Here is a 72,089-nt window from a genome sequence, read left to right as displayed (position 1 = left end):
GGCCCGGTGTGGGATCCACTGGGTGAAGCCAGCTGGGCTCCTGAGTCTGGTGAGGACTTGCGGAACCTTTATGTCTAGCTAAGGGATTGTAAATGCACCAATCAGCACCCTGTGTCTAGCTCAGGGTTTGTGAATGCACCAATCGACACTGTATCTAGCTACTCTGGTGGGGCCTTGGAGAACCTTTATGTCTAGCTCAGGGTTTGTGAATACACCAATCGGCACTCTGTATCTAGCTCAAGGTTTGTAAACACACCAATCAGCACCCTGTGTCTAGCTCAGGGTTTGTGAATGCACCTATCGACACTCTGTATCTGGCTACTCTGGTGGGGACTTGGAGAACCTTTGTGTCTAGCTCAGGGATTGTAAATGCACCAATCAGCGCCCTGTCAAAACAGACCGCTCGGCTCTACCAATCAGCAGGTTGTGGGTGGGGCCAGATAAGAGAATAAAAGCAGGCTGCCCCAGCCAGGAGTGGCAACCCGCTCGGGTCCCCTTCCACATTATGGAAGCTTTGTTCTTTTGCTCTTTGCAATAAATCTTGCTACTGCTCACTCTTTGGGTCCACACTGCCTTTATGAGCTGTAACATTCACCGCGAAGGTCTGCAGCTTCACTCCTGAAACCAACAAGACCACAAGCCCACCGGAAGGAGAAAACTCTGGACAAGCCACCTTTAAGAACTGTAACACTCACCACGAGGGTCCACGGCTTCATTCTTGAAGTCAGTGAGACCAAGAACCCACAATTCTGGACACAGTTATTGTTCAGTGTCTTCATATTTCTAACAATAATTATTTTGCTTTTACTGGTTTTCTTTGAATGATACTATCAGAGATATTTCGATTTTATTAATTTTTCTCAAAACACTATCTCTTGTTTTTTTGAAATTTTCTATTGTGCATATTCAAGTTTATTAATTTTTGTTCTTACCCTTAATATTTCCTTTCTTCTACTTTTACTGAGTTTAATTTGCTCTTCTTTTTGCTATTTTTCAAAATTCTTGGATAAATATTTTATTAATTTTTCATTATATTTTCATATATACATAACTAAGCCCATAATTTTCCTGTAAGTTACTATTTTGGCTGCACCTCACAACCATAGACATGCATTTTCTTTATTGTTCAGTTCAAAATATTGTCATTTTTACTATTCTTTTTGGATCAATGAATTTTTTTAACTATGCTTCTTTTTTATTTTATTTTTTAAATTTTAATTAATTAATTAATTTTTTGAGACAGATTCTCGCTCTGTTGCCGAGGCTGGAGTGCAATGGTGCGATCTCCACTCACTGCAAGCTCTGCCTCCTGGGTTCACGCCATTCTCCTGCCTCAGCCTCCTGAGTAGCTGGGACTACATGTGCCCACCACCATGCCCAGCTAATTTTTTGTATTTTTAGTAGAGATGGGGTTTCACCATGTTAGCCAGGATGGTCTCGATCTCCTGACCTCATGATCTGCCTGCCTCAGCCTCCCAAAGTGCTGGGATTACAGGTGTGAACCACCACGCCCGGCCTTTTAATTTTTATTTTAATAATTTTTGGGGAGGCCAATCTGAGAATCAAATCAAGAACTCTATCCCATTTACAACAGCTGCAGAAAAATAAAATACCTAGGAACATACTTAACCAAGGAGGTGAAAGTTCTTTACAAGGAAAACTACAAAACACTGCTGAAAGAAATCACAGATGACACAAACAAATGGAAACACATCCCATGCTCATGGATGGGTAGAATCAATATTGGGAAAATGACCATATTGCCAAAAGCAATCTACAAGTTCAATGCAATTCCCATCAAAATACCATCATCATTCTTCACACAACTAGAAAAATACAATCCTAAAATGTATATGGAACCAGAAAAGAGCCCACATAGCCAAAGCAATACTAAGCAAAAAGAACAAATCTGCAGGCATCACATTACCTGACTTCAAACTTACAACACTATAGTTACCAAAACAGCATGGTACTGGTATAAAAATAGGAATGTAGACCAATGGAACAGAGTAGAGAACCCAGAGATACAGTCAAATACTTACAGCCAACTCATCTTTGACAGAACTACATTTCTTAATCTTCAATCATATGAGAGGGTTTCTAGTTTTTGTTTTTGTTTTTTGTAATTTATTTCAAACTCAAATTGCATTCTTTGAATATGTTCTATGTTATTATATTTCAATTTGAAATTTGTCAAGAGTTGATTTATCCTCCAGGAAATGATCAGTTATTGTAATTTTTAAATGAATATTTGAAAAGAATGTGTATTCTCCAGTTCATGAGTGCGGAATTCTGTTATTCTCTTCTGTTTTGTCTTTTAGGGGTTACTTACCAGTTGTGTTCTCTACATTTCCTCTACTGATCTGTTTATATGCTGAAATTTTTCACTTTGGTTATTTTGCCTATTTTTCCTTATACTTATATCAATTTTTGATTTATATATCTTGAGACTATGTTTTGAGGTACATAAACTTTTAAATACTTTCTAAGACATTCATCTCTAAAAAATGTCCCATGTTATGTCTAATTTTTGCTTAAAGTCTGTTTCATCTGTTAATAAAATTATAAGAGCTTTATTTTGTTTATTATTTAAGTGCTATTATTTTCTTTTGAATTTTTTTCTGTCAACTATTCTGCTTCCTTATAATTTAAATAGGACAGAAGATGGTAAGATCTTTTTTAAAAAATTGGCAAATAATATTTGTCCTTTAACTAGAAGATTGGATCTATTTATGTTTTGCAATTATTGATACATTTAGCTTAATTCAGCATTTTTTGTGCTTTTCTTTCTTCATACCTATTCAGTTTTAATTTTCTCTTCTTTAATTATTTTAATTGAGCTATTTTTAATCATTTGACTTTTTAAATTTATATCCATAAGTTTGTCTATTTAAAATACAAGTCATCAGAAAAATTCCAATCTTTACATATTAATGTTTAATTGTAATACTTTTAATATCCTGTTGAACCAACAGTTGAATTTTGAGCACTTAAATCCTGTTATCTCGTCCCAACTTTATTTTACTTTCATTACTTATTTTACTTCCCTTTTGCTTGTTTTTTAATCTCAAAACTCTTTATTGTTACTGATACAAATAATACTTATTTAGATTAACCTAGATATTTATCAGTTTTTCTCTTCATTACTTACTGCATCTAAAACTTTTCGTCTGGGATCCTTTCTCTTCTTCAAGAAGGACAATAAGAAGCAAATAAATAAAAGAAATTACCTCAGTCACATTTAGAGAGCCTTTCTGGCTTTGGCCTACAGATAATAAAATTTGTTTCCAGTTGCTTTTTGTCTCTTACAATAGAGATAATATCACACTTTAAAAGCTGAATGAGGCCAGGAGCGGTGGCTCAAGCCTGTAATGCCAACACTTTGGGAGGCCGAGGAAGGTGGATTGCCTGAGGTCAGGAGTTTGAGACCAGTCCGGCCAACATGGTCAAACTCCATCTCTACTAAAAATACAAAAAACTTAGCCAGACGTGGTGACGCACGCCTGTAGTCCCAGGTACTCAGGAGGCTGATGCAGGGGAATTGCTTGAACCCGGGAGGCAGAGGTTGCAGTGAGCCAAGATCGCACCACTGCACTCAAGCCTGGGCGATAGAGCGAGACTCCATCTCACACATACACACACAAAAAATAAAAAGGAAAAAAAAGAAAAAAAAAAGCTGAATGAATAGCCACATATACGGCCTGCTTCCATTCAGCAATAACAGCCTGTTATTAAATGACTTGTTCTTGATTCTCTGACTAGACTAGATCTTATTAGAAGGGATTTATGTTAATCACCTCTTGACCAGCAATACTTAGAACTGTTCTTGGTACCATCAACATTCAACAAATATTTTCTAAAACTAAATAAAATCTTGAAGGCCATCCTCAAAGAAAAAATATTCTAAAAATAAATAATTTTTAGCATTATGTAGTATGATGTTAAAAAACTTGAAGGGTCCAGGCCTGGTGGCTCACGCCTGTAATCCTAGCACTTTGAGAGGCCGAGGCAGGCAGATTGCCCGGGCTCAGGAGTTCAAGACCAGCCTGGGCAACACAGTGAAACGGTGTCTCTACTAAAATACCAAAAATTAGCCAGGCGTGGCGGCATGCACCTGTAGTCCCAGCTACTAGGGAGGCTGAGGCAGAAGAATTGCTTGAACCTGGGAGGCAGAAGTTGCAGTGAGCCAGTGAGCCCAGATCACACCACTGCACTCCAGCCTGGGCAACAGAGTGAGACTCTGTCTCTAGAAAAAAAAAAAAAAAAAAAAAAACTTCAAGGATGACATCTTTTACTGTTAATAAATATACATTTTTATTATTTTAAAGTAATGTAGTTTTACACATATGTCTTATAATGTTTCTTTTTTGTAATGATGGGAATTGATTTTAATAAGGGAAAGAAGTTTACGATGTCTCCTGCCCTGCCCATGTGATTCAGGTTAAATGTTATAATAAGCAGTGTTAGTAATCAATGTTCTGGAAGCATTATAACACATTTATCATCCCAATTTAATGAAAGGTAAACAGATATTTGATCACACGTACTATATAAAGAATTGTACCAGGAATTTGTATCTTTCTTATTTATTACACAATGTTTAAAACTATATATTCTGATTTTGACATCATATCCCAGTTTTAGGAATTCCTAGCTATGTGACCATGGTCAAGTTACTCGGTGCTCTATAAAATGGCAAATAATGGTAACTATTACTTTTTTGTTGTTTTTTTTTTTTTTTTTGAGATGGAGTTTCACACTGTCACCCAGGCTGGAGTGCAGTGGTGTGATCTCGGCTCACTGCAAGCTCCACCTTCTGGGTTCACACCATTCTCCTGTCTCAGCCTCCCGAGTAGCTGGGACTACAGGCACCCGCCACCACGCCCTGCTAATTTTTTGTATTTTTAGTACAGACAGGATTTCACCATGTTAGTGAGGATGGTCTCGATCTCCTGACCTCGTGATCCGCCCGCCTCGGCCTCCCTGAATGCTGGGATTACAGGCATGAGCCACCGTCCCTGGCCAATAGTAACTATTTCCATTTCAAAGTCTTCATTGAAAAAAGAGTTAATTTATATAAAGTCTTAAAGTAACACCTGGAATATAGTACTACCTGAATAAATATTAGCTTTTTTTAAGTCATATTATTGTGTTATATAACATATGTTTAAGTTTATTGATATTTTATAATAAAAGACAGATAAATTATAAAATAGATTAAATATTGCATATCATATTATTTTTCCAGCACTTTTCAGAGTGATTGCACATGTTTATCATTCTGTTTCAACAACATACATATGAAGAAAGCAGGACAAGGTGAGTATGATATTCTGATGATGAAACAGTGTTAGAGAAAACAAGTAACTTGAAAAAAACTACGTCATGATTCCGGCACTGACCTGGACTCTGAGTTTTCTTGCTCCCAGGGGAGTATATTTCACATCCCTCTTGGCCCCTTTTTCCGGTAGAAAGAGAATGGGCCTGCCCTGCAAGGGTGACCGCATCGCTCCTCAGCATGGGAATCTAGTTAAGTCACAGTAGTTATGCGAACCACTCCATTATCATTTCTACTATGGAGATAACCCTACCTTAAAGAGAGACACAGCCTCTTTCGTAGACTTTGAACCTGACTGTATCCCTAAGAACTTCATACAGCAAATGGAAACCTCTGCATGACAGGATGGCCCAAGTGGTAGAACAACTTGCACAGCAGCCTGGACCTGTTGCAGAACCTTCTCCTGTTCTGGACCCCATTCAAAACTGGCAGCCTTTTGGGTCACTCCATAAATGGGCTGGAGTAACACACCCAAATGAAGAATGTGTTGCCTCCGAAATCCAAATAGGCCCACTATGTGTTGTGCCTCTTTCTTCATTATAGGAGGGGCCAAATGCAGCAACTTATCCTTCACCTTAGAAGGAATGTCTTTACAGGCTCCACACCACTGGACCCGTAGAAATTTTACTGAGGTAGAAGGTCCCTGAATTTTAGTCAGATTTATTTCCCATTCTCTGGCATGCAAATGTCTCACCAATAAATCCAGTGTATTTGCTACTTCTTGCTCACTGGATGAATCAGGATAATGTCGTCAATGTAGTGGGCCAGTGTGATGTCTTATGGAAGCAAAAAGTGATCAAGGTCTCTCTGAATAAGACTATGACACAAAACTGGAGAGTTGATATACCCCTGAGGTAGGACAGTAAAGGTATATTGCTGGCCTTGCCAGCTAAGGGAAATTGCTTCTGGTGGGCTTATGGACAGGAATGGAGAAAAAGGCATTTGCCAAGTCAATGGCTGCATACCAGGTACCAAGAGATGTGTTAATTTGGTCAAGCAATGAAACCACATCTAGTATAGCAGCTGAAATTGGAATCACCACTTGGTTAAGCTTACGATAATCCACTGTCATTCTCCAAGATACATCTGTCTTCTGCACAGGCCAAATGGGAGAGTTGAATGGGGATGTGGTGAGAATCACCATCCCTGTATTTTTCAAGTCCTTGATGGTGGCACTAATCTCTGCAGTCCCTCCAGGGATGTGACACTGTTTTTGATTTACTATTTTTCTAGGTAGAGGCAGCTCTAGTAGCTGCCATTTCACCTTTTCCACCGTAGTAGCCCTCACCCTACCAGTCAGGGAGCCAATGTGAGGGTTCTGCCAGCTGCTAAGTATGTTTATGCTAATTATGCATTCTAGCACTGGGGAAATGATCACAGGATGTGTCTGGGGACCCACTGAATCTACTGTAAGTTGGACCTGAGCTAAAATTCCACTAATTATCTGACCTCCATAAGCCCCTACTTTAACTGGAGGACCACAATGATGTTTTGGGTCCCCTGAAATTAATGTCAGCTTACAGCCAATATTCAGTAGTCCCCAAAATGTCTGATCTGATCAGACATTTGATCATTCCCTTTCCCCAAAGCACAGTTACCCTGGTAAAAGGCCAGAGGTCTCCTTAGGGAAGGATGGGAGAAAGATTCACTGCATAAATTGTTGGTAGTGTAGTGGGGTCCTTCCTCAAGGGGACCTGGCCTCCCCTTTATTCAAGGAGTTCTAGGGCTGTAAACTGGCTCAAGTCTGGAAATTGATTGAAGGGCCATCGTTCTCTGTTTTTACAATTCAAATTAGTCTTTTGTCCATTCACCCTAGAAGTTTGTTGCTTGTATAAATTAAGTAAGAAGGCAGTAAGCTTCCTATCAATTTCACTAGTAGGAACACTGTGATTAATTAGCCAATGCCAGAGCTCTATAAGAGTCAGATTCTTCTGATTGCCGCTTTGCCTCTGCTGTCCTTTTTGATAGCTACACCCACCTTGCCTTTGATGGTTGAGTGCTGCGACTTGGCCCCCGCCACCTCAGAATCCAATTATTCCCATTGTATTTAAATTATGTGATTGAGTGACTGTGGTTCCTACTGTTAGATCTGACATACAGAGAAGAGCAATTACAGGGCTCTTCAAAGAGGCAGAGGCTGCCCTTACAAATCTATTTCACAAGGCATTGGTCAAAGGTATATCTTCTGGACCTTCCCAGCTGGGATGAGTAGGACTAAAGTGACTAATCCATTCCAAAATCCCAATCTCCCTAAGCCTTTGGATCCCTTCCTCTACTTCAAACCAAGGGAGATTAGGCATTTCTAGCTTGCTCACAGTGGGCCATCTTTTAATCCATAGTTTAGCTAAACAAGCAAATAAGCTATCGGAATCTTTTTTAACTCCCCAAGCTGCAACATTAAATGCACAGTCCCTACTTAGTGGGCCCAAATCAATAAATTCAGCCTGATCCAACTCTATGTTCCTTCCACCATTTTTCCCCACCCTTAATATGCATTCCCATGCTCGTTCTCTAGATTTCTGTTTATATAAATTGGAAAACTCAAGCAGTTCTTTTCGAGTGTAGAGCACCTCCTCATGGGTCACACTCTTAACCTTACCTCTAGGGGCCTGCCGGGACTTTAGTCTAGTTATAGGTCTAGAAGGAAACATGGGTGTTGGGAGTGGCTCCTGAGAAGAATCAACATTATCTCGCCTGGCAAATGCCTCAGGGGAGGCCATCGCTGTTGCCTCAGGCAGCACAGGGTTTATCTCCTAGGACAGGTAGAAAGGCTGATGACAGCATGGGTTGGTGAGGGTATGTTGCCACTACTGGGGTTGGGATAGCTGTTTCTTCTGGCAAGAAAGCTTCATCAGAGTTTACAAACTCAGTGTCCCCAGCTTCATCAGGTCCTCCCACATGTCCCCATTCCAAGTTGCAGGGTCCCATTCTGTTCCAATCAATGCCCTCACTTTAACAGTAGACACCTGGTGAGGCTGTGCATGCACCTTTCATTGCAGGTCAGCCACTTGCATGATAAGAGCTTGTGTCTATTTTTTCACATTTTCAGTTCTTTCTCTCCAGGAAATAACACTCTTGCTCAGGACAATCTTAGCAGATTTGAGGCTCAGTTTCTGCTTCTGAAATCAGGAAATAGAATCCCAAAGTGCTGGGATTATAGGTGTAAGCCACCATGCCCAGCCTGTAGGTGCTTATTTATTACAATTACATTGAGAAACTTCATCTACTATGGAGCATTTTGCTTTTCAAAACATCCCTGATCTACATGATTTACCAAAAAAAAAAAAAAAAAGTATCATCTGAGAACTGTGAACTGTGGAAGAAATCAAAACTATTTTTTCTTTTAAAAAGCCACACCCACCCAGGAGGCGGAGGTTGTGGTGAGCCCAGATCGCGCCATTGCTCTCCAGCCCGGGCAACAAGAGTGAAACTCCATCTCAAAAAAAGAAAGAAAGGAAAAAAAAAAAAAAAAGCCACATAATGAAACCACTCATGAAACCCTAACAATGTACTTCACATTGAAGTGGAAAAATATCCAAAAGGAGCAGCTTCAACTTCCATGAGGTGAAAGTGCACAATGAAGATTGCTTGCCTTTGCTGCATTTGGGAGTTATATGGTTATTTAGTAACATTGTTTAAGAACTACTGGATATTAATGCAATCCTGCATAAAAATGCAATTTATTCGATGTGAAAAAATAAGACAGGTCTTATTACTAGGAACCACCAAGACCAATCATCATGAACATTTTTAAGATTGTGTTTTATTTTAAAAAAAATTAAATGTGTGCAGCTATTATCTTATGTTGAAAAGACTGAAAGTTTAAAACAACAGAAATTAATATTAAAAATTTTTTGTTCACACTTAAAAATATACTTTACATGTAAGTATATAAGTGTATAATACATAAAATTAATGAGAAGATTTTATTAAATACATTCCATCAAAAAGTACTATAAATGTAAGCACTTATTTATAAAATCATGAAGTGTTTTCTATGGCAAGCCAAGGGTGGTGCTTAATTTGAAGCTATAATATTTATATATATTGATGTGAGGTACCATATAAAGATTAACATTTTAAAAATGCATTTGAAAGTAACCTGTAACTAATTAAGTGCTTGCTTATGCAGCCATGTTTGTTATGGATTATTTCACCTGTTCATTTTACTGAGGAGGTGAAATCAAATTTTATGGAGCAGGCTTAATTAAATTGATCATTCAATGATCCAGACTTTTCAGTAAGGCAACAAAAATAACCAAGCGGACTTTTCAAATATTCAACAATATTTAGTATCCACAGCATGAATTTCAACATCCTTTATATTTTGTTTCTCAGAAAATATAGGCTTTATTGCCCTAGAGTTCCCCTTATTATATCATATAAGCAATATCTTTTTAAAGAATAAAACATTAGCCATCAATCACATATTATAGAATACAAATGAGAGATTAACCTTTCCTGAAGAAAAAGAAAATTGATTATAAAGCACAGAAAGATGATGATACTGAATTCATTTATTTGCCTTATGGGTGGATATGTATATATTTTGTTATATCTGTAAATATCTTATTAAAGATCCTATTTTTTGTTTCTACATTCAAATCTTCCTTCTTGCTTTTAATAGAGCATTAGCTCCTCTGAGCTTCAGCAAAACATGCGACAAGGTTAGAAACTGCAGAGAAATATGACACAGGTGTGATGAAAACTCCTTTGTATTAATTCATGAATTAATATGAGTCTCTGATGTTGCAGACATCTCTAGATTTTTTCCTCCTTATTTCTTTTGATTGGTACCATTTGACATTACTGTTCTTCAGTATGTTAGTCCTTTATTTGACATCAGAATTTATCATAGCTTTGGACACGTTGGATACTGATACTTTCTTCTTTTATGGAAATAGATGATCATACACAGAACTCCTGTAAATTATTTCTAAAAGCAGAAAGGAATAGTAAGATAAATATTGAAGGACAAGTGGATTCAAAGATTGAATTCGTTTGTTATTTCTAAAAACAAAGCATTAAATATTCATGTTGCATTTGTTCATGACAGTTAAACTTCTTGAGTGGAATGCAGAGATCTTTTATTTCAGCACTGTCTTAATGCAGGATTAGTTTATTTTGGTAATATATTATTGTTAGAATTAAACCAGGCTTCAGGCTTTTCAAGTTTGATTTGGGCTTTTACTTTTCATGTCTATGTGTGGTCCTTTGGTCTCAAGCTTTGGTAGATTAACGATGACCACAGATTCTTTCCAATCAGTATTCCCATCAAGAGGCAGAGGCTATTTCTGACACCGGCCTGTGACCGGTTTGACCAATTGTGTGTGGCAGAAGTGCCACCATGACAGTTCCAGGTCTGGGCTGTAAGAAGACTGACCCTTTCCACCTTGGAGTTTCAGGGCCCTGAGTATCTTGTAAATGTTGACTACCCCATTGACCCCCTTGTGAGGCCCCGGGGATATATAAAGGGGCTCAGCAAAATCCAGGCTTCCAGATGCCTCTGTCAAGGCACCAGTATGTGCCTGAAGCCTTCGTGACCCCTCCACACCAGACATCAGTCCAGCTACTGGCTGACAACCACTGAGTAAACCGAGGGATGGCACCCAGAATGGAAGAATCACCCAGGGGAGACCTGCCTGAATTCCTGACACACAGTGAAATGAAATGAGATGGTGGCCATTTGTAACCTCTTGTTTTGAGGTAGTGAGGCAGAACAAAATGGCCAAGGGAATGGTTAGTGTCACAAAGATGGCCAATAATATTAATGGTATTAATTAACTTGTGAACAACAATAAAGCTAAAATTTAAATTCTGAGTTTCTAGTTCTATATGTAGTCGACCCTCTGTATCTGCAGATTCCACCTCTGTGGATTCAACCAACAGTGGATCAAAAATATTTTTTTAAATTGTGTCCGTTCTGAACATGGACAGATTTTTTTTCTCGTCATTATTTTCTAAACAATACAATAGAACAACTGCATTTACATAGCATTTACATTGCATTAGGCATTATAAGTAAATTAGAAATGATTTAAAGTAACAGGAGAATGTGCATAGGTTATATGCAAATACAGTGCCATTTGATATCAGGGACTTGAGCATCTGCGAATGTTGGTATCTTAGGAAGGTCCTGGAACCAGTCCTTCATAGACACCATAAACCTTCAAAATGTCCAAATGACCTCCAAACCAACCCAATGAAAATTTAAAATAAACACATTGATTAAAAAAACTTATTCTAAATCAGTGACTTGTGTATTAACCATTTATGTTATTGACTTAATTTTCAACTTTAATCCGTAGTGTAGGTCAAAGCAATGTATATTTAATAACCTGTGCACTTACGAACTAGGTATTTTAAACAGCATTTTGAGTAAAGGAACCTAAATTAAGAAGATAGTATGTTACTTTTTGAATGTGGTGGTTGACTTCATCAGACAAGATGTAGTGGCAGCCGGTGGAGAGTGTGTTTCATAGCCCTGGCCTCCTGGGTCACTCAGTTCCCTTTCGTTACTTCATCTCTTTATTGTCTTGGAGGCTTCTGCCTGGACCCCTCATTCTTCTCCATGGTAAACCCTTCTCATGCAGCTTCATGACTTGCTTAAGGTCACTCACTCAGTGACATTTTCCTTTTGACCGTTCAATAACAAGACGCTTAATTCCTTCCTTCTTTATAACTCCATAGACCCAGGCGCAAGGACAATAAATCTCTGGATGTGCATCTTCACATAGAGTCAACCCACTGTAGTCCTGGTGACCAGTGACTGTGCTTCATGTAGTTCAATGCAGAGGTTGCAGAGGTGCAGGCTTCTTCAAAATCTTGTGGTTTTATTGTCAAAACACAGGACCTTTTAGGGTGCAGGGAAAGAAAAGGCTTCTCACTGACTCAGCCTATGTGTAACGGGGCAGGAAAGGGTGGTTCCTATGTGTGCAGGAGGGAGAGCGTAACCAGCCATATCGGCGCAATGCCCAAAACACCATTTTTAACCTGTAAGTCATAAGACAAGGGCAGGAACCAAACAACAAGAGAGCAGTTCAGTTTCATTATAGACACTACTACCCTATTCATCTGCATAAAGCATCTGAGATAAAGCTATTTTGATAAATAAAATCATGTTCACAATGCAGAAAACAGTGAGCATCTGAGACTCATGGAACTCTAGAAACTGAGAAACTGTATTATTCAAACTCCTAATGTGGTGTGCCTGGGGCACACAGACCTGGGTAACATCTTCCATGTAACCAAGGACACACGTCCAGTGAGTGCCTGAGACAGGAGGAGATCTCTTTGTCTAAGTTCTCATGGCAATGATCTTTCAACCACATCATACATGATAAAGAAACTGTAGAGGGAAGAGAAATTTGAAATTGAAGATATTTACCTGTCTTCCAATGGTTTCTAGATTTTTCCTACTTTCTTTCTGACCTGAAATTTTTTCATTTAAAGCACATCGAGTTTAGGCCTTTGAATTTGGAAACACGCACGTATACCCCAAGCATGAACTTTGGATTTACAAGTGTTGAGAAGTATTAACTGTGTGTTTAATGGGATTTTGTTGTTGTTGTTGTTGTTTGCTAAGTGGAATGTGGGATTTGTTCTGGCTTGCCAAGTATTTCATATAAATAGTTTTCTTAATGAAAAGAGGCTTGAGAAAGATTCTTACTTTGAAAAGGAGATTATGATTAAAATTCTTCAAATTGTAGCCCACAGGGACAAATATTATTATGGACTAGGTGATTCGAAGAAATAATTTAAAAATCAGCTCTACTAATTAAATTTCCAAATTCATGCACAAAGACTTGGCTTAATTAGTAATTCCATATACATATATGCAATAGAATGAACAGCTTCCTTAGCACCTGAACTATGAGTCATTTTTGCCCAAAGCAGGTGAGGATAGTGAGCTACTCTACAGGATAATGGAGACTTGGTTGGGGGTGGGGCGTGAAGAGTCTGGCATTATATTAAAAGGATATTTTATTTACTGAAGTAGTTACCTGTCAACTAATGCTATTTAAGCGCATTCTTTTAAACAGGAAAAAAAAACCCTGGGTTTTATGTTCTTCAATTTCTTGAATTAAGATGATTAAAAGTGGAGATTAAATATAATCTTTATTCCAAAGTCACTCCTGTGTACTATGCCAGATACTTAGGCAGCACTTAAATTCCTTGAGTCCACTAAAATTGCATTTGCCCTGTTACTATTTCAGCAAAAGAAGCTATTTTCATTTGTGAATACATGATTTAGTTATAAATATTTCAGGCATATGTTTTTCATCTTCTATTTGCTTACTGACTCTTCCCCCGAATTTTCTGTAGCCTTGGTGTATAGGATTGAACTATATTTTTTTCTTTTTCTTTTTTTTTTTTGAGACAGAGTCTAGCTCTGTCACTCTGGCTGGAGTGCAGTGGCGCGATCTCCGCTCACTGCAAGCTCTGCCTCCCAGGTTCTCGCCATTCTCCTGCCTCAGCCTCCCGAGTAGCTGGGACTACAGGCGCCCGCCACCACGCCCAGCTAATTTTTTGTATTTTTAGTAGAGATGGGATTTCACCGTGTTAGCCAGGATGGTCTCGATCTCCTGACTTCGTGATCTGCCTGCCTCGGCCTCCCAAAGTGCTGGGATTACAGGCGTGAGCCACTGCGCCTGGCCTGAACTCTATTTCTTATAACCTGGTTTGTGTAAGTGCACAGGATGAAGAGTTTGGTGGGGCTGAAGGCAGAACTTGCTAGGAAGGCTGACTCTTTTTTTCTCTATGGAAATTTCTTCAAATGCCCTGCATTAAGTGACACTCCATGGAACCAAGGGAGTATCACACTGCAGTCATTTGCAGCTTATTTTCCAATTACCACCCTACCTTGGAGCTCTGAATATGTTCACTGGGCCATCAACATCCATTCCTGCCTCCTCTTGTGTGCCTTATGGTATGGTAGAGGCTGGAAAACTAAAAGCCTATTTCCCAGACTCCTTTGTGGACAGGGTCATGGATGCAAATTAGATGCATTCATGCTCTACCTGCAATTCATCTCTGAACTGAAATCCCATATCCTGCTGAGGTTTCTGCAGGCAAGCAAGGTCCCAGGGACACGAGTGTGGACAAGAGCTGTGGAGGCAGCCTTGTGGATCCACTTTCTGGTCACAAGTGCGATCAGGAGGTATTGAGCTGGTTGTAGAAGAGGAGATAGCGGTGGTAGTGCCTTCCAGGTTCTTAGATTGAAGCTATAGCAGTGGTTTCTACACAAGAGAGAGCCATTATTAGACCTGACTCCTACCATTCTAGCCCTTGCAAAAATGTTATATTCCTTGTATTAAATCTTCTCCTTAAAATACGTAAAGCAATTTATTGCCCTGAATCTATCTGATATGCCTAGCATATGGCAAGCCCTGGAAGGTTTTCCTGCTGATGCAGAGATCCCCAGGTGGCATGCAGGATTTCTTATTCCCAGTTGATCCTTGATTTTTCCCAACCTTCCCACTTGGCCCTTAAGTTCACTTATTTGTTTGTTTGATATGGGTTTTGTTTGTGGTCATGGCAGTGGTTTATTCTACTGGATTTGGAGGGAGGTAGAGTCTTAGATTCATTTTTATTCCGCCATCTTTCCCTTACATTGAAAAGAATGATTTAAAAACTCATCAAAAAGAAATATACTTTAGGTTAATTTTCTTTGACAAATTTCTTTGACAAATTCAGGTCTTCCCCGAAGGCCTTATAAATTCAAAGTGAAAAGAAATGTACAATTAATTATATTTGTAATCAATTTGTTTTGGGTCTGTTTTATGGTACAATATTATATTTTGTATATGCACTTTTTGCACCAGAAAGTTTTTAAAAATACATATATCTTGGCCACTTTAAGCATTTGCTCTTTGGATCACTGACTATTTACAGTGTTTATTATGCACCAAACAAAGATGAGTGAGACAAATTATCAGCTTTATTTCTCCAATGAATATTATTGCTTCAGAAACTATCACTATATGTTTCTAAAATATCAATACACTAAATATAGTAACCTACCTTTCTTAGACCTTATTGAAATGGAAGAATGATGAAAATTGATATATATTGATTCTGTTACTGATACTGTCTGATAGTGGTCACAGAAATTTTCATAAGCAATTATCATTCAACTTTTACATCTGGGGAAACAAAGATCAGAAACATAAAATGACTTCAGAATCATTTTCCAGGCCACTAAATAATGGAGCTGAATTCAAAATCCATGGTGTTTTCACTTTCCTGTGCATTTCTTCAGGAGATACAGTTTACAAAAAGGTAAATTTTAGAAAAAAATAATATACATGTTATCTTATATCTGAGTGGTCTTACTACATCTCAAAGTAATTTGTAAGCTCATTATTTCATTTAGTAAACATTGCCAGGAGATAGACTGGCAGGAGTGGAAGTATTGTGTCCATTTTATACATGTAGGCAATAGAAGTATCTAATCTAAGTTTTTACCTTTTACTAATTATATCAAGTTATTGTTTGTTTTAATGTTTCAAAAGTCACGTGATTGCTAGGTAAAACACCGACAAATTATTTAAAGAAGGACAATAATTTTTACTTTTCTCAACTTTCTTGGATAAATACATTTAGAAAAGTTAACAAAAATTAATTAGAGAAACTGCTCTCTGACAACTTTTATGTATAATATTTATGTCAATTTTACTTAAATGGCAATGTTCAATTTTTCAAAATTTGATTTAAAAAATGTGCACAAACATCAAGAAAGAATGTATGAGTAATGTTTTAATCAGTTTTTTAAAATTTGCCTGAGGAATGAGTATCAGGAAAAGGATATAAATGCATCCATAAAATTTAAAAATAAATGTTACTACATTATGGCACTAATCTGTGAGTTAGGACTATTACAGAAACATAATGCTGCTTAGTTCAAAAACAAACACGCTTACTCTGGTCCCCTTCCCTTGGCTGTGACTTTACCAACCTCAGTACTTTTCCAAACATCCTCACTAACTATGGACTTGAAGAAACAGCAAGCAGCATGCCAGCTCCAGAGGGCATTGCTCCCTGTGTAACCGAGCTGCATCCAGAGAAAGAAAAGAAGTGAATGCATACATGGAAGGTGCATCACACAGACATGGCATTCAAAATACATGTGATGCCCTTGAAAGAAGAAAATCAGAGTGATCAAACAGGGAGGTTCAAAGAGACCTTGGGAATCACTGACACTGTTCCTTCTGCCAGGCAAAATTATACTAAACCCACCTGGGATTGTTTCAAAGTAAGCTATTTGCCTTTGGTTGTTTTTCTGTTTTACACTAGTCAGAATTTGTTCATTTTTAATCTCAAAGTTATTTCATACTTCAGCTAGTTTTCAGAATTGTTGAAATTGCTTATTTGTTGAGTTGCATAATACACCTTGCCCACATTCAATCCTCTGCCCCATTTAAACTTGCATATTTTGATAACCCCTTACGTGACCATGATGAATTGTGATTACCTCCTGAAATGTCACAGGCAGGTGAAAGTATGACTCAATTTCAACTTGTTATCCTTGATGCATTTCACATTAATTTACATATATCTTTCTCTAAGATTACAGACAAGAGGGAAAATGGAAGAATAATTTCATGGATCTCTTAAGAACTGTTCAGAACATTAGTTCTTTCAAAACTATGGTTGCCGAAAATTCAGCTGAGATAACAGAGAGCTCCCTTCATGGATGATACAGGAGCAATTCAGAACCTACTGCTTTCACACAAAAAAGTATCAAAATCTAATTCCTAAAAATGCAAAATGTTGCCAAGTCTGCCAGCTATAACTTAGCAAAGCTTTCAGGGATTTCCTGTGGGCACTTTCATCTTCTCACCAGCCATGTGTATATACACAGTGACTTCCAATGTTCCATGTTTTCTTCTTCCAAAGACACATTTAAACAACATGTTGTTGCTAATTTTGGGATTTTGCAGTGGGTGCATGTAACTATGAACAATCACGATGCTTTGCAAATCATTAGCTATCAACATACAGTGGATTTTGCAGTACAGAGACAGCTTGAAGTAATAAACACTTGACAATCCTAACATTTCTAGAACTTGATGTAATTTACTAAACGAAGAATATAAAACCATTTCTATAAACAGAGCAAAATGAAGCCCCAATAGTGAGGGCATAGAGCAGGAAGAGCATGTTGAAATATGACTTTTGCATTTGTATGTATGACTGAAAATAAGAGGTGGCAAGCTGCCTATTCTCAACTTTACCAACTACACACATTTTTCTGTGAGGCAGTCTTGCTATTCAGGATTGCCTTAAGGAATCTGAGGAGATCAACTGCAATTGTAAACAAAGAGGGCACTAAACCAAGCAGTGTCAATGTATTACCATTAAGAAAGGATCCAATAAGATTGCTGATATTAAAAATTGACTCTCAACATCTTCATATTTTAAACGTGGTGTTGAAATAAATATTAAATAGGACAAAACCAGTAGCCAAGGAGATGATAACAAAAGACTTTCTCAATCCACGTGAACTGCTTGTTTTGATTACATCCTTTACCCAGTATTATGTTTAAGGGATTTGGCTATAACAAAATAAGTGTCTATTTCAAAATCTGATGATGAATTTCTCCCATGGATGCATTGGTTTGTAAAGATCAAAATTGAATGATTAAGCTATGGTAAAATTTCTCTAATATTCTACTCAATGCGCTACAACATCAGTCCCCAACCTTTTTGGCATCAGGTACTGATTTTGTGGAAGACAGTTTCTCCATCCAGGAGTGGAGGGTGGGGTCAGGATGATTCAAGCACATTACATTTATTATGCACTTTATTTCTATTATTATTACACTGTAATATGTAATTAAGTAATTATAAAACTCATCATAAAGTAGAATCAATGGGAGCCCTGAGCTTGTTTTCCAGTAATTAGATGGTCCCATCTGGGGGTGATGGGAGATAGTAACAGATCATCTGGCATTAGATTCTCATAAGGAGCATGCAACCTAGATCCTTCGCATGCACAGTTCACAATAAGATTGGTGCTCCTATGAGAATCTAATGCTGCTGCTGATTTGACAGGAGGCAGAGCTCAGGAAGTAATGCAAGTGACAGGGAGCAGCTATAAATAACAGATGAAGCATTGCTCCATGGCTTGCTGCTCACCTCCTACTGTGTGGCCCGGTTCCTAACAAACCACAGACAGGTACTGGTCCCTGGCCTTTACAACCAGTAATATTCATAAGAGCAAACATTTGGATGTTTACTGTATTCCAGGAACTTTTTATAGTGTTTTACATGGACTCACTTAATTCTCATCACAAGCCTACATAGAAGGTATGATTATTATTCCCATTTTGCAGATGAGGGAATGGATGCACAAAGAGATTAAGGAGGCTACCCATGGCCACATAGGAAGAAAATAGCAGAGCCACCATATGTACCAGGTAGCCGGGTCCCAGAGCTTGATATATTCTAGTGTCTCCCTGGAGATCTCTACAAATTAATCAACCAATAGGTGACAAGTTTCTAATACTGACTGCAATAGTCACTTAGCCAAGACACCCAGTTGTCATAATTATCTGTCCTCTTTCAATATTTCTTTTCCATTTCTCATGCTTGTTTCTGTTCTGCAATGCTAATCAATTTTTCATGTGGCTGTCTCTGTGCCAAGAACATCCTTTCTCAATAATCTCCTAGGAAGTTTTCACGGTACATGATTTACTACATAATTAAAAGAAAATGATTTGCTTTGACACCTACTTGTAAATTGCCTCAATTTGGAAATGAAAACACAGCTTTTTAGGCTCAACTATAAGGACTTTATTTTCTAAACTGAATATGTTCACAGTTTATTTTTACAGTAAGGAATATTATAGATCATAAAAATATAATAAGTATAGCTCTTTCTTTAAATATAAATATATTCATATTTTTATTTTCCTATTTTAAAAATATTTTTCTTTATTTTATATTTAGATTTAAAAGCACAATCACGAATTAATTTATTAACACTGCTATTTATGATGTTGCTTGTTTTTCTGTGTGACAATGATGTACATTTGCTGAAACAAAAATTAAGACTCCCATCTTGACTAACAGCAAAAAAGAAGAAAAGAAATTCATAAGCTAAAGAAGAATTTAACCAGTGTAACCCGTTCATCAATTCTTAGTGTTCATCAATTCTAACACATTCATCAATTCTAACACATTTTGAAAAGTGGCAAGCTTCTCTCTGACATTGTGTCCTTTTGTGAGAAATGTCCACTGAACTATAGCTGGCATTCTATGTGAGAAGCATGTGCCAGAGATTGCAAAAGAAAGATCATGTGATGTCAACCCAAGCCACAAATTGGTACATGAACCTGTTGGCAAATCATAGTTTATCACTCCCTGTCCATGAGTCATTTGAAATGGGAGTGCCAATTTTAGCAGATGTGTTTTCTGTTTCCATAACAAGTTGTGAATGTGAATACTTATTTTCATAAATAAATCTGATTGTCAATATAATCTGAGTTTTCTTAGTGTTACGAACATCTTACTGCCTGCATAAATTGAAGCATCTTATAGGATGACTTTTGTAGCAGGCAAGATCAGAGTGAAGTAGGGCAACTTGAGTAACAATTTATGGTAAATTGGTAAATTATACAAAATGATTATTTGTTGTCTTTTATTATTTGTTATCAATTTTAAAATTTCAAATATTTAATGAGGAAGGATAAAAAGACTAGAAACAGAAGAATATGCCTATTTTATGGGCAATGAAAAGACAGTGTAGACTCTAGGAGTTTACAATGGAGGTTGAGGTATAAGACAGCTTTGTATAGGTCAATATTAATAATTTATCTTTTGGGACCAAAATTAAACCATGTGGTCTGCAATCCACCTGATAAAGCTTCATGGAAAAGTTAAATCTTGATCCAGACCTTAAAAATATAGAATTGGAGTAAAACCAAGGTAGTAAGTAAGATGATATTGAAGAAATAGATTTCGGTATGAGAAGATAACAAAATAAGAAAGCATAATATTTTTGTGAGTGATGTACTCTTGGCATTTGAGAAGTCTTTAAGAAAATTAACAGCATCAGTTAACAGGTTGGTTTGGAAGAGGAGGATGAGAAAGTTGGGAGTAATCAGGAAGTTTTGTCCAGAATCCGAATGTGAGGAGAGCAGCTTATGTTGAGATTAAAGCATTGAATCGGAGCATGCTTCATAAGAATTATCAGCAGAACACATACATTGATTGCGTATGACAGTTCCAACAAGAATTAGTCATCAGAAAATTCTCGAGAAAGTTTACTGGACTTCATGGGGAAGGGAGATGTTAATGAATATAGGGAGATGACAAGTTTGTTTTTTGTACATGTCGTTTTTGATGAGAGAGTTGCTTATTAAAGTAAGTACATCATGTTCCTGGTCTTTATAACTTTGTAGGAAAAGAAAGATAAGTTCCTAGAAGCCAAGATGTAGGTTTTCGATTTCTTCTGTAACTCCGGCAATTACTGCAGATGTTTAGCAAATATTTAATGGTGTTATATGAGCTGGAAATATGGGAGAGAAATTAAAATTTCAAGAATAAAAATGTAGACAAAGTGTTTATCATGATTATAAAAGGGATAGTTACATACATAAAACCTGATCTTCAATATTAGAGTTTGTCTAGGTAGGAGAGAAAAGGATTGAGGCCATAATTCTGGAGTAACAGGATACAGAGAATGTAGCTGAAGCTATAGAAGAAGGAGAAGAAAGAGGAAATCAAGAAGTAGAGGATTGTTGATGTCAAGAGACTATTCAAAAAGAAGTATATAAAGGTCAAATGCAACAAAAATATATTTGAGGCCAGGAGCGGTGGCTTACACCTGTAATCCCAACACCTTGGGAGGCTGAGGCGGGCTGATCATGGGGTCAGGAGTTTGAGACCAGCCTGACAAACATGTTGAAACCCCATCTCTACTAGAAATGCAAAAAAATTAGCCAGGCATGGTGGCATACACCTGTAATCCCAGCTACTGGGGAGGCTGAGGCAGGGGAATTACCTGATCCTGAGAGATAGAGGTTGCAGTGAGCTGAGATTGCACCACTGCACTACAGCCTGGGTGACAGAGCGAGACTCTGTCTCAAAACACAAACAAACAAACAAAAAAAAACAACAAAAAAAGATATTTGACACTAACGAATGACAGAAAGCTATTAGTTTCAGCTAAAAGTGATTTTGCAATCTGCAATCTAATTCTCACTAGCCCTTTAGACTTTGCATAACTTTGTATTTTAGACTCTGTTTTATAAAGTTTTGAGAAGTTTGGCCATAGGCAAATCAAGAGTGTTCTATGGATATAATAGCCTGGTATTAGACAGCATTGGTTCAATTGCATTGGTTCTTAGCTGGCCTGGCACTTAGAATTCCCCTCACCAAGACAAGTCAGTGCAGCCAATTCCAGAGCTTGTGTAAAACATGTGTCAGCTGTTCATGCTTCTGCTAGTTTGATACCATAACCAGAATGGAGATCAAAATTAATGCTCAAACTAAAATTTCACCAAGAGGCTTGTAGCATGAAAACCCTTTCCTGGCCGGGCGCAGTGGCTCACGCCTGTAATCCCAGCACTTTGGGAGGCTGAGGTGGGTGGATCATAAGGTCAGGAGTTCGAGACCAGCCTGGCCAATATGGTAAAACCTTGTCTCTACTAAAAACACAAAAAGTAGCCAGGCATGGTAGTGCATGCCTGTAGTCCCAGCTACTCGGGAAGCTGAGGCAGAAGAATTGCTTGAACCTGGGAAGCAGAGGTTGCAGTGATCCGAGATCATGCCACTGCACTCCAGCCTGGGTGACAGAGCAAGACTCTGTCTCAAAAAAAGAAAAAGAAAAAGAAAAAGAAAACCCTTTCCTCTCACTCTTGGAAAATTAAAAACAGACTTCTTGTGCTTAGGACTAAGCCCCTTCTCTCTTCTGCTTTAGTTCCCTGTTCCTTAAAAATAACTTGATATTAAATAAAAGTCTTCAGGCATTAAAAAAATAAATATTATAAAGAATTGTACAATATTAAGGCACAACTAATGACAATAAAGTAGCAGTGGTAGTAGTAACCACAGTTATAGTAGCAGCATTAGTTAGGTAGTATAGCATTAGGGTAGGGTGGTATATGGGAGGTACAGGTGATGTCATTATTACCAACTCTCCCTTGTGGTTTGAAACTTTCTTTGTGTCCACTACAGCCATAGAACAGCCATAACATGGTGGTGACTACTTTTCTGTTTTACTAAGTTTTATAGATTGTATTTACCTTTATAAAAATAGTGGCTGAATTTTGTTCTGCCTACTACTGAGTAATGTTCACACACACACACACACACACACACACACATATATATATTCTTCCTAAGGGTAGTGGAGGCTGGGATGTCGTAGTGAACGCAAGCATCAGAAAGTCTGTTCCTTTAAAAATATCCTTCTTGGCCGGGTGAGGTGGCTCACACCTGTAATCCCAGCACTTTGGGAGGTCAAGGCAGGTGGATCACGAGGTCAGGAGATTGAGACCATCCTGGCTAACACAGTGAAACCCAGTCTCTACTAAAAGTACAAAAACTTAGCCGGGCATGATGACAGGCACCTGTAGTCCCACCTACTCGGGAGGCTAAGGCAGGAGAATGGCGTGAACCCAGGAGGTGGAGCTTGCAGTGAGCCAACGCTGCGCCACTGCACTCCAGTCTGTGCAACAGTGCAAGACTCCATCTCAAAAATAAAATAAAATAAAATAAAACAAAATTAAATTAAAAATAATAATATATTTCTTGAAAGACCATTATTTATTTGGATTAACAAACTCTTTTTTTGAAGATTGCAGAATCCCATAGGATTAACTTGCCTTTAATCACTGATATAGCCTGGCTGTCATCTTGAATTGTAATCTGAATTTTAATCCCCATGTATTGGGGGAAGGACCTTGCGGGAGGAGATTGGATCATGGGGGCAATTCCCCCATGCTCTTCTTGTGATAGTGAGTGAATATTCACAAGATCTGATGGTTTTATAAGGGACGTTCCCCCTTCTCTCTGCACTTCTCTCTCCTGCTGGCTTGTGAAGAAGGACATGTTTGCTTCCACTTCTGCCATGATTGTAAGTTTCCTGGAGCCTCCCCAGCCCTGTGGAACTGTGAGCCAATTAAACCTCTTTTCTTTATAAATTACCCAGTCTCAGGTATGTCTTTATAGCAGTGTGAAAATGAACTAATACAATCACACCTCAATATTATATGAGATTGATAAATTCATTGAATCCAAATTTGGATTAGTTGGGAAAAGTAGAAGAAAGAAGAGAGGGGGAGGAGAAGGACAAAATGCAAAGACTAGGAGATAAGCACTAACAAAAGCCTGACAGAACCCTGATCTCTCCCTTTTAATCTTAGGAACCTCTAGAAGCATTTCACAATGGGCTTAAATCCATGCTCCTTTTTGATGTCCCTAACAATCTCAAATACACAGGATTTTGTGAAATTTTCCTCTTAGGTGCAAAGGGAGGGAAGGGGATTAGATTCCTCTGCAATCTAATTCTCACTAGCCGTTTAGACTTTGCATAACTTTGCATTTTAGACTCTGTTTTATAAAAAGAATAGCTTGAAGAGAATTTATAAATGCCTAAACTTCAGGAGACAGTTTTTCTAATTAAAAGAAACTAAAAAAATAGTAAAGAGAAATATAATCTGGCAGGATCAGGTGATAATGGCAGGCAAGAGGAAACATCTGGAAAATGTACGGGGGGTAATCACAGGCCCACTCTTTCTGGGGACTGAGCTTGACTCCTGCTACTGAGATTTACAGCCTTGAAGAAATACCAGTTCAACATCTGCTTATGTATTCCCAAATGGTGCATGCAGCTAAGAACAGTGCTTATGACACTGATTACCTTAGAAACTGCATGGTCCATTCCTGCAAATACTTTTTTAAATTTATTTTTTGTTGTTGTTCAGACAGAGTTTCCCTCTTATTTGCTCAGGCTGGAGTGCAATGGTGCTGCTGAGACCAGCTAGGCCGGGGAGACCCTAACCTAGTGGCGCTAAGGAATTAAAGACACACACACAGAAATATAGAGGTATGGAGTGGGAAATCAGGGGTCTCACAGCCTTCAGAGCTGAGAGCCTTGAACAGAGATTTACCCACATATTTATTGACAGCAAGCTAGTGATAAGCATTGTTTCTATAGATTACACATTAACTAAAAGTATTCCTTATGGGAAACAAAGTGATTGGCCGAAATAAAGGGATGAGCTCTGGCTAGTTATCTGCAGCAGGAGCATGTCCTTAAGGCACAGATCACTCATGCTATTGTTTGTGGTTTAAGAACACCTTTAAGTGGTTTTCCGCCCTGGGTGGGCCAGGTGTTCCTTGCCCTCATTCCAGTAAACCCACAACCTTCCAGCATGGGCGTCATGGCCATCATGAACATGTCACAGTGCTGCAGAGATTTTGTTTATGCCCAGTTTTGGGGCCAGTTGACGGCCAGATTTTGGGGGCCTATTCCCAACATGGTGCAATCTCGGCTCACCACAACCTCCACCTCGCAGGTTCAAGCGATTCTCCTGCCTCAGCTTCCTGAATAGCTGGGATTACAGGCATGCGCCACCATACCCACCTAATTTTGTTTTTGTATTTTTAGTAGAGACAGGATTTCTCCATGTTTGTCAGGCTGGTCTCGAACTCCCGACCTCAGGTGATCTGCCTGCCTCGGCCTCCCAAAGTGCTGGGATTACAGGCATGAACCACCGCGCCTAGCCCATTCCTGCAAATACTTATATATTCTCCATGCCCAAATGGAACTGCTACTGTAGTAAGTCCTACATGGCAACCTCCAAGTCCATTAGAAAATTTCCATTATTTTTAGGCCCCAAGGGCCAATCTGATTACACATAGAAGCCCCATCTATTGAAAGATGAAATAAAATGAATAGCATTGTCGAAAATTTTCCTTGTGTTAATGCTTTAGTGGTTATTTAAAAAAGATTTCAGATAGAGGGATAACAACTGAATTTATTCTTTAGGAATTTAGTACAATACGTTGATAAATATCGTATGGCAATGTAAATTCATATGTTACATGAAATGATACATTTTAGGATTTTTATGATTTCCATGTTATACCCACATTTTAAAAAGTATGCTAAGAAAAATATTCACTAGCCAACTGGGACATTTCCCTGTTCACTTATTTTCTGTAATTTAGCACACATAATTCTTTTTAAAGGCTATCATTAGCCCTTCTTTTCTTTTTTTTTTCTTTCTTTTTTTTTTTCTTAAGACAGAGTCTCGCTCTGTTGCCCAGGGTGGAGTACAGTGACATGATCTCTGCTCACTGCAACCTCTGCCTCCTCCCAGGTTCACGCGATGCTCCTGCCTCAGCCTCCCAAGTAGCTGGGTTTACAGGCACGCACCACTGTGCCCAGATAATTTTCATGTATTTAGTAGAGACAGGGTTTCACCATGTTGGCCAGGGTGTCTCAAACTCCAGACTTCAAGTGATCCAGCCGCCTCGGACTCTGAAAGTCCTGGCATTAGAGGTGTGAGCCACCGCACTTGGCCAGTTCTCATTTTCTTAATGTAAAATAATCTATGATTTAAGACTATTGGCACTGTTCAACTTACTCATCTATCTGCTTTTTTATAAAGCATTCAGTGGCTAAATGTGATTGGTTTAAGTGTAAACAAACAAACAAAAAAAATCACTTAGGGCAGAGAGATAAAGCCATTAAAGTGTAACTGCCTATTTTTCCTTCTGGCTGTTAAAGTGTGATCAGTAATTGACTCACAGGTAAATCGTTTTGAGAGGTTTCATTTTGCTTATCTGGCCTTGCCTGCTATCAGAGGTGCTCACTGGTTGTTTTTAGATCTGGCAAGAGTTAGCTAGTCAAACCTCTGTACTGAATACTCATGCTGGAAATCTTAATTCTGTATTCCTATGACTTGGAAAGGAACCAACTGCTCTAGGATTTGTTATTGTAGAAAAAAATTCCGTTTAAAATGACTGAATACTCACTTTTATTCTTGACTAAGTCTTGGAAGGTAGTGATTCATTAGGATTTTTTTTTCCTTCAAACATTTAGTTTTAGTTTGAATTTGGCCCCAATTCTGAATAACAAATGTGTAGCCTTGAGCTGAGTTACTTAACTTCAAGTAACAATCATCTTTAAGCTATTTTATTTTTGTTTTACGTAACCTATTGAAATCCTACATCTTCACTTAATGGGATAATATAATTTAATTAATTTAACTAATTTAATCCATGTTAACAAATTAATTCCATCATCTCAGTGACTTAATAAACAAGATATCTTATCCATTCACCCTCAACTGTGTTGCAGGTCCAAGGATTCTCCAGGGAAGCTCTCTTCTGAGTAGTAACTCAAGAATTGAGTCTGTTTCCATCTTCAGTCTTCACATTATCAACATAATCACTCTGGCAGAAGATGAAAGACGGAAAGAAAACTCATGCCTCAACTTTGAAAGAGCATTCCTCCTTCTGTCTAATTGGCCAGAATTAATCACATGGTCCCAAAATAACTAGAAGGGAGGATGGGAAAGAAAGCCTTTCTGTCTGACTAGGACAACGAAATGAGATTCAGACAATCAACAAAAATCCTCAACAACATCGTAGTTTGTCAAACCTAGTAACATGAAAAAGGATAATACATTATTCCAAGCAGAGCTTATCCAGGGAATAAAAGACTAGTTCAACACTTAAAAATTAATGTAATTCATCTTATCAACCTAATGAAGAAGGAAAAACATGTGAGCATCCACATAGATATAGAAAAAATACTTGACAGAGTTCAGCATGTATCCATGATAAAAACTCTTTAACAATCTGGAAATAGAAGAATACTTCCTTAAGAAAAAATGAGTCTACAAAAAAAATTATAGCTAACATCATACTGAATGGTGGAAGACTGAATTCTTTCTCCCTAAGATTAAGAAGATAAAGCTGTCCACTCTTACTACTCCCATTAACATCATGTTGAAGGTCTTAGCCAGTGCAATAAAAAAACTTATAAAATAAGCTGGGCATGGTGGCTCACATTTGTAATCCCAGCACTTTGGGAGGCTGAGGCAGGCGGATCACGAGGTCAGGAGATGGAGACCATCCTGGCTAACATGGTGAAACCCTGTCTCTACTAAAAACACAAAAAATTAGCTGGGCATGGTGGTGGGCTCCTGTAGTCCCAGCTACTCAGGAGTCTGAGGCAGGAGAATGGTGTGAACCCTGGAGGCAGAGCTTGCAGTGAGCAGAGATTGCACCACTGCACTCCAGCCCGGGTCACAGAGCAAGACTCCGTCTCAAAACAAACAAACAAAAATAATAAAATGAATATAGAATAAATAAGTAAAATTAAAACAATTTTCATATGACATAATTATGTAGAAAAAATCTATAAACAAGCTATGAGAACTATTGTGCAAACATACCAGGTCACATGAAATAGGGTCAATATGCAAATCTAAATCACATTTATATCTGCTAGCAATGAACAATTGAAAATGAAAATTTTAAAATTACACACAGAAAAATAGGTATAAATCTAACAAAATATGTTCAAAGTATATGCACTGAAAACTATAAAACACTAATGAAAGAAATCAATAAAGATGAAAAAAATTAAAAAGAGAGATATACCATGCTTATTAGTTGGAAGAATTCAAACTCAAATTTTCTGAGATATTAATTGTCTCTAAATTGATTTATAGATTCAACACAATTCCAATTAAAATCCCAGCAGGATTTGTTGTAGAAATCAACAGGCTGTGTGTAAAATTTATGTAGAAAGGCAAATAGTCAAAAAAAATTGTAACAAAGTTGGAGGATTTGTTATACCTAATCTCAAGATTTATTACAGAACTACACCAATCTAAAAGGCATGGTATTAGCCTAAGAGTGGACATATAAATAAATGGAATATAATAGAGCCGGGATCAGCAAACCATAGCTCCTGGGGCCAAATTCAGCCTAGCAACACAGGTGCACTTATTCAATTGTATATTTTCTATAGCTGCTTTGGTGGTAAAGAGAATTAAGTAGTTACAAACAAACATTATGTGGTCCACAAAGCCTAAAATATTTATTTTCTGGACCTTTTACAAAAGGAAAAAAAAAATAGCTTGCTGCCCCTGGAATAGAATGTACAGAAAAACACTCACACATCTATGGTCAATTGATTTTTGACAAAGGTAAAAGACTATTAAATGGAGAAAGTATAATCTTTTTAACAAACAGTGCTAGAACAATTGAAAATTCATATGCAAAACAAGCAAATAATTTGATGCATTGCATTTTTAAAATTAATAAAATTCAAAGTGAATTATAAATTTAAATGGAAAATCTAAAATTATAAAATTATTCAAAAGGATAAACTAAAAAAAAGAATGACAGTACCAAATACCAGTTAGGATTTGGAGACGATGGAGACATACATTTCTGGTAAAAATGCAAAATGGTACAGCAACTTCACAAAAGAATTGGGAAGTTCTCAGAAAGCTAAACATATAATTATCACATGACCCAGCAACCTTTCTCCTAGGTATCATTCCAACTAAAATAAAAACTTACGTTAACACAAATACTTGTATGCGAATCTTTACATTGGCTTGATTCAGAATCAACAAAAACTGGAAACCACTCAGTCATGCATCAGCCAGTGACTGCAGAAGCTGTGATATATCCACACAATGGAATTCAGCAACAAAAGGAATAAACTACTGATACAAGCCACAACATGGATGAATTCTGAAGTGATTACTGTAAGTGAAGTATGTCAGATTCAAAAGACCACATATTATATAATTCAGTTTTGAAATATGCAAAACCATAAGTATAGAGAAAAGATCAGTGGTTGCCAGGGAAGGGTTGACTTTAAAGCAACCTGGGGTTTTTTTTTTGTTGATAAACTATTGTTTATCTTCATTTTTTGATGATCACATGAGTGTATGCGTTTGTCCAAACTCACACAACTATGTCCTAAAGAGGAAGAATATTTGTCTGCAGATTTTAACTTAACGAAAAAATAAATATTTATTATCAAGTAATATAGGGCATAAATTATTTAGAGCAGCAGTCCCCAAACTTTTTGGCACCAGGGACTGGTTTTGTGGAAGATAATTTTTCCATCCATGGGCGGGGGATGGTTTTGGGATGATTTGAGCATATTACACTTATTTTGCACTGTATTTCTATTATTATTACATTGTAATAAATAATTAAATAATTTCACAACTCACCATAATGTAGAATAGGTAGGAGCCCTGAGCTTGTTTTCCTGCAACTAGATGGTCCCATCTGGAGGTGATGGGAGACAGTGACAGATCATCAGGCATTAGATTCTCATAAGGAGCATGCAGCCTAGATCCCTTGCATGTGCAGTTCACAATAGGGCTCACGTTCCTATGAGAATCTAATGCTGCCACTGGTCTGACAGGAGGCAGAGCTCAGGCAGTAATTCGACCAATGGGGACCAACTGTAAATACAGATGAAGCTTTGATCCCTTGGCTGCCACTCACCTCCTGCTATGCAGCCTGCTTCTTAACAGGCCCTTACTTGTCCAGGGTTGGGGACCCCTGACTTAGAGTATTACTGAATAATGGCTTGATCTTGGAGAAAGAAAACTTGGGTGAGATACCAGTTCTACTAGTTCTGAGTAATATGAACTTGGGCAATTTGCTTACCTTACTGTGCCTTAATTTTGTTGCTTATCAATAGGAATAGTAATTATACCTATACTTTAGGGTAGGAGAAACAAATCAGGTAATGCCTGAAAACTACTTAAGGCAGCATCTAGCAAGTAGTACATAGGGTAGTAATGTGTGGGAATAGCAGGATGCTAGCATATGTTCCACACAGATTCTTACCCACCGTCTTATTTCAACTGATCCATGTTTCACTTAAATACCTACCATTTGTCAAGTACCAGAGGGAGTCAAGTGCACAGCTCTTGCAGAGTTTATGATCTCACTGAAAAGATGAGTTACTCATATGAAAATATTTAATTAACCAAGACCTCATCTGGTCTGCAACATACACTGCCATGATATTACACAGAGGCACTGCATGCAGTCTTGGGTACAGAAATGCAGGGGATTAAGGTCTGTCGAGGCATTTGCCCTCAAGGTTATTACAACCTAGATGTAGAGATAAATATGAACACAGATCTCAAATCACTAACATATTTTAAAATGAAAGTGCAGGCCGGGCGCGGTGGCTCATGCCTGTAATCTCAGCACTTTGGGAGGCCGAGACGGGTGGATCACAAGGTCAGGAGATCAAGACCATCCTGGCTACCATGGTGAAACCCTGTCTCTACTAAAAAAAATACAAAAAATTAGCCGGGCGTAATGGCAGGCGCCTGTAGTCCCAGCTACTAGGGAGGCTGAGGCAGGAGAATGGTGTGAACCCGGGAGGCAAAGCATTCAGTGAGCCAAGATCACGCCACTGCACTCCAGCCTGGGCGACAGAGAGAGACTCCATCTCAAAAAAAAAAAAAAAAAAAAAAAGAAAGAAAGAAAGTGCAATAGGAGAAGTAAAATTTATCCCATTTCAGCAGGTGTAGCTAAAAGGAAAAAAATAAGTACAATGTACCCCCAAAATTATTTATTTAGGAGGGTTTAGAGGGATAGACAGAGATAAGAAAAAAAGGCATTTCTTTAAAAGAGAGTACATATGTTTAAGTGTCAAAAGGAAATTGTGGTCAAAGACAACTAGAAATGTTGGAGAAATTCTTCTAGACCGGTTAGTTGAATCTTGAATTAAGAGAAATGGAAATTTTATGGATAGTTTAGAAAAAAATGAGGACAAAATTGTAAACAATTTACAGTAGAAGAGAGTTTATTAATCCAAAATAACACTAGGAAATATAGTATTGCTATGTCTATGGTATCATGTGGGTGGAAGCTATTTTACCCACATTCTTTTTTTTATTATTTTATTTCATTGTTTAGAAAACAGAAGGGCTAGAAAGAAATTTAAGACATTCTGTCCTCCCTCCTTCCTCTCGGAGTCTGGAAGCATCTGTTTTAAAACAGTGTCAGAGTCCCTGTGTTGATTAGCACCGCCTCTTGTTCAGTGGATTCTCACATACTTTCCTGCAAGCAATTCATTATTTCTTCCCACTCACTTACGCAGCTTCCTCTAGCTCACCAAGCAGAGGCCAGACGTGAGTGGCTTTCGCACTGTCTGATGTTCGGCTCACCTCCCACACTGTCTCAGAGCAGTCTCGTCCAGTGGGCAGAACACCGACTGGAATCCAAATCATTCCAAACAATGTCCTTAGCCCACAGTTCGAAGAATTCTAATACCAAACACACTGGACTGTGTGTGTTGGGGTGTGGGAACACAGCGCTGTGGCAGATTCTATGTGGATATTTGACGAAACAACATGCGTGGACATCTATGTAAGAACAACTGTCAAATGTCTATTGAGAGGAAAAACAGTATTTGGCTTATACAGCAGCTAAAGAAATGTGTCTGCGATTACAAAAACGTTTGTTCTTTCAGAGGAACAGTTTGTCTTTATCGTTCTTATCATGGCTTTAGTTTTTGGTTTCACTCTCCATCCCCACTTAGCACCAGCAAAGAAGGTATAGAAACGTGGGTAAATGATTTCACCTTGCTTGGCCTCTTGAATATAACTGAAGAATGGGTTGGACTGTGGTTGTGTTTCTTTCCAGCTACAGATTGTCCAAGTCCAAAGACTTGAGGGCTGGGAGTTCACCCAGAGAGCAGGTGAAAGAGCCCCAGCTCATGGTAGCTGCTCAGCACATGTTCAGTTCTTTTTCCCAAGGTGGCCCCTTAAATTCCTGTCCAGCCTTATAAATGCATGATCCTGCAAAGGAATAATTAGAGGGAGAAGGTAAACATTGACAAGAAACATAAATAACCACAAAAAACAGAGAATTATAATATGAAAGAGTCACTACACCACCCCCTCAACACCAACTTGGTTTAGAAAGACAAGCAATGAAAAAATACAGAAGTTCATTGTACTAAAGATAGGAAGAAAAAAAAAAAACGAGGATAAAACCATGAACTAGAAAATCAGCCTCTGGAGTCTCGATGACTGGAATGAACAGGTCTATTTGCATCTCCTTTCACACCCCTGTTATCCGAACCCAAGGAGTGTCATTGTGCCCTTGACCAAAACGATCCCCCATACTGGGAAGCCTAAAGCCAGGTATTCATGATTGCACAAAAGTACCAGATGTTGCAATCTTGGCTTATTGTTTATGCATATAATTAGATATACGTATTTCTATCTTGAGCTCTGCTGGTGCATTTTCAGCTAAATGGCCTAACAAGCACGTTATACATATAGAGAATTAAAAAGTCAGATTTTCCACAGATTCCAGCAATACTATGCATTAACTTCCTCTGAGGTGCAGTTTATGCACATGAAAACACCAGAGCCCTAACTGCTGCTGGGTTTACCTAAACTAAGTTAAGACCTCAGAACAAAGTTATTTACTTAGCACGGAGCCAAATGACCAGTCTGAAGTTTTTAGGGAGATAACCTTTAACCTAACTCCTGGGGGAAAAACAAAGCAATGAAATAAGATTTGTGTCTTTTGTGAAAACAAAAGTAACTCTTGCTCTAAAATATCCACCCCCTTCTTTTAAGGAACAATCAAAACCCCCAAAACACAAAACCTCAAGTTATCTCTGAAAACACAATTAAAAGCATGAATTTCCAATTCAACTGCAAAAGAAAAAAAATTATTGGTTCTGCCATGCTCTTAATGTATCCTAAATACTGATTGCTATCAACTGACAGAGTTACAGAGAATGTGGTCAGAAGACAAAGCACACAAAGAAAATTGCCCGCGAAATAGGGGTTTTAAATTCTCAAAGGCTCATATTTTCCCCAAATGACTGAAGGGGGAGATTGTGGGAAGATGAATGGTATTGAAAAGAAAGTACACCTCAATATAAGAAAATATTTTTAAAAATCGAGTTGGTAGCTCATCCCCAAACCTCCAGACTGTCACTGTGTGTGTTTGTGCCATGTGTACTTTTATGGCTTTTTTTTTTTTTTTTTTTTTTGAGACGTAGTTTCACTCTGTTGCCCAGGCTAGAGTGCAGTGGTGCGATCTCCACTCACTGCAAGCTCTGCCTCCTGGGTTCACGCCATTCTCCTGCCTCAGCCTCCCGAGTAGCTGGGACTACAGGTGCTCACCACCATGCCCGGCTAATGTTTTGTATTTTTAGTAGAGATGGGGTCTCACCGTGTTAGCCAAGATGGTCTCGATTTCCTGACCTCGTGATCCACCCGCCTCGGGGCCTCCCAAAGTGTTGGGATTACAGGCGTGAGCCATTGCCCCCGGCCAACTTTTATGGCTTTTTAGGCTCAAAGAAACAATGACTTTGCACTAAGAAAAAAATATATATTTATGTATGTATGTAACTATATATACTATATATATTATACTATTTGGAATAAATATATCTAACATATTGGTGGAGAAAAAAACATGGTTTTATTTCTATAGGGAGGAGAGAAATCTGAAAAAGAGAACATTTATTTGTATGAATGCAATAAATTCTAGAGCAAACTTAAACAGTAAAATAATATAACATTGAATCATTTAAAAAATTTACTAGAAGAGTGCCAGTGAAGGAATGCACTATTAATGAATTTGTTTATTTGGATATGAGCTATGTTAATTGATTACCAAATACTACTGCTTTTTTGAAAAAAAATTGAATTTTTTTTTGCTCTGTGACCCAGGTTGGAGTGCAATGGTGCGATCTCTGCTCACTGCAACTTCTGCCCTCTGGGTTCAAGCAATTCTCCTGTCTCAGCCTCCCAAGTAGCTGGGATTACAGGTGCACACCACCACACTCGGCTAATTTTTGTATTCTTAGTAGAGATCGTGTTTAGCCATGTTGGTCAGGCTGGTCTCGAACTCCTGACCTCAGGTGATCCACCCCCCTCGGCCTCCCAAAGTGGTGCGATTACAGGTGTGAGCCACCACACCTGGCCAGAAATTTTTATAGTCAGCATAAAAGAGTGTGTGTGTGTGTGTGTGTGTATATATAGTGTGTGTATACACACACACACACACACGTTCTGTATATTTTTTTCTCTATTTTCTTAGAAAAGAAATCTTGGCCAGGCACGGTGGCTCACGCCTGTAATCCCACCACTCTGGGAGGCTGAGGCGAGTGGATCACAATGTCAGGAGTTCAAACGCTGTCTCTACTAAAAATACAAAAATTAGCTGGGCATGGTGGCGCGTGCCTGTAATCCCAGCTACTCGGGAGGCTGAGGCAGGAGAACTGCTTGAACCGGGACCCGGAGCTGGAAGCTGCAGTGAGTTGAGGTCACGCTATTGCACTCCAGGCAGGGCTACAGAGGGAGACTCCGTCTCAAAAAAAAAAAAGAAAGAAAAAGAAAAAAAGAAAAGAAAAGAAATCCAAGGAGAACAGGAGGAAAAACAAACCTAATATTTTAAAGTCAAGCTCTTCTCAGAGTCTCTCATGGAAAGAAACCATCACTCCGTCAGCCAAGAGCGAGGCCAGAGAAGGGAGGAGCTGCTGGGGAGAGAGGACTGGCCAGAACCCGAGTCTCCTGCACCATCATTAGGATGAGGAATTCTGGGCTGTCATAGTGAATATGGGAGCTGCATGAAGAAGAAGAGCAGGGCATTGGTTTTGTTTTGCTTTAACGTGCCATGCGGCCTCCTGGAACCATCCCCTCTAACATGGAGGGGAAGCAGGAACAGGCTGTGGATGTGGGCACACAGCCAGGAAAGAGGCAGCGTCGCCTCTGCTCGCCTGGGCAGGATCCTTGCCAGGTGATACCTTTCAGCGCCTGAGGATGTGAACACAAATGACAAACTCCTTTCCACGCGCCGTGGTTCTAATCCAAAATTGCTACGCTTCTTCAGTTGTTAGGGGAGTAAACATGTGCTGCTTTGCACACATTGGTTTTACTCCTTTGACTTCTTCCTTTCTCCTTTTAAAAAAGTGGTACCCAGTATTTTCTCACCAGTATTCTATTGCCCTGTTGCAGCCAAATTTTATGGTGGCAGAAAGAATTAGCAAACCAGGCCAAGAAACACACTGAATTTGATTTGATATGAAATTGTACATTGCATTTCCAACTATTTCCATCATTATAGTAATTGACTTATTTCTGCTTTTATGCTGACTATAAAAAGTTTCTATCTTTTCAGAAAAGCAGTAGTATTTGATAATAAATGAACATAGCTCAGATCCCAATAAACAAAATCATTAATAGTGCATTCCTGCATTTGCCAAGTTTTAATAACTTTTTTAGAAGATTGAATGTTTTATTATTTTACCCTTTAAATTTGCTGTAGTATTTAATGCATTCACACAAATAGATTGACTCTATTTTAGATTTCTCTCATCCCTATAGAAATAAAACCATGTTTTATCTCCATCAATATATTACATTATATTTAGTACACATAGTATAACAATGTATAACATATAAAATTATGTAACATGAATTACATAAATATCACAAACAAAAAATTTCTGTTAAATATTTTTACTTAGGTGACTATTTCAAGATATGCAATTGCCAGATACCCTTTGTTTTATCTTCACTCTGTTATTATTAAAATGAAATCTATGGATTTGTCACTCTCTCTATATGTATATAAACCCCCTTGGTTACAAAATAAATCTTTTTACAAACTGTGCTCACCACATGACAAAACACTTATCTGGATTTTAGATGGTAACTGTGATCTCAATCAAAATTATGCAATGATAATTGCAAATACTGCTATCAAAAAGTACCATAGTTTATGAAGTTAATGTTTATTTTTCTGTAGCTACATACTATTCTCTTTCTGATATTGCCTAATTCCATCACAGTTTGTCTATGTTCTATGTGTCAAAGACTTATTCTTAAACAGAAATGAAACTTCAGGTGCACAGAGTGAGTAATAATTCTACCTCTCTGAGAAAAAAGAGGTGAAATCAGGTTATCTATGAAACTCCTGTGGGGCCAGAAATGTGAATACAAAGGCACAGCCCCGTAGCGAGTGACACCCGGCATCCCACAGTCCACCTCAAAAACAGCTAAAGGAGTCATTGCTCCATGACCTATTTTGCCCACAAGACAGTTGGATGCCATGTGACAGTCTATTTTAGGGATAAAATTATTGCTAAATCAGAGTATCCTTCATGACCCCTTAAATCTGGGAATTGGAGTTGCTCAATTTTTCGGCAGTCATTAGAAAGAAACTTGCTGGCTGTGTCTACATATGTAATGATACAAATGCAAAAGAGAAGTTCCCACTTCATTTTTATGGCAGAGAGTCTGAGAAATTCTGTTCACTCTATGTGTTTGGACCAGTAGGCTATGTGAAAGGAAAATATCTTATCCCCAAAATCACAGAGGAAAACTCAAGCCTGGAACTGCTTAGGGCAAACCTGCCTCCCATTCTATTCAAAGTCACTCTTCTGCTCACTGAGACAGATGCATATCTGATTGCCTCCTTTGGAAAGGCTAATCAGAAACTCAAAAGAATGTAACCATTTGTGTCTCATCTATCTGTGACCTGGAAGCTGCCTCCCAGCTTCATCTGGAGTTTTCCTGCCTTTGCTTCAAGTTGTCCCGCCTTTCCAGACCGAACAAATGTACTTCTTACATATATTGATTGATGTTTCATGTCTCCCTAAATGTATAAAACCCAGCTGTGCCCTGACCACCTTGGGCACATGTCTTCAGGACTTCCTGAGGCTGTGTCACGGGTGCCTCCTCAACCTTGGCAAAATAAACTTTCTAAATTAACTGAGACCTGTCAAATTTTGGGGGTTCATAGCTACTACTCATTAATTTGGGCAAAGCTTATTACTCAGGACCATTTTGATAAGAATTATTTAACTGAAATCTAAATTAAATGAATTCGATTTTGTATTTTTTATTTATTTATTTATTTTTCTGAGATGAAGTTTCGCTCTTGTTGCCCAGGCTGGAGTGCACTGGAGCACAATGGTGTGATCTTGGCTCACTGCAACCTCTGCCTCCTGGGTTCAAGCAATGCTCCTGCCTCAGCCTCCTGAGTAGTTGGGATTACAGGCACCCGCCACCACGCCCGGCTAATTTTTGTATATTTAGTAGAGACGGGGTTTCACCATGTTGACCAGGCTGGTCTTGAACTTCTGACCTCAGGTGATCCACCCGCCGCGGCCTCCCAAAGTGCTGGGATTACAGACTTGAGCCACCGTGCCCAGCCCGACATTATTTTCTTTCTTTCTTTCTTTTCTTCTTTTCTTTTTTTTTTTTTTGGAGACAGAGTCTTGCTCTGTCACCCAGGCTGGAGTGCAGTGGGGTGATCTCGGCTCACTGCAAGCTCCACCTCCCGGGTTCACACCATTCTCCTGCCTCAGCCTCTTGAGTAGCTGGGACTACAGGAGCCCACCACCACGCCTGGCTAATTTTTTGTTTTTTTTGTATTTTTAGTAGAGACGGGGTTTCACCACGTTAGCCAGGTTGGTCTCGATCTCCTGACCTTGTGATCCGCCTGCCTAGGCCTCCCAAAGTGCTGGGATTACAGGTGTGAGCCACCACGCCCGGCCATTTTCAGGTATCTTTATAGCAACACCCCACTTCTCAGTACCAATTTTCTTAGACCATTCTTGCACTGCTATAAAGAAACACCTGAGACTGGGTAATTTAAAAGAAAGGTGGTTTCCTTGGCACACAGTTCTGCACCTGCTTGTGGGGAATCATCAGGAAGATTCCAATCATGGCAGAAGGCAAAGGAGGAGCAAGCATCTTACATGGTGAGAGCAGGAGTAAGAGTGAGAGGGGAGGTGCCATACACTTTCAACGCCAGATGTCTCAAGAACTCACTATTGCAAAGACAGCACCAAGGGCGTGGTGCTAAACCATTCGTGAGAAATCCACCCTTATGATCCAGTCACTTCCCATCAGGCCATACCGCCAGTATTGAGGATTACGATTTAATATGAGATTTGGTGGGGACACAGATCTAAACCATATCACCATTTCTTCAATTAAAAAAAAATAATTGAGAAGCCTTTATTATTGGAATTTATGATAGGTACTATAATACTAAAACATGAAATTCCAGGTAAATAGTGGATACTTAATAAATATCTGTTGAATGAATGAATGAAAAAAATCTGTTTGATTCTACTTTATCTCCTTCTTATTTTTCATATTTTACCCCCATTTTAGTTTATACATTATCTTTTGTGGAATGAGAAGAAATGAAGAGCCTGTGTTCACAAGATGTACAAAACTATTGAAATCTAAATACTCATGGAATTACTCATGTGGGTGTGTGTTTGCATTTTTTTATAATTTAAGTTCTGTTTCATTTGATTTTGTTTTCAACAAAAATCCAAACTGTCTTTATATTGGTAAGACTGGTAATTTTGCTAGACCTTTTCCTAATATTTTCAAAACTGTACTAACATGAAAACTATACATGTGCATGGATGCCTGTATTCTTTGTAAATCTTGGTATTTATTTATATTATTCAATTAAAATGTTAGCTTAATTCCTTTTCATGTGGTATATTTTTGTGTACTTGGTTCTCAGTGAGACATTTAGTTATAAAATTGTAGACTCCGTAGTAACTTTCTGAAATATTTATTTAAAAATTTTTTTTAAAAATCATTCATCTAAGTGATTATGGACATATAATTTTTATGTATCACTCATTAACCTTACAATTTTTAGCTTCAATAAAACTGACCCAAGATTGAGGACTATGGCAAAACCAGGTGAGCTCATCAGATATATCTATCAGATATGCGGTGACCTATTGCTTGTCATTTCATGCCTAGCATATCAATTTTTTTTTTTTTTTAGACGGAGTCTCTCTGTCCCCCAGGTTGGAGTGCAGTGGTGCGATCTCGGCTTACTGCAGGCTCCGCCCCCTGGGGTTCATGCCATTCTCCAGCCTCAGCCTCCTAAGTAGCTGGGACTACAGGCGCCCGCCACCTTGCCCGGCTAATTTTTTGTATTTTTAGTAGAGACGGGATTTCACCGTGTTAGCCAGGATGGTCTCGATCTCCTGACCTCGTGATCCACCCGCCTTGGCCTCCCACAGTGCTGGGATTACAGGCCTGAGCCACCGCGCCCAGCCTTGCCTAGCATATCAATTTACTGCAATGTTATTTTCATGGAAAATGCTGTTTAACAGGTCTAAAAGAAAAGTTTTCTATATTTTCTGAGTTAATTTGCTGACCTCTGTCACCAAATTATCTAAAATAATGTATTTTTAATTGCCAAAAGCATGAATGTCTGCATGTGTATTTGTATGTGTAGAGAAATAAAGAAAACTGCATTGTTTTATTTAGTGCATTTATGTGAAATACGTGTCTGAAAGAATGGACGAGACACCACCATCAGTACCACGCCACATCTATAAAAACAGAAGCACTAATCAAAAGCTGTTTTATTAGAACCTGCCTTTGGTTTTTCTTGGAAGAGTAGATTTCATCAGATTTTAGAGCAGAAATGTACTCAGTCTTTCATAGCACAATATTGAGGGTCTGATTATTCCCCCAACTCATGGATATTCTATTATTATAAAAATATTTCATTGTTATTATGGGTCCAGGGAAGGGGGTTGTAAAATCTAGAGACAGAGGTAAACTTACCATTAAAGGTAGAGATGGGATCTTAAAATATTAATATTCCCACTAGTTGCTGGAGATTCCTTTCTGTGTTTCCCCTAATGTTTCCATTCAGACCAAGACAAAAACTAGGATGTGATTTGGAATAAAAGGTGATCTCCTACGAATCCAGACTTGCGCAATGGCTGGGCCCTCATTGGCTCCCTGAGGAACAAAGGTAGGTGAGCCTTACTACTGTTCTTAGGAACCTGGCGTTCACAGGATTGCAGGGCCCTGGTACATTTGTGAGCGAGTGCATGGACGCATGTTTACAGGAATCTCGTATGCTATCTCTCAGACACAGATAAACTTGTCAGCCACTTACCAGGCATTGAAAACTGTTCCAGACCCAAAATATCATCCCATCAGTCCACCAGCCACTCAGAAATTCTCTAGAGTTGAGTCACCCCTTATCTAGGCCAAGTTCCTGTTAAATACCAATAGCTTTAATTAGGGGCGAAGTAACATATTAACCCATTAGTAAATCTCAGCTGTTTTGCAGCCAGCAGGACGTTCAAGGAAAGGGGCAGATGGCAGAATGCATGATTCCAGATTGATGCAGACCATGGGTATTGAGTGAAATGTGAAAATCATGGCAGGGCACAGTGGACAATGCAATTGTATGTGGTGAGAATGAACATCTTGCCATTTTGAAGGATACCAAGATAAGGCTTTATCCTTGAGAGACAAAACTTGCAATAACTACAGTGCCACATCTACTGTGATAACAGCTATAAGTCAGACATTAAAACATGAGTAAAACCTAATACATTTCTTCATGAAGGTATCATCAACTAAGCTCAGAAAATCACAATAAAAGTACACAAATAATAAAAGCACAGCAATCGATATAAAGTATCAGTAAATACTTGTCTAAATGAACAAGCATCCCTGTAGAAGTACTAGTAATGGAACATAGAATTTCAAAGAAGGGTGAAACAGTGTATCTAGCTGTACTTGTCACTAAAGACTTTAGAAAAATTAGGCAGTTTTAAAGGCTGGGTAAGATGTTAGCAGGTTGATATAAAAGGAAGGAGGAAAGGGACAGCACATCTGGTACACAGAACAGCATTAACCATGGCACAGGGCTAGGAAAGTTGAACAGATATTTAGGAACCTGCTTAGAGTTCACTTTGGTTATAGCACAAGAAACATAGGAGAAACAGTGGAGAAAAAGGAAAAAGGGATAGCCCTGTTTTAAGGGAGAACACTGAAAACCATTAAATGTTGGACTAAGGTGCGTGTATTTAATGACAGAAATGCACTGAAGTTTTTATTGGAATTTTTAAAACAGAAAATGACATCATTGTTACCCAAGTTAGAAAATTTCAGTCCTACAAAATGGAAGTCACATGCAAGATTAGTGACAGGAAGAGACACCAGGGTCCATCAGATGTCCAGGATGGATATCCAGGACATGTGGCAGAGGATCTTTAGAAAAGTGACTAGGCTGTGAGGGCAAAGAGGATGAAAAAGGGTCAGAACAATTTTTGAGTTTCAATTCTACAAAGCTGTCACATAGGGTAGTTTGCAGAATGGGTAAAAAGGGCAAAAGAGAAGACAATGTAGTGTTTGTTCTCGTTTGGTTCACAATGGACCAGATATCCAGTGAAAGATTTTGGCAGACAGTGGAAAATGTAGCTTTTGGATTCAGGAGGTCATCAGGTATAAAGGACAATGTCTGTGTGGGATTTACAGGGAAGTCGACAAGGGTTGACTAAGAAGCCAAATGGAGGATCCAGGTAAGCTGGGGAACACGTGGAGTCAGCGTGATCTCCAAGTTTACATGACACTTCTAGGAACAGGAGAAAAGATGAGAGACTTTAGGAATTACTCAAGTATGAGAATTAGCAAAATGCTCAAGTAGATGAGGGAGAAAATCACAGAGAAAAAATGTCTCAATAACTCAATTAACTGGAATCATTTAAAAATCACTAGGGCAATTCCTTGCTGGCAAGCTCAGTCATTTTCTAGAAATGATGTCATATGAAATAAAGGCTACAACCTTTATTTCTAGCTTCTCATCTATAAATTACCTTGAGAATCTTAAAAAATGAAAATAAAGTTCATCTTCTAGCTTAAAGGAAAATATCTGTGTTCATGTGAGGCAGACTCTTGCTTTGACCCTCATGACATGGAACACGTGTGTCCTCTTGTACCCCAAACAGGTGTGGCTTCATCAGGGTTTTCTTTCTTTCTTTCTTTCTTTCTTTCTTTCTTTCTTTCTTTCTTTCTTTCTTTTTTAGCAGCATAAAGAGGTTTTTTTTTTTAATTGTGTGTATGTAACATTAGGCAAAATTATTTAAAGTCAATAAATTTTTATTCGAGGAATTCCATCTTGTGATTTCTTTCACTCTCCATCAAGGTCACTTTAGATCCTCTAAAGAACTGGTGTCAAAATTTATCTTCAAAAGATTTATCTTCAAGTTAGCCCTTTTTAATGAAACTGATGCTTATTTTAATCCAGTTGTCCTGTCAGCCCATAATAATTTTATTTTGGTTTCTGTCATCTCCTTTTTGCATGGATATACTGATGAAGACTTCAAAATTCACCTGTGGAAAAATCAAGAATCTTTGGGGTCTAATTTCTTTAACCAACTTACTTTAGGGTCATTTTTAGTATAGGTGGATCTGCCTCGTTCTCAATTTGATGCCCTAAGCGATCATACTCAATAGTACAGATGTGTGGAATATGTCAATACCTTTAACTCCAGACATCATGTTCTCAAGATAAAAGCTTTTAAAACCAAATGCCATCTTCTGTATCAAGTCAACATGAAATTGGAATACAAATTTAATACAGCTGAGGATTTCCCTCATATCCCATGCTTTTTAACTATCTATTCTACAGTCCTAGAATCAATCTTTTTAAAATTAAGAGTCAGGGTCTGTCTTTGCTGCCCAGGTTGGAGTCCAGTGGTGCCATCAAAGCTCAGTGCAGCCTGCAACTCCTGGGGTCAGTCCTCCTGCCTCAGACTCCCCTTCCTGAGTAGCTGCAAGTACAGGCACATGCCCCTAAACCCAGCTAATTTTTAATTTTTTGTGGAGATAAGGTGTTACTTTCTTGCCCAAGCTGGCCTTAAACTCCTGGCTTCAAGCAGTCCTCCAACCTCAGTCTCCCAAAATATGGGGATGGCAAGCATGAGCCACTGAGCCTGGCCTGGAACCAACCTCTATGGTTATCAATACTTCCATCAGTTAACTGTCTTAGGTATCGTAATATCCCTTCTTATATGTATCAAAACTCATACTGAACAATGATTTCCAGGTTGCAAAAGAGGACTTATTTTTTGCACCTATCCATAAGTCTTTGTCCACAAGTTAAACAAAAACATACAGAAGTGCAGTCATCAGGGTTTTCTTGACCACTGAACTCCAAACATCATCTTTGCCTGTGTGACCAAGAAAACAAATTCTAGTTGGACTTTTTAGTAGTTATAGAGAATGACAACCAGCAAAGCAACTCAAAAGATTAAAAGCAATGCTCGAATTGACTCCTAATAATTACTCCTATTACCAAATGGCAGTCAGTGATTGTTTTCTCCCATTTCTCAGTTTTTCACATGCTTTCTGATTGTAATAAATTTGTGAATCAGCAGGGGAAGAATGTAGTATGAGGAACTTAGATATTCTTGTGATTGCTGCAGAAAACAAAATAACTGATGAGTCGAAGAAAACTAGTCTGTGTAATGGATTTTGTGGCCTTTGAAATTATTCCAAAAGTTCATAAAGTGTTTTGTTTCATTCATTTTATTTATTTATTCTAAAGATTTTTCATTAAATATTTAATCAAATTAAATAATTATAATAAATAGCATATAGGCTGTGTAGAATGCTCTGGAGAAAAAGCAAAGATAAAGAATGCATGGACTCTGCCCTCAGGGTGCTTCTGGTCTGCTAAGAAAGATAAGGCATATACAAGAATAACTACAATGCAAAGTAAAATATTGTCAAGAGCAACTTGCATTTCTCTTACAGAGTAACTATTATAACCAGAATGACCTTTCCACGATAAACAACTATAAAAATTAAACACAGGCACTATAGGGCTGTGATACTTGAAAGAATGAAAACACATAAATTGAGCTTCCTGATGGCTCCAGCCTTTTGCCTGGAGGCACTTTCTAGAAATAATGTGGAGATGTGCTGTCCAAGCAGAGAAGAGAGATCTCAATGAAATGGGTAGTCAGAAATCAGAGTTCAAGGCTGCCAGGCAGGCTGCATGTACAGGAAAGGGAAAAGTACAGGAAGAAGTGGTGCTGAGAAGCAGCCATGGAAATGTACATCGCTTTCTCCTTAAGTTCTTGGAGGAATACCAAGCAGCACACAGAGACCTCACTGAAAAACCAGCCATTTATCTGAGACCTGAGAGTGCAGTAGAAGTGCATCTATCTACTCTAGACCTGTAAGACTGACTTTTTTTTTCTTTCTTTTTTTTTAGACGGAGTCTCGCTCTTGTTGCCCAGGCTGAAGTGCAGTGGCATGATCTTGGCTCACTGCAACCTCTGCCTCCTGGGTTCAAGTGATTCTCCTGCCTCAGCCTCCCGAGTAGCTGGGACTACAGGAGTGTGCCACCACACCCAGCTAATTTTTGTATCCAATCTCTTGACCTTGTGATCCACCCGCCTCAGCCTCCCAAAGTGCTGGGATTACAGGAATAAGCCACAGTGCCCAGCCAAGACTGACTTTATATCCACCTTTACAAAGCTTTTACAGACCATTGGAAAATGAAGCAAAAACTGTTAGTAAACTGTCTACCAAAACCAAATAATCACTCGTAAAAAAAATCTTGGCTTTTGATAAAGTGATATTTCACAATAGCCACCATAATTTTCATTTTAATTACTAGATATAAAAAAGTGACCAATAACTAATGAATTTTTTGAAAGTCAGTAATTATAGACCCAGAAATGACAAAGAGGTTGGAATTAGCTGACAGATATAAAGGAACTAATGAGCTTAATGAGTGAACAGATGGGGAATCTCAATAGAGAAATGGTAATTGTACAAAATGTTTACATGGAAATTCCAGACCTTAAAACCTAAAATATCTAAAATTAGTTAATCACTTAACTAGTTAGTAAATTGGATACTGTGGAAACAATATCAGAAAAGCTGAGGAAATCGCATTAAAAAATAACAAAAAGCACATAGAATAAAAATGCTGAAATATTAAATAATGACAGTTTTAAAGACAGTGGGGCAATATCCAATGTTCTCAAATACATGCAATTGGACTCCTAGGAAGAAAGGAGAAAGAAATTGGGATAGAAAATGTATTTGAAGAAATAGCCCCAAATTTTCCAAATTTGCTGAAAATATCAACTCTTAGATCCTAAGTATTCAATAAATTACAAGCAGATTGAACATATACACAATAAAAACTTGTATAACTATCATAGACATATCTCTGAAAAAAACAATGATAAAAAGCAAACTTTTCTTTTTTTTTTGTTCAAGACAGTCTCACTGTGTTACCCAGGCTGAGTGCAGTGGGACAATCTCGGGTCACTGCAACCTCCACCTCCTGAGTTCAAGCGATTTTTGTGCCTCAGCCTTCCAAGTAGATAGGATTACAGGCATGAGCCACCATGCCCAGTTAATTGTGTGTGTGTGTGTGTGTGTGTGTTTAGTAGAGATGGGGTTTCACCATGTTGGCCAGGCTGGTCTCAAACTCCTGGCCTCAAGTGATCTGTCTGCCTTGGCCTCCCAAAGTGCTGGGATTACAGACATGAACCACTGCTCCGGGTCTGAGAAAACCTTAAAAAGCAACAAAACACTAAGTATAATACACCACAAATAGAAGGAAAACATAAATAAAAAGTATTGTATTTCTTATAAAAAAGACAGCAATGCAAGCCAGAAGACAAGGAAATTCTATCTTAAAAATACTGAAAGAAAAGATAACATTGTCAATCTAGAATTCTATAACCAGTGAACATTTTTTAAAAATGATGTTGAAATAAAGACATTTTAAAATAAACTAAAGTTAGAAGAATTCAGCACCACAAACTTGCATTGAAAGAAATGTCAAATAAGGTTCTTCAGACTAAAGGAGAAAAATGTCAGATGGAAATTTGGATTACACTTTGAAATAAAAGCCATGGAAGTAGGAACTACACTGGTAAAAATAAAGACATTTTCTTTTTTTAAAACTTGTTTTTAAAAATTGAACCTTAAGGCCAGGTGTGGTGGCTCATGCCTGTAATCCCAGCACTTTAGGAGGCTGAGGTGGGCGGATCACAAGGTCAGGAGTTTGAGATGAGCCTGGCCAGCATAGTGAGACCCCATCTCTACTAAAAGTACAAAAAATTAGCCGGGCATGGTGGTGCGCGCCTGTAATCCCAGCTACTCGGGAGGTTGAGGCAGGAGAATCCTTTGAACTCGGGAGGTGGAGGTTGCAGTCAGCCAAGATAGCACCATTGCACTCCAGCCTGGACAACAGAGCAAGACTCCATTTAAAAATAAAAAAAAATTTAACCTTGTTATCATGGTTATCCTTATTCAAACCCCCTGAAGCTTTACTGGTGCAATTACCCTCATAATTGCCCACAGACTTACTCTGTCCTTACTATTCTGCTTAGCAAATTCAAATTACGAGTGAGTCCACAGCCGAATTATACTGCTCTCTTAACGCCTTCAACCATTACTTCCACTAATAGCCTTTTGATGACTTACAGCAAATCTTACCAATCTTGCCTTACCCCCCACCATTAATCTAATAGGAGGACTCCTTGTAATAATAGCTTCATTCTCCTGATCAAACATTACCATTATGCTTATAGGACTTAATATATTAACCACAGCCCTTTATTCCCTTTATATACTTGTCACAACACAACGAGGAACATGCTATATTAACAGTATTAAACCCTCCTTTACAAGAGAAAATATATTAATATTTATACATCTTTCACCTATTCTTCTTTTATCTCTAAACCCTAAAATAATTATAGGCTTTATACCCTGTTAATATAGTTTAGTCAAAATATTAGATTGTGGATCTGATAATAGAAGTCTGTAACTTCTTATTTACTGAGAAACTATGCAAGAACTGCTAACTCATGCCCCCATGCCTAACAACATGGCTTTCTCAACTTTTAAAGTATAAGAGCGACCCATTGGTCTTAGGAACCAAAAATATTGGTGCAACTCCAAATAAAAGTAATAATCATGCATTTTTCCATTACTATAATAACCTTAATCTCCTTAACCTTACCAATCATTATTACCTTCATCAACCCTCGCAAGAAAAACTTGTAGCCATATTATGTAAAAATAGCTATCGCGTGCACGTTCACCATTAGCCTCATTCCTACAACGTTTATGTATACCAACCTAGAAGCCATCACCTCAAACTGACATTGAATAACAATTCAAACCCTTAAACTCTCATTAAGCTTCAAACTAGACTACTTCTCCATGATATTTATTACAGTAGCACTATTCGTCACCTGATCTATTATAGAATTCTCAATATTATATATAAAGTCAGATCCTAACATTAGCCAGTTTTTTCAAATATTTACTTATCTTCCTAACCACAATATTAATTCTGGTTACTGCCAACAACCTTTTTCAACTTTTTATCAGATGAGAAGGTGTAGGAATTTTGTCTTTTTCACTAATTGGCTGATGACATGGCTGAGCAGATGCTAATACAGCAGCCCTCCAAGCAATCCTATGTAATTGCATTGGTGACATTGGCTTCATTTTAGCCATAGCATGATTCCTCTCATCCTCTAATACATGAGAACCTCAAAAAATATTTATCCTAAATCCTATCCCCGATTTTCTTCCATTAATTGGCCTTCTCTTAGCAGCAACAGGAAAATCAGCTCAACGTAGTCTCCACCCCTGACTTCTTTCCGCCATGGAAGGCCCAACCCCATTCTCAGACCTACTCCACTCTAGCACTAGAGCTGTGGCAGAAGTTTTCCTGCTTATCCGCTTCCACCCATTAATAGAGAATAACATGTTAATCCAAAACCTTACCCTATGTTTAGGAGCTAGCACCACCTTATTTACAGCAATCAGTGCTTTAACACAAAATGACATAAAAAAATTATAGTATTCTCCACCTCAAGTCAACTAGGCCTTATAATAGTCACAATTGGCATTAATCAGCCACACCTAGCATTCCTACACATCTGCACCCACGCCTTTTTCAAAGCTATATTATTTACACGTTCAGGATCCATCATCCACAACCTCAACAATGAACAAGACGTCCGAAAAACAGGAGGACTATTTAAGACTTTACCCCTTACTTCCTCCTCCCTTATTATTGACAGCCTAGAACTTACAGGTATGCCCTTCCTCACAGGCTTTTACTCTAAATATCTCATCATCAAAAGCACAAACACTTCATATACTAATGCCTGAACCCTCTCTATTACTCTCATTGCCACTTCTCTAATAAGTTTCTATAGTATCCAAATTATTTCCTTCACCCTAATAGGACAACCCTGCATCCCAACCCTAATCAACATTAACGAAAATAACCCTTCCCTAATAAATCCAATTAAATGCCTTATAATCGGCAGTATATTCACTGGATTTCTCATCATCGATAGCATTATCCCTACTTCATCTCCCCAAACAACAATATCACTTGATCTAAAACTTACAGCCCTAAGGGTAGTCATCCTAGGACTCTTACTGTCAATAGAACTTAGTTTTATAACTAATACTCTTAAAATAAAATACTCATTACAAATATTCAACTTCTCTAATATAGAAGGATTTTACCCAATCACAATTCACCGTACAACCCACCGTAAGGTATATACAAAATAAAATAAAATATACAACAACAGTGGAATAAAGGATGAGGGAGCAGTGAAAGTATGTTGTTACACATCTCTCATCTAATATGTGAAGTGGTATGTAATATTGCCTTTTCGACAGAGACTGTGATATGGTCTCCGTTTGCATGCTGCAAACCATAGACCCACCTCTAAAACTAAAACAAAAGTGTATTGTTAATGAGACAATAATCAAGATAAAACAGAATACACACACACACACATGCACACACACACACACCACTTATTAATCCAAAAGAGGTGAGGACAAGAAGCAAAGGGAAACAAAGAATAGATGGGCCAAATAGTGGGAGAAATGACAGGATGTAAACCCAATTACATCAATAATTACTTTAAATGCAAACGGATGAAACACTCCACAATTTAAAGTACAAATTGTCTGTCTAGAAAACACACACACAAGATTCACTGTATGCTTTTAACAGGAGATTTTACATATAAGAAAACAACTAGGTTAAAAGTACAATGATGGGAAAAGATAAACCATGCAAATGTTAATCATAAAACAGCTGGAGTGGGTAGAAAGTGTATGTTTCAAGGCATGGAGTATTAACTGAGATAATGAAGGACATTTCATAATGATAAAAAGTTCAATTCTTTGGCCGGGTGTGGTGGCTCACGTCTATAATCCCAGCACTTTGGGAGACGGAGTTGGGCGTATCACGAGGTCAGGAGATCAAGACCATCCTGGCTAACACGGTGAAACCCCGTCTCTAATAAAAATACGAAAAAATTAGCTGGGCATGGTGGCAGGCGCCTGTAGTCTCAGCTACTCGGGAGGCTGAGGCAGGAGAATGGCGTGAACCCGGGAGGCAGAGCTTGCAGTGAGCCGAGCTCGCACCATTGCACTCCAGCCTGGGCGACAGGGTGAGATTCCGTCTCAAAAAAAAAAAAAAAAAAAAAAAAAGTTCAACTTTTCAAGGAGACATATATGCTCACCTTATAAAAGAAACTCAAGATACATAAAACAAAAACTGAGATAATTAAAGGAGAAATAGACAAATCTGCAATTATAATTGAAGATATTAACTCTTCTGTTTCAATTATTAATAGAAACTAACCAAAAGTAAAACAAAAAATAGTGAGGATATAGAAGATCTGATCAACACCCTCAGTACACTTGACCTAATACAACCGTTCATCAACGAGCAGCAGAATATACATGCTCTTCAGGTACACATGGAATATTTACAAAGATGCACCATATGATGAGACATAAGTCTCATTAATTTAAGACTACTGACATGACACAGAGTGTATTTTCCAAACATAGCAGAAGTAAAGTAGAAATTAAAAGCAGAAAGATATTTGTAGAATCCCCCAAATATTTTTGATTTTTGAAAATCAAAAATCACATTTTTTTTTTTTTTGAGATGGAGTCTTGCTCTGTTGCTCAGGCTGGAGTGCAGTGGGCGATCTCCGCTCACTGCAAGCTCCGCCTCCCAGGTTCACACCATTCTCCAGTAACTTACCTTCCCACCAGACAGCTAAAGTTAAAAGGACTGACACCAGGCTGGGTGTGGTGGCTCACACCTATAATCCCAGCACTTTGGGAGACCAAGGTGGGCAGATCACCTGAGATCACGAGTTTGAGACCAGCCTGACCAACATGGAGAAACCCCATCTCTACTAAAAATACAAAATTAGCCAGGTGTGGTGATGCATACCTGTAATGCCAGCTACTCGGGAGGCTGAGGCAGGAGAATCGCTTGAACCTGGGTGGCAGAGGTTGCGGTGAGCCAAGATTGTGCCATTGCACTCCAGCCTGGGCAACAAGAATGAAACTCCATCTCAAAAAAAAAAAAAAAAAGGACTGACACCAACTATTGAAGAGGTAGGCAGCTGAATCTCTCATACCTTATTCATTAGAGTATAAAAGGTTTTAAACACTTTGGAAAATATGGCAGTATTTATCCATGATAAATGAAAATGGGTGTGCATAAAGATTGTTCATAGTAGCTTTCTTCTAGTAGCCAAAAAACTGACAATAATAAATTTTCATCCATGAATGAACAAGTTATGTTGTACTCATCCAATGGAATACAACTAAGCATTAAAAATAATCAACAATTGATAGGTGATAAAATATGGTTTACTCTCAAATATAGTTTAAGTGAAAGAAACTACAATATTAAAGAAGACACTATTATACTGAATGATTCCTTTTATATGAAGTCGTAGAAATAGTAAAAATAATCTGTAGTCAAAGACATCAGAACACTAGTTGCATTCGGCAAGGAGTAGTAGTGGGGACTGACTGTCCAAGGGCCATAGGGAATTTTCTGGGATAATGCACATACTCTGTATCTCTACTTCAGGGGTATGCATTTCTTAGCACACATTAAACTATACTATTGAGAATTGTGCATTTTACTATATATAAAGTTGTTCTTCAGTAAAAACAGTAAAAAGGGAAAAAAGTTGTCAAGAATTTAACACACAATGTGTTAGAATAGTTATGACAGGAAAAAAAGATTGTGTTCATTCTGTGAAGCAAGTATTGTGGATATCTTAGAAAAGGTGATATTTCTTCTGGCCCTTAAAAATTATAAGGGATTCTGGACCACAGACATTGTGGGAAGGAAATTCCAGTAAGATTTATGTATAAGAGTAAGCAAAGGTATAATTACAGAAGTATGTGGGATATTCAATGAGCAACAATTAATTTCTTTTAGCTAATGAGTAAAAGGAATGATAAAGCCAGATGGTTGAGGAATTCAAAGGGAAAAAGATTGGATTTTATTCTATAGGTAATTGAGGGACACAAGTGATTTTGCACAAGTGAGTGAAATGATCAGAACTATGGTTTTGAAGGTATAATACAAATGACAAAGTGAATGAATAAGAGAAAGAGAAGAAATTGTGAGGCTCTTGAAATATTCCATCTAGATAAAATGAATACAGCTGCCGTAGGAAAAGAAAGGAGGGATCAAAGCAAGGAACAAAACATTCTGGGTGTAAATCAGAAAAACTCAGCACATGTTGGACCAAAATAGCAAAGAAAGAGTAGGGCTAAATAATGATGTAAGTTTTCAAGTTATAATTGCCCAGTAGAGTGTTGACAACATAAATAAAATTTCTTGGGTCTATTTCTGAATTTGCCTTCAGTAATAAACTGTTTAAATAATATTTTTAAAAAATATAGTAATGGTTTAATTTGTGTCATGCTTGAAACAGACTGAAAGAGTGTCTGGAGTTTAATGAAGACCAGTTGTATGTTTAGGCAGAGGTTCTCCTGGTTTCCTTATAAGAAAGAAACTGTCGAAATTTCCACAACTCACTTCCACCCCAGCCAAATATGCCTCCTATGCTACTTCCATTCGTTTTCATTAATACTCTGCTTCCATTAGAAATAAAAATACCTCCTAGAAGGTGTCACATACACATCCATTACCATTTTAGTCTGAATCAGTGTCTTGAAAAATAACTTCGTGGTCATCTGTCAGGCCACAGAGTCATGACATGGAGATCAGGTAAGTTTCAAAGAAACAGTGGGGGTGGCGGGGGGAAAGCATCACCTTATAGATCCCTGAAGTGAGGAGTCTGGGAAGCCAGGATGAAATGGAGTCATGAGGACACAGCCTCTCTGAACCAAATGCAACGAAGGGAAGGGAGAAGAAAAAAGCAGAGGGAGGCAAAGATGTGGGAGAGTAATTTCTATCCATTTCATAACTGTAAGACCAAATAGTGACACAAAGCAAACAGCAAAATCTCCAGTAGCTGTAGCATAGGCAAGCACATTCAGTGTCAGTCATAATGAAAGAGGATGAGGAATTGTCTTTATTCAGGCTGTGGTAACAAAATACCTTAGACTGGGTAATATATAAACATTGCAACGGTTCTGGAGGCTGGGAAGTCCAAGATCAAGGCATCAGCAGATTTGGTGTCTGGTGAGGACCCTTCCCTCATAGATGGTGCTTTCCATGTGTCCTCACATGCTGGAAGAGGCAAGGCAGCTCTCTGGGGCCTCCTTTACAAGGGCATAAATCCCATTCATGGGATGACGTCCTCATGGCCTAATCAACCCCAAAGGCCCCACCTTCTAATATCATCACCTTGGTGATTAGATTTAAACATACAAATTTTGGGGGAACACAAACATTCAGACAAGGAATTGGCTTTGTGCCAGCACCATCACTTCCATTCATTCAGGCAAACTGTGAAAGAGAGGACTCAAGATGTGTAGTAATCACTGGTATCTTTGGGTTTCTTCCTCTCCCATCAATCACTATCAAAACCAACTTCGACACTCAGGTACAGAAAAATGATCAACCCCTGAAAATGTTACTTGTTTTCTGTATAAAGTATGGTAGTGTAGCTCAATGGCTTTCACCTTTTTGGCCCAAAGTAAGAGATGCATTTTACAATATGTCCTTATAAGCACAGGTATATAAAACAGACAAAACTGATACTGAATTCTCTTCCATTCTATTCTATTTCATCCCATCTCCTCTTATTCCATCCATTCCACTGCACTCTACTCCACTCTACTCCATTTCATTCCATTCTAATTTGTTCTACTTTATGTCATTAAAAAATTCTGGTCTCAACCTATGCATTGATGTCATGGCTCTCTAAAAGATTGAGAATGACAATTTGAAAAGCACAGACATGTTGTGTCAGAGTTCAGGCTGTGTGTGCAGGTGTGAGTTCCTCTATGTGTGTCTATATTTAACATATAAATGTACCCCTTACTCTGTACCCCAGGCATGTACATTTTGCTATCCTCAGTCCTATCATATGTAATACCCTTTTTATAACTAATAGGTTGAATCACTCCTTTACTCTCCTGGAAAAAATCAAGTGCTAATGTAACACACAGTGCTCACATAGTATTAAGCAATTATTATACTAATATGAAATCAAAGATGAATAAAGAGAAATACTTTATGATAAAAATATGGATTTCATGCCCAGGCACAACCACACTAAAAGATGTACCAATTTTTTCTGTGTTTTTTTTTTTTTCTTTTTGTGGAGAACAGGGTCTTGCTATGTTGCCCAGGCAGATCTGGAACTCCTAGGCTCAAGTGATCCCCCCAGCTCTGCCTCCCTAAGTGCTGGGATTACAGGTGTGAGCTACTGCACCGAGCCAGACTAGAAGATGTTATAAAGTGATCCCCTTCACACCTATGCATACAGTCACCATGAACCTGACCACTCCAAATTTAGATGACTGTAAGGGTGTTGTATTGGAGGCTCACATACTACAGTTGTGACGTCAGCAGCGACCTGATTTTCCAAAATGTTGAACAACTCTTGGTAAAGTTCTGATCAAAACAAATTTGTATTCAGGTCTATCTTCACTCAAGTAAGCTTTGCATCATTAGTAAATTTATTGCATATTAAAATCCTGCAAATGTTATTTGTATTTATGTATAAAACAGATTTAGGTTTTAGGCTCAGAAAATTAGATAATTGGTTACATGAATATCCAGAAACACCCTAAAGTTGTGTGGGGCTCTCTCACTCATTGCAGAAGATTTAACATCCTTGGCGTCTATTCTCAAAATGCATCCTCTCCCAATCTGTGTGAAAATCAAAACTGTCCTATAATTTTCTAACTGCATCATCTTTTTTGAAAACACAATTCTAGAGTAAGGCAGCCCTGCCATTTATCAATTATTTGGTTTTGGGCAAGCTGTTCAACCTAAGTCCCAAATGTCCTCATCAATAATATTGAGAAAATATAAAGAACTATTCAACAGTGTTTTATTGAAGATTAAGTTAAGTCTGATATAATAGCACAGTGCCTAGAAACACAGTGAGCAGTGTAATAGTTGTGTGTAATCTTAATAATTGTTATTTTAGAGGGTCTCTACATTACTACTGTAATAAAAATGATAATAATAATTGAACTTCAAAATATACTCATTCTATAACATACAATCGTTCTTCTAGTACAGAAATAATCAAATAGTATACAAAGATTTTTACACAAATGTAATTGCTACAGGATTATTTAAAACAAGAGAAAATGTAAAATACTCCAAAATATTCAACAATAGAAGTTGTTCAAATATATGATGAAAATATAACATGATTGGACACTAAAACCCATAACAACCTGAGAAAATGTTTAAAGATAATGCATAGATAAGTACAAATTACAAAATGGCATATACAGAATAATTCAAGATTTATTAAATATATATATAGTACATGCATACACAAGTATTTATAAAAGTCTTGAAAAAGATAGGCCAACCTGTTAATAATGTTTTTCCATGAACAATTATATGATAGGCCATATTTTAAATGATTGTCATCATTCAATTAGTCAATGAGAAGTCTGAATTAACTTTTCAACAGAAAATAATGTTTGAATGGGTATACATCTATATATCTCTGCTTTTGTTGTTTTTTACAGAAAGCAAACAAAAAACAATCTTGTCTTTTTTAGTAGCACTGCTACTAAAACACCAGGGGTTTGGTCTAGGTCCTGCTGCTTACTGCACAGAAAGCCAATGACTGAGACGCCAAGTATTGCCAAGGAAGAAGGCTTTAATCAGGTGCCACAGCCAAGGAGACGGAAGCTCAGTCCCACATCCATCTCCCTGACTGACTAAAATCAGGGGTTTATATGGCAGGCAAGAAATGTAACAATGTGTAAGAAAACAGGAACTTGGGAGAGGTAAAGAAGCCCTCATGGTGAATGAGGGGTCCAGCATCGGTACCATGATCTGGTTTCAGTTCTTCAGTACTTTTTGTGAGGCCTGAAGGTGGTCTCCTGAGGAAGGAACTGAGATAAAAAAAATATGTTTCAAGCTTTTTAAGATCAGAAGGGTCAATTTCTATGTTTATCAAAAAGAACATTCTATGGGACAATTGGGTCAGTTTCAGTATTACCATCCTGGTAAACAAAAATGATTACTCTTACAGCAAAATCTCAAGTCACTCAACAGATGAAAGATCTTGGCCGGTTTTGCAATGAGTGAGGTGGGTGAGAAAAAGCGTCGGTTATTTACCGTCATGCTTTTAGGTAATCATCCAGACTATTGATGCAAAAAACCCATGTCCTATGGAGAGTGCAGTGCATGTTCTTTATTCCCTAAGCAAATCCCTATCCCTTCTGGAGCTGCTGCAGTGAGCACTGGTCAGATTCCTTCTGGTGTTGAACTGCTGGTCTTCACCACATGTGGCATATTACAAAAGTCCATGTCATGAAACCCTCTGGGATACCATAATGAGGAACTGACAAAGAAGAAAAACATTGCAAAGTGCAACGGCAGCAATAATAACCATTGAATTTGCTTGCCTTTTCATTTGTTTAAAGTATGTATACAAACATGCACAACAATAACATGACTAAATATTGGTGAGAACCAACATTTGAAATTTACATAATTATTGAGCTTGGTGAAAGCTGAGTCTAAAAATTGATGATACATGAAGAAAGATAATAAACAATTGCTTAAGAGCCATTTTCAACTACATTTCTGGAAGGTTTTAAATTTTCCTTTATGAGCAGTCATAGCAGAAATGTGTTTTTTTTTCCTAAGCCAACTCTTACTCTGTTTAGTCTCTAAGCCCCTGAGGTGCACACTGGAAGATGGGGAAGGAGCTTTAAATAAGCCAAGATTTTATGAATATAAAAAATTGAATCTAGGCTATTTCTAAATATAACTTATTACTTTCCAATACATAAAGTAATTTATTTAAAAAAATCAATTTAAAGTCATAAACATGGAGCTTTTGAGTCACTTGTGTGATGCAACAAAATATATAATTAGAGGTGTCTTCCAATATTATTCACCTGAGCTAATTTTGCCAATTAAAGCTAAAAGCATGAGAACAGGTCAATAACATGGATCCTTTTAATTCTTTTTGAAACAAAAGTCCTGTGTATCTCTCCTGTTCTAGAAGAGAATGCTTGTTTTGTGATAACTCCATGTTTCTGGTTTACCTTTTTAACTAATAAGGAAGATAATTTCTTTTTTCAGTTACTCATTTCCTCTTACATAATGCAGTTATGCAGTTTAAATGCTAATTGGCCATTTTGGCTGAGGAATTCCTACTTAAAAGGTTTGCCATTTAATCCTAAAGTGTCTTTTGATTTCTTGAGAATGATTAAATGGAAATTCAGCCCTGGTTCAGTATCGTAGAAGCCCATGTGTGCTCCCCTGTTGAATTTCCATGGTTTGAGCATCCTGCTGGGAAAGTCAGGCTGAGATTTTATTGAATTGGGCCCTCAGTATTCAGACTCAAAATAACCTCCAGCACACTGATAAAAATAATGACCCTTTTGCAGTTGTAAAACTTGAAACTATTCCTTGAATGTTAACTAATACCAAAAAGCTGTTTCTGCAAATGAAATGCGGGCATTGGAGCCAAGAAATTACTCTGGATGAAGACCTAGAAATGACATTCCACTCTCTCTTTCAGTAATTACAGAATTCTGAACTTTTCATCAAAGTGGGTGAAGCCATCACTCTAGATGTCATTAAGAGAAGGGTACATAGAGATTATGATGACCCTGGCAGTGTGTTGGGATGTAGTCATCTTTGCCTACAGAATTCACCAAGAATGACTTCTTAGTCTCCAGTGCTAATGGCTTCTACAATAATACGATTATGTAGCTGATGGAAAGCAAAATGTAAAAACTCAAATAAGTGTTAGGAAATGCTGTAACTTGGAGTATTTGACATCTATTTCCCAAAGCCCTTAACATTGTAAACACTTTCAGGTAAAATGACTCAGTCCTCTCATCTTCCTTCTCTCAGAAGCCAGGAAGTCTTTTACTCACAGCCCGTTTAATGGGCAATGGGAAATAGCCCTATTAGCTAAGTTTATTTATGCTGACACAAAGAAAACCATGAAAAAAAATCCAAGCTCTAAACTGTAATTTATTCCTGATAAGTAGTAAATCAGCGGGATTCCACTGCCCAAGTAGGGAGGGACTTGCTGTTAAACAAGAACTGAAACATAATGAGCCTCATAAATGTTCACAGCCTTACGGAGCAGTTATTTATACATGAGCTCATTCAACAAACTCTCCTGCTGGCCTGGCCATGATAACCGGGTGTACCCAAGACACTATAAGATATATAAGAAAAATGGTGAACGAATTCTAGAGTTGAGTTCAAGAAAAGTTTTTTGTTCTCAATTTTCTTCTTCCAAGCTTTTCTGAACACCTATGTCAGTTTTTCAAATCCAAGTCCTCTGCTCCTGTTGTTGATGTTTTTGGTAAAGGTAACAATTGTCTAGACCATATTATATGAGATGTAGATAAACAAATTTTGACAATTTTTCTCCAGCTAAAACAGAAAATGGTTAACCCCATAAAAGATGAAGTAGAACATTTATAGAGCAAAATCATACTTTTCTTATTGCCTAAGTAAATTATGGTCTGATACAGTGTACACATCAAATATATGAATGAGTGCATTTCTATAGTCAAGCAGAGAATGTGACAAAAAATTGGGCTATAGTGAAGCATCATATTGAAATGATCAAAAAGAAGCCTGATGGGTTAAGAGAAAGAAGGCCTGAATTTTAATCTCAGATTCTCTATTTTCCAGCTATGTAAACTACATTAACTAACATAACCTCAGTTCTATAAGTTTGATCAGAAAGTAAAGGAACAGAAAGAAATGAATCTGGAGATGCAGGAGTGGAAGGAGGTAGGGGAAATTCTGGAACACAAAAGCACTGTTAAGTTAGGGTGGAGCTAAAACAGAGATGGCAGTGCGGTGGCCTGGTTACCTGGTAGCAGCATGAGTATCTGGAACACCTTGGGGTATGTTAGGCCATAAACAAACAAAGAAAAAGATAGAGTGCCAAGTGTTAGCTTCTACCGTGTGTGTGTGTGTGTGTGTGTGTGTGTGTGTGTGTGCGCGCGCGTGCGCGCAAGAGGTCACCTTGGATGGGTTGGAACATTTCCCTGAGAGTGTAGTCTAAAACCCTTGCTACTATGTAACCACTGGCATCTGCTTCTAGCCCACAAGCTGCTCTGCATGTGGAAATACACCTGCTTTTGAATTGCACTGATGTTTTCCAGTAGACTTGGTCTTTTGTTTTCAGCAAGGAAGAGGAGGGAGAGAACAAGGACTTTGTTTTCTTATTTAATTGTAAGTCTTGCTTCTGACGCTTTTTCCATAGCTCAGCTTTGTCTATAAATTCTCAAGCAGGCCAAGCACACACTTTGAATTTTGTGTAGCCCTCGCTAAGGCACTGAAGGGAAAGTAAAAGTGAGAAGAAAGAGGGGGAGAAAGGTCAGAAAAAGGACCCCGGGGCACATTTTATTACACCAAGAGTATACCTGATACATGTTCTAAAGATGCAGGTCTCACAGATCAAATCCTGGGAACAGGGTCAGGAGCTCAATTCAGGTATTCAAGATGGGGCACTCTTATGAGCTCTCTTTAAATATAAATGCAGATTTGATTGCTTTGGGAACAAAATGCCCAGGAATTCACTGAGGATAGTAGTCTGTTGTTACCTTTTTTTGTTTTCTTTCTATGTTGAAGAGTTTGCTGTTTATAAGTGGGACTTCAATATCCTAAGTTTGTGTTGAGACATACTCATTTGGAAAAGCCATTTTTAACCTGGGAGGGATTTTAAGGACTAACAGAAATGGAGGCCAAAACAAAAGGGCTACTCCCTATATATAAGACAGCTTTGGCTCCTCTTCTTCTGTGTCATGCATTGTTTCCAAAATACTCTTGGCTCCCCTGCTGGGAAACTTGTGCCTGTTCAGTGAATCTCCTTATGTTGATTTGCATGTCTAAGTAGGGACATCACAATCTGTATGACCTCATTGAAAGCCTTTTCTTCATTTACCTAAAATGTGCATGCACTGCATTTCTCAAATAAAAATATTAACTCAAAGGAATACACCAAATTATAAGGACAGATTATATAAGCAATTTCTTAAAATATATGTCTTAAATATATTTACCTCCCTGGGAAGGGACTGAAAGCATGGCTATTCCCAGAACTCTCTCTTGTTCTTTCCCTCTTCCCTTCACTTTGCTCTAGAAAGCATCTACATTTTGGATCATATACTCATTTCTATGCATAACTCGAGGAGAACTTTGAAAAGTATGGTCCAAGTTTTATAAAAATTGCATGGACTTTATTTCTGCACTAGAAAAAGTATTATCATCTATTTAAGAATCAGTCATTTATTGAAAGTACAGTTTTACAGAGAAAAAATAAAATGAAAAACATGTGTTTTACCTGCCTTTGTCCACGAAGATGAATAAAGTCTGTGAAACCATAAAACACACACGTGGGACAATCTTTTTGTCCAACACAAACCAGACAAAAACCTAACACAAATACAAAAACTGTAGTTTTAAATAAGAGTGGTTCCTTCCATAAAAGCAGAAACTGGGTTTGACATGGTGGCTCACGCCTGTAATCCCAGCACTTTGGGAGGCTGAGGTGGGTGGATCACGAGGTCAGGAGATCGAGACCATCCTGGGTAACATGGTAAAACCCTGTCTCCACTAAAAATACAAAAAATTAGCCAGGCGTGGTGGCGGGTGCCTGTAGTCCCAGCTACTTGGGAGGCTGAGGCAGGAGAATGGCATGAACCTGGGAGGCGGAGCTTACAGTGAGCTGAGATTGCGCCAGCCTGTGTGACAAAATGAGACTCCATCAAAAAAAAAAAAAAAAAGCAGAAACCAGTTATTTCTGTAATAGTAAGAAAATAGGTGATGGGCACTGTGGCTCACGCCTATAATCCTAGCACTTTGTTAGGCTGAGGCAGGCGGATCACCTGAGGTCAGGAGTTCAAGACCAGCCTGGTCAACATGGTGAAATCTTGTCTCTCCTAAAAATACAAAAATTAGCTAGGTGTGGTGGCACATGCCCGTAATCCCAGCTACTTGGGAGGCTGAGGCAGGAGAATTGCTTGAACCTGGGAGGCGGAGGTTGCAGTGAGCCAAGATCATGCCACTGGACTCCAGCCTGGGCGATAGACCAAGACTCTGTCTCAAAAAAAAATAAATAAATAAAAAACTTTTTGGCAAGAGCCAAAAGGAAACTCCTGGATGCTTGAATCTCCACTGTAGGAGAGATTCTGCCCTCCCCACAGCACATGGCTCCTGTGTTCCTCCATGCATGTGCACATCCTGCATTAAGGATGCAGGAGAGGAAAAGAAGCATGCATGTCTAGGCATCTAATAAGATGGAACCACAGGAAAAAGCTAATAAGAGAAAAACATCCAGAAGGGAAGAAGAACAGATTTCTTAGCTACTGGTAGTGAGTGGCAGGGGAAACCGAAAAATGCTCACATTGTTTTTTTTTTAAGAGGATTTACAATAAGATTTTATTTATAAAAGCAGGAAAGTAATATTTCCTCACTGTTGACTTTAGGTCATGACATGTAGACAAAAGGTTGAAATCCTGCAAAGGTACCAAATAATCTATTTTGGACACCCAAATATATACTCGGACAACATCATAAGTGCTAACACATGCTGCATAAAATACAAGTGTAAGCAAAACGGATGTTATGGCATTCAGGAAGGAATCCATGTAATTTCTAAGATGTTTTATCAGCGTGTCTTCAGTTTGACTTCACTAGAGAATATTGCTGAATGCCCTAAGAGGGTACACCAAGCCTGTCTTCAGGAGTAGAACTTTAAAGTGATGATTTAATAGAACAGGATTAAATTCATAAGGAAAGTTGTTTTTTGCACAATGCTATTACGTGCTTTAACTTGAAAATAGATTTTGGATAAAATTAAGTGTGCAACTCTTAAGTGTCCAGTTTAATGAATTATCACAAAGATAAATTACCCATGAAGCCACTATACATGTCTCATGAAAATCGAACTTTATTTAAATCTCAAGAACTTCACTTGTGTTCTCTTCCAGTGACTATGGCCTCTTTCCAAATATAGCGACACTTTGACTTATAAGACTATTGTTGGCTGGGTGTGGTGGTTCACGCCTGTAATCCCAGCACTTTGGAAGCCCAAGGCGGGTGGATCACAAGGTCAGGAGTTAGAGACCAGCCTGACTAACATAGTGAAAACCCGTCTCTACTAAAATACAAAAAATTAGCCGGGCATGGTGGTGCGTGCCTGTAGTCCCAGCTACTTGGGAAGCTGAGGCAGGGGAATTGCTTGAACCCAGGAGATGGAGGTTGCAGCAGTGAGCTGAGATCACACCATTGCAATCCAGCCTGGGGGACAGAGTGAGACTCCATCTCAAAAAAAAAAAAAAAAAAAAAGACTATTGATTTTTAAAAAATTTTTCTATTCATATATTGATGTGGTTTGAATTATTTGTAATTGACTTATTTCACCTATCATTATAAGATTCATTTAGATTATTGCACATAATATTAGTTCATTCATTCTTCCTGCTGATGATAATCCATCATCATCATTATGAAATCCAAATCCATTTCCTAGTTCTACTATAGATGATCATTTCAGTTATTTACAGTCTGCCTTTTGCAACTATAGCTTCTATAAACATTTGTAAATATTTCTTGATATTCTATTGACTATACCTTGGGAGTGAAATTCTCTGGCCATAGGCTATGTGTATATCCAACTTCAAGGAACAATGTCAGAGTCTTTTACAGTGAGTGGTCCAATTTAGTCTCCAGCCAAGAGCATATGCAAGTTCTATCCACATCAAAATATTTTATCAATTACTGAGTGAAGTGTGTGAAAATCTCCAACTGTGACTGCATATTTGCCTCTGATTTTATTTCTGAAAGTTATGTGTTTACATATTTTGAGACTATATTATTAGGAACATGCAAATGTAGAATTATACATCTTCTTTTAGTTTATTGTTTTAGCCTCATAAAAGTCCTTTTTGTCAATACTAATGTTTATTCTTTCAGGTATACTGTGTACCATATTAGTATAGCCACACCAGCTTTCTTTTAAGTTACCTTTTGCCTGATACATCTTTTGCCTTCATTTTGTTTTCTGCAATGGATTTAAATGGACTCTTTACTGTGGTTTTCTATTGACTACCTTTTCTGTGTTCCTTTTCCTCTCTTTCATGACCTTCTTTCAGATTTAGTACTTAACGAGTTTTCTGAACTTTTCCTCTGCTAGCTTGGTCCTTATGCATTCTCTTGTTATCATTTCAGTGGTTTCCTTAGGCATTACAATTTATATTCTTGACTAATGAGACTTGCAATAAGTCAACATTTAAGTACATCCCAAACAGTAAAAAATAACCTAATAACCCCTTATTCTTATTTGCTCTTTCAGAAATTTTGTGGTATTGTTATCATACATTTGTATTCACTCTGTTTTTAAAATAATATGGGACATAATTTTCTCATACAGACAATATTTATTTAGATTTTCCCATATATTCACCCTTAATTTATTCCTTCATCCTTCGTGCATTCCCTTCCCCCCACCTAGACATATATCTCTGGAGAACTCTTAGTATTTCAAGAATATACTTTCAGGGATAATTTCTACAGCTTGTTACTAGTATTTCTGTGTGTGTTTGGGATGAGAGTGTGTTTAAAATTTAATTTCTTGGTTGGGCACAGTGGCTCACACCTGTAATCCCAGCATTTTGGGAGGCTGAGGCAGGTGGATCACAAGGTCAGGAGATCGAGACCATCCTGGCTAACATCCATCTCTATTAAAAATATGAAAAAAAATTAGCCGGGTGTGGTGGAGGGCGCCTGTAGTCCCAGCTACTCAGGAGGCTGAGGCAGGAGAATGGCGTGAACCTGGGAGGCAGAGCTTGCAGTGAGCCAAGATCATGCCAGTGCACTCCAGCCTAGGCAACAGAGCAAGACTCAGTCTTAAAAAACAAATTAATTTCTTTTAGCCCTTTAACAGAAATATGTGAAGAGAGAATTTTTTGAAACTGGTGAAACACATTAAGTCACAGATTTAAGAAGCACAGAGATCCTTAAGCAACATAAACACCAAAAAAAGCTCATACACACACACACACACACACACACACACACACACACACACACACACACACAGAGACAGAGAGAGAGAGCTTTACTTTAATATTTACCTTAATGAATTGGCTCATGTGTCGTGACTCAGTGCAAAAAGTTAGCAAGTCTAAGTCTGAGATCTTCAGGGCAAGTCAGCAGGCTAAAGACCTAGGAAAGAGCTGATGTTGCAGCTTGAGTCTGGAGGCAGAATTTCCTCTTCCTCTGGGGACCTCAGTCTTTTTTCTTTTACAGCCTTCAGCTGATTTGATGATGCCTACCACATTATGGAAGGTAATCTGCGTTACTCCATGTCTACTGATTTAACTGTTTATTGTACTAAAAAACATCTTCACAGCAATATCTAGACTGGTGGTGTCTGGCCAAATATATCAGTACTATAGCCTAGCTAAGTTGAAACATAAAATTAACCATCACATTTGATATGGTGCAATTGCTCATAAGTCAGGTCAGAGCTATAGTTAAGAGAAGATACCCTGCCTCCCCAATAAATTATTAGATTTTTCTAAAGTATTGCAATGGATACTTGCTAATGCTTATGGAGTTTTGTTTTCTAATTTATTTTAGTTTCAGGGGTACATGTTCAGGTTTGTCATCTAGGTAAATTTCATGTCACAGGGGTTTGGAGTACTGATTATGTTGTCATTCAAGTAATAAGCACAGTACCTGATAGTTTTTAGATCCTTTCTCTCCTTCCACCTGTTACCCTCAAGTAGGCCCCAGTATCTAATGTTCCTTTCTTTGTCTTCATGTGTACTCAATGTTTAGCTTCCACTTATAAGTGAGAACATGTATTATTTGGTTTTCTGTTGATTTAGGATAATGGCCTCCAGCTCCACGCATGCTGCTGCAAAAACATGATCTCATGCTTTTCCATGGGTACATAGTATTCCATGGTGTATATTACTGCATTTTCTTAATCCAGTGTACCACTGATGGGCATTAGGTTGATTCCTTGTCTTTGCTGTTGTGAATAGTGCTGTGATGAACATACAAATGCATGTGTCTTTATGGTGGAACAATAAGAGATCCTTAAGGAAGTGCTCAATATGAAAACAAAAGACTGTTACTGGCCACAACAAAAACACACTTAACTACATAGACCATTGACACTGTAAAGCAGATACATAATAAAGTCTGCAAAATAACCAGCTAACAACATGATGACAGGATCAAATCCACACATATCAATATTAACCTTGAATGTACATAAGCTAAATGCTCCAATTAAAAGGCATAGAATGGCAAGCTGGATAAAGAAGCAAGAACTAAATGTATGCTGTCTTCAAGAGACCCATCTCACATGCAATTACACCTATAGGCTCAAAGTAAAGGATGAAGAAAAATCCATCAAGCAAATGGAAAACAACAACAACAACAGAAAAGCAGGAGTTGCTATTCTAATTTCAAACAAAACAGACTTTAAACCAACAACAATCAAAAAAGATCAAGAACAATATTACATATGGTAAAGGATTCAATTCAATAAGAATACTTAACTATCCCTAAAACTGGGTATAGGAGGAACATACCTTAGCATAGTAAAAGCAATGTATGACAGACCCACAGATAATATGGTACTGAATGGGGAAAAACTAAAAGTTTTTCATCTTAGTTTCATCTTAGATCTGGAACACAAAAAGGATGTCCACTTTCACCACTGTTATTTAACATAGTACTGAATGTCTAGCTAGAGCAATTAGACAAGAGGAGGAAATTAATGGATAATAGCTAATAATTTGATTTAAAAATAGGAAAAAAGTTTGAATAGACATTTCTCAAAAGAAGATATACAAATGACAAACAGGCCTATGAAAAAGTGCTCACCATCATTGATCATCAGAGAAATGCAAATGAAAACTACATTGAGAAATCACCTCATCACAGTTAAAATGGCTTTTATCCAAAAGTCTGGAAACAGTAAATGCTGGCAAGGATGTGGAGAAAAGGGAACTCTTGAACATTGTTGGGGAGAATGTAAATTAGTATAAACACTATGTAGAACAATTTGGAGGTTCATCAAAAAACCTAAAAATAGAGGTTCTTTATGATTCAGCCATTGCACTCCTAAGTATACACCCAAAGCAAAAGAAATCACTACATCAAAATGATATGTGCACTCCCATGTTTATTGTGGCACTACTCACAATAGTCAAGATTTGGAAGCAACTCAAGTGTCCATGAACAGATGAATGGATAAAGAAAATGTGGTATGTATATACGTACTATTCAGCCATAAAAAATGAGATTCTGTCATTTGCAACAACATGGATGGATGAAACTGAAGGTAATTGTGTTAAGTGAAATAAGCCAGACACAGAAAGACAAACTACATATGTTATCACTTATTCATGGTGAGCTAAAAATGAAAACAATTGAATTCATGGAGATAGAGAGTAGAAAGATGGTTAATAGAGGCTGGGAAGGGTGGGGAACAGGGTGACAGAAAGGTGGGGATGGCTAATGGGTACAAAAAATAGAAAGAATGAATACGACCTAATACTTAATAGTATAACAGGGAGACTATAGTCAATAATAATTTAATCATACATTTAAAAATAACTAAGAGGTATAATTGGATTATTTGTAATACAAAGGATAGATGTTTGAGGGGTTGGATACCCAATTTTCCATGATGTGATTATTATGCGTTGCATGCCTGTACCAAAATAACTCTTGTACCCCATAAATATATATGCCTACTATGTAGTCACAAGATTTTAAAATAAAACATATATATAAGAAAATAAATATATATGTACCCAACACAGGAGCACCCAGATTCATAAAACAAGTTCTGAGAGACCTATGAAGAGCCTTAGATAACCACACAATAATAGTGAGAGACTTCAACATGTCACTGTGTTAGACAAAAGTGCCAAGTATTAGACAGATCATCAAGGCAGAAAACTAACAAAGATATTTGGGACCTGGAGTCAACACTTGGCCAAATAGACCTAACGGACATCTACAAAACTCTTCACCCCAAAACAACAAAATACACATTCTTCTCTTCTGCATATGGCACATACTCCAGAATTGACTACACAATTGGCCATAAAACAATTCTCAGCAAACTGAAGAAAGCCAAATCATACCAACTACACTCTGAGACCATAGCACAATAAAAATAAAAATCAATACTAAGTAGATTGCTCAAAACCATAAAATTATGTGGAAATTAAACAACCTGCTTCTGAATGACTTCTGTGTAAACAATGAATGAAATTAAGGCAGAAACCAAGAAATTCCTTGAAACTAATGAAAACAAAGATACAGAATACATGGGACACAGTTAAAGTCATCTTAAAAGGAAAGTTTATAGTACTATACATGCACATCAAAAAGTTAGAAAGATCTCAAGTTAACAAGCTAGCATCACATTTAATTTTTAATTTTTATTTTTCAGGGGGACAGGGAGCAGAAGACGGTGCACTCACAGTACTGCCCGGCCACATGCTCCCCTAACACCACATTTAGAGGAACTAGAAAAACAAGAGCAAACTAACTCCAAAGCTAGAGGAAGAAAAGAAATAACCACATTAGAGCTGAATGGAATAAAATTGAGACACAAGAAACCATACAAAAGATGGACAAAACCAGAGATTTGTATTTTGAAGAATAAATAAGAGTGATAGACTGCTAGCTAGAATAATAATGCATATAGATCTTAAGCGCAGAAAGACTCACACTGAGTTTTGCTTATGATTATTTGTAATCTATATACATTTTAATATTGAGTTAGCTAATATGGAAATATTAAAATGTATACAATAATACACTATAGTGAATATCTGGTACTCTTCCAAAATTGCTTTTGAGGCCAGTGAACTCATTCCTCAGTTTGTAGGCATGGTGGCTTATGCCTGTAATCCCAGCACTTTGGGAGGTCAAGGCTGGCGGATCACTTGAGGTGAGGAGTTCGAGACCAGCCTGGCCAACATAGTGAAACCCCATCTCTACAAAAATACAAAAATTAGCTGGGCATGGTGGCACATGCCTGTAGTCCCAGCTACTCAGGAAGCTAAGGCAGGAAAATCGCTTGAACCCAGGAGGCAGAGGTTGCAGTGAGCCAAGATCGCGCCACTGCACTCTAGCCTGGGCAACAGAGCAAGCAAGACTCTGTCTCAAAAAAAAAAGAAAGAAAGAAATATTTGTTCCTGATGCTCATAGTTGTGTCTGTCATTGGAAAGTGTTCTCAGCTTCAGAACTGCTTCACTCAAGCATGATCTTTCCTAAGTGACAACCATGGCCAATCACTGTCAATGGCCTCTTTACTACAATTTAACAAAATTCTGAGGGACAATTCCAGCTACAGCTGCAAAGTTCCCCATAGGAATCCCTAACGTTAAATTTGAAGCTGCCCCAGAGGTCAACCTTTTCCTTTGCCCAATCCTGCCTTACTCAACTCCTTATACTTCTCTAGAGCACTTTCTAACAAATTTATTGCACTTGTTTTAGGCATGTAATCCTGGGAAGCAGGGATTTGTATGCAAAAGTCTTTATTGGTGAGTGTTCTCAGTAACAATACTTTCAGGGAAATATGAGTAGAGGAAAAAGTTGAACTGTGATGTAATTGCATTAAAGCTTTATCTAATTCCAGGGAGTTCAGGGCTGAGATGGCCTTTTATAGTCTTACTGAATCAAAGCAAGGGATCTAGGCCCTTGTACCTTCACCTGGAGCACTCATGGAATGTAGGCTGCCCCTGACAAAGGCCCGTAGGTTTGGGTGAGGCAGCTTTTTTCAGCAGAAGGAAAATCTTGGGAAAAGACTTCCCTTTGAGTCATCAGCAGGCAACACTCTTGGCAACTAGGGCAAAGAGTGCCTTGGTCTGGAAGGGAGGATCCAGGTAGCACACACAGTGTTGATTATAACACTTAATTTTCTGTCTCAGATTCAGATTCCTGATTCCGGAAGTGGTCCTAAGAAGCAAACTCTAAAATGTAATTTTGGACCTGGCTGCTGGACAATAAAGACCCTTACTTTAAACAGATGGTGCATGGATAACAACTATTGTGCAGAAGTCAAACTCCTTTTTTTTTTTTTTTTTTTGAGAGAGAGTCTTGCTCTGTCACCCAGGCTGGAGTGCAGTGGCGCGATCTTGGCTCATTGCAAGCTCCACCTCCTGGGGTCACACCATTCTCCTGCCTTAGCCTCCCTAGTAACTGCTGGGACTACAGGAGCCCGCCGCCATGCCCGGCTAATTTTTTGTATTTTTAGTAGAGCCGGGGTTTCACCATGTTAGCCAAGATGGTCTCGATCTCCTGACTTCGTGATCCACCTGCCTTGGCCTCCCAAAGTGCTGGGATTACAGGCGCGAGCCACTGCACCCGGCCAGAAGTCAAACTCTTTAGACTTTGACTAATGTAAACCTTCTCTGAGGGAGAATCCTAGTGAAAGGAGATGTGCTGTCTGTTGAAATATATCCACAGTGAAGGAAATGATACACATAAAAATCTGGGAGGTTGGTAGCTGTTACTAAGTACCAATGATTTGCTAAAAGAGATCAGATTGGGAAGGTTAATTACTAATTTAGACAAAATATGAAAGTCAGAGGATGTTCTTGATGTGAATTTTGTATAGCTAAAAGGCAAACGGGGCAGAAAAGCTGGCTCAGGATTTAATTTTAAAAGTAATAAAGCTTCAGAGAAAGTGTTTAGCCTGACCAGGTCTCATATGCCAATGTGAGTGCACAAATAGGGAAATGCTGAGATATTGAGACTTGAGATTGAAATACCTGGGTATATACAGCTCAAAATCTTGAACTCACACATTCCCTTAAACCTATCGGATCTGAGAAAGTGGTCTACTTCCCCTTGTCAAAGCATAGGCCCCCTGGAAAGAAAACAAAAACGAAACCAAACATAGCACGCCTTACATACAGATCATGCAGAAGTCTCAAATGAGGCAGGTGCCTTATGACAATTCCTGCCCCCATCTCAAGATCTACCCTTAAAGCCTTGAATTCTGATAATGATGGATTACATGCTACAGAATATAAAATTGGAGAAGGTAGAGTTCATGTATATAGAGCACTCTCCAATTTTACAGGATTTATTGCCCCAGGAAGAACCTAGGAGATATTATCAACACATTGGTGAGAAGGACTGTGGAATATTGGAAAGAGTGACAGCCCACACAAGGTGAAATAGAAATATCAGAAGTGCCATGGCACATGATGAATAAAACAATCAAAAGGTAGAAAAAATGGGTATGTCAGAATACAACAAATCAGGAAATTCCACCAGTTAACTATTTTTGTGGGAAAGGCCAGAGGAAACTCCATTCTCCAAAACAACAAGAAATACGACAGTGAAAGAAACACAAGTGTTACTGAGATGCTCAGTCATGGTTGTCTACTGAGGGTCAGGGCTGCTGGGAGGCAATATTATCAAGAGTTGTGTGCCTTGAGAGCAAAGGGGATGAAATAACAGATGCCAGGAGTTGGTACTTAACTGTCAGAAAAAGGTTTGGCAAAATTAATGGTGATGGATGGTCTTAGTCTGTTTTGTCCTGCTATAACATAATACAACAGACTAAGTAATTTATAATAAACATAAATTTATTGGCTTATGGTTCCAGAGTCTGGGAAGTCCAAGATGGAGGAGCTGGCATTTGTGGCGGGCCTTCCTGCTGCATCCTCCCATGGCAGAAGGTGAAAGTCCAAAAGAGAGCCTGAGAGATAGGGAGCAAGAGGGGATCAAACTCAACTTCTTGTAGGGAAACCACTCCCAAAATAACCAGCCCACTCTGATGATAGTAGAATCAATCCATTTATGAGGGCAGTGCACCTGTGACCCAATCACCTCCCATTAGGCCCTACCTTCCAACACTGCTGCGTTGGGGATTGAGTTTCCAACAGAAACGTTGGGCAGCACATCCAAACTACAGCAGATGGCAAGGTTGGGGCTGCAGCCAGAGAAGCCCAGGCCTAAGAAAACTATGGAGACAACTAAGTGAACTCACAGTTCTTAGGGGCAAGATAATGGGCATTCAGAAAAGATATTATTGTTCTCCTCTGGTATAAAAGCTTGGAAGTTGACATCCCACCCTAACAACAAGTGAAAAACTGAGGCCAGGCACGGTGGCTCACGCCTGTAATCCCAGCACTTTGGGAGGCCGAGGTGAGTGGATCACGAGGTCAGGAGATCGAGACCATCCTGGCTAACACGGTGAAACCCCATCTCTACTAAAAATACAAAAAATTAGCCTGGTGTGGTAGTGGGCGCCTGTAGTCCCAGCTACTCAGGAGGCTGAGGCAAGAGAAAGGCGTGAACTGGGAAGGCGGAGCTTGCAGTGAGCCGAGATGGCGCCACTGCACTCCAGCCTGGGCAACAGAGCAAGACTGTCTCAAAAAAAAAAAAAGAGAAAGAAAGAAAGAAAGAAAAAAAAAAAAGAACTGAACACAATGAAAAATCAGCAACTCTTTTTTAGAATTTTCAGAGAAGTGAGGTCACAGGACCTCTGCCTCTCAAATTGAAGAAACAGGTGAGCACAGAGAATCATAATCTACTGGGACAGAAATCCATGAGCAGGAGCCACTGCAGGAATTCGTACTGGGACGGGAAACCCTAAGCTGTAATTGGCAAATTGCCTGAGGCTCAGAGTGGATAAGCTTGAGAGTTAAAAATCCCAAAAGGGTCCAGTCTAAGAAGGACCCTCACACTTTTGCGAGTTTTATTTCCAGGAGCACCATCAGGGCCTTAGAGTGAATATCAATGAAAAATTTCCTTGCCAAGGAAAGGAGAAAAAAATCAGTATGAAATAAATCATGGTTTATTTCGTTATTATCAAGACCTGCCCTTAAGGTAAACTGCTTTACCAAAGTCTAAATTATTGGGATTTTATCAGAGTCTAATCAACTTGGGGAAGGTAAATACCCAATTCCAGCCTGCTCGAGCTTCCACATGATGGAAAGGAAATAGTTAACTTCCACCCCTTTAGCCTTCCACACAGGAGAAGGGAAATACCCATTTCCAGTATCTCTGAGAGGAAATACCTAACTTTAGTCAACTCTAACCATGCTGTCCCACATAAGGTGGGGTGGGGAGAGCTGAGAAGCACTAGTGAAGTTCCCTCTGCTTCAATGTGGGCTCACTTCTAAGACCCACTGAAGTTTCCTGTGGGGTGAGCTGAGGCCTCAGTTCTAACCAAGTTGTTGGTCACTTTCTCCCTCTGCCCCATCCTGCCCTCTTCACTTCTCTATATTTATTTATCTTTAAAGAGCCTTTCCTGGAAAACCTCTTAAGGTAACTTTGTGTTTTCAAGAAATTCAACCTAACACACACACACACACACACAATGAAGGTACTAATTATCCACTTCTATCCATTTATCTCAGGTAAGTAGGATATGGTGCTAAGGGGGGTAAAAGTT

General features: G+C 38.3%; 1 non-coding gene and 1 pseudogene across 1 annotated transcript; one reads left to right on the top strand and one right to left on the bottom strand.

The window, feature by feature from the left end:
- Window positions 1-43,187: 43,187 nt before the first annotated feature.
- On the bottom strand, window positions 43,188-43,315 carry LOC112441082 (small nucleolar RNA SNORA40). The gene has a single exon (XR_003029060.1). It is a non-coding gene; the product is annotated as a small nucleolar RNA SNORA40 (small nucleolar RNA).
- A 3,818-nt stretch (window positions 43,316-47,133) lies between these two features.
- On the top strand, window positions 47,134-67,220 carry LOC117974445 (NADH-ubiquinone oxidoreductase chain 5-like; annotated as a pseudogene).
- The last annotated feature ends 4,869 nt before the right edge of the window (window positions 67,221-72,089 follow it).

This window comes from Pan paniscus, chromosome 8 (assembly GCF_029289425.2).
Source record: "Pan paniscus chromosome 8, NHGRI_mPanPan1-v2.0_pri, whole genome shotgun sequence".
Lineage (NCBI taxonomy): Eukaryota > Metazoa > Chordata > Mammalia > Primates > Hominidae > Pan > Pan paniscus.
This window is presented reverse-complemented; position numbering and strand designations above follow the sequence as displayed.